General features: G+C 39.0%; 1 protein-coding gene across 1 annotated transcript; it reads right to left on the bottom strand.

Annotated features, from left to right (window-relative positions):
- Nucleotides 1–49376: 49376 nt before the first annotated feature.
- CXCL13 (C-X-C motif chemokine ligand 13) lies at nucleotides 49377–54996 on the bottom strand. The gene is made up of 4 exons (XM_039230933.1): nucleotides 54933–54996; nucleotides 52802–52934; nucleotides 49919–49999; nucleotides 49377–49392 (listed from the first exon to the last, which is right to left on the bottom strand). The coding sequence occupies exons 1-4, from the start codon at nucleotides 54994–54996 to the stop codon at nucleotides 49377–49379; spliced, it is 294 nt and encodes a 97-aa protein (XP_039086864.1).
- Between the last annotated feature and the right edge of the window lie 17093 nt (nucleotides 54997–72089).

Below are 72089 nucleotides of genomic sequence, written 5' to 3'. Positions count from 1 at the left end.
TAGCTGCTTTCAGAATTCTCTCTTTGTCCTTATATTTTGCCAGTTTCACTATGATATGTCTTGCAGAAGATTGATTCAAGTTACGTCTGTGGGGAGTTCTCTGTGCCTCTTGGATTTCAGTGTTTGTTTTCTTCCCCAGGGGAAGTTCTCAGCTATAACTTTTCAAGAACTCCTTCAGCACCTTTCCCTCTCTCTTCCTCTTCTGGAATTCCTATGATATGGGTATTGTTCCCTTTGATTGTATCTCTCAGCTCTGGAACTCTTCTTTAGTGTTCCTGGATCAGTTTATCTCTCTAGTTCTCAGCTTCCTCTTTTTCTGTAATTGTGTCTTCTAAGTCACTTATTTTCCTTTCTGCCTCTTCAACCCGTGCATTGGACGCCTCTATTTTATTATGCATCTCATTTTTAGCATTTTTTAATTCATCACAACTATTTTTAAGCTCCATAGTCTTTGTAGCAATAGTTTCTCTGTTGTCTTCCATGCCTTTTTCAAGCCCAGCGATTAATTTTATGACTATTGTTCTAAATTCTTGTTCAGTTATGTTGCTTGTATCTGTTTTGAGCAGTTCTTTAGCCATCATTTCTTCCTGGAATTTCTTTGGAGGAGAGTTCTTCTGTTTCGTCATTTTGGCTAGCTTTCTATCTCTTGTTAATTTTAAAAGCTTATTATGCACTCTGCCCCTGCGGGTGCTGCTGTATTAAAGTGGGCTCTTTGACTGTCAAGGGCCTGTCCATTCAGGAAGTGTTCTTTGAATAATGTCTCTTGGTTTCTCTTGTTGAGACTTTGGTTACTTTATGTCCCTACTGGTAGTGGTATTTGGGACTCTCCACCATGTGTACTTTTGCTAGTTTCTTGAGGTAGCTGCACTCATGAGGTTGCCTTCCCAGTGTACTCTGTCTCTTTCTCTTCTGGGGCTCAGCTTTTTAGGTCCTAGTTGTAATCTGTGAAATGGAATACAAACAAAATTTTGTCATTTCTCTACCTTGAAATAATGGATGCATTCACTGTGGCGCCAGAAACATATAATTCATTCTGTATTGTCTTTAATACGTATTTTTTGAATTAAGCTTTCTTGGAAATTCTCTCTCGCTATTTTGTAATCAGTAGGCAATCAGTGGGCAAAGTGGGAATGATGGAGACACTTCAAAGACTAGATACTCAATTAGATTAATTAATTAATTAATTAGAGTTGTGTGTCTTCCTTTTTGTTTTCTATCCCAACATTAGGATCATATGACAGAAAGACATTGAGAAGAAGATAACATAAACCACTCTGACCCTGTCTTTATTTTTTCATCTACTAGTGTATGACCTTAGCAAGACTGTTAACCAACCTGGATCTTACTCTTTCTTCATCTGGAAATTGGGGCAATTTGGTTAGATGACTTCTGCTCTTTGTTCTGACTCTGAGAGTCTGTGATTCCATATTCTTTTCTTTACCATACTCAAGATTAGACATTTCAAGTTTTTCTTTTTTAGAGAGAGAGAAAAAAAGAGAAATAGAAATAGGGAGAGTGACTCAGGGAGAGGGGAAGAGGGAGAGACAGAGAATCTTTTTTTTTCTTTCATAGTTTATTGTCAAGTTGGATTCCATATAACACCCAGTGCTTATCCCAACAAGTGCCCTCCTCCATGCCTATCACCCCCCTTCCCTATCCCCTACTGCCATCAGCCCTCAGTTTGCTCTCAGTATTCAAGAGTCTCTCATGGTTTGCCTCCCTCCTTCTCCCCAACTGTTTTTCCCCTTCCCCTCCCCCATGGTCCTCCGTTAAGTTTCTCCTAATCCTCCTATAAGTGAAAGCATATGGTATGGAGACAGAGAATCTTAAGCAGGCTCTATGCTCAGCACAGAGACCAATGCAGGCTCTGAAACTATGAGTCTGATGCTTAACAGACTTAGGCACCCTGGAGCTCCTAGACATATTTCATTTTCTAATGAGAAAGGTTAATGAGGGGAAGAAGAAGCCACCTAGATGGCTCATTCAGTTAAGTGTCTGACTTCAGCTCAGGTCATGATCTCATGGTTCCTTGAGTGTAAGGCCTGCATTGGGCTCCACACTGACAGTGCAGAGCCCGCTTGTGATTCTCTTTCACTCACTCTTTCTACCCCTTCCCACCCGCCCATACTCTCTCTCTCTCAAAATAAATCGATAAACTTTAAAGAATTTAAAAAAAAATAAGGGGAAGAAAACATTTCTTAGGATGGAGTGAGTCCAAAACAAAAAGCAATAGTGTGTTTGAAGTCACACATCCCTGATCACACTCTGGTGTGTTGACTTTCAATTTTCTTCCCCATATGGGGAAGGGCTCCAAAGGAAAAAAAAAATTTTTAATGTTATCTTGAACAAACAATGCTAGCTGCTCATAGTGCTCATGTTGAAACTTAAAGGAAAAGTTCTGATAGAGAGAGCTAGATTATCATTGTCTCAATAATACAGAACAATGCTGCATTATCATGCAACTTCCTTAATGGCAAAGAGAGGACTTCTGGGGTTTCTTTTCTTCTTCATAGGGAAACTAGAATCAGTACTCATTGGCAAACAGGAGTGAAATGTTAATGATTACTGCTGAACATGAACCAAGTATGTGGTGGTCAAATCTTAAGATTTATAGAGTAGCTTATTTTGTTTTGTCTCTCAAACAGTAAACAAACAAATTAGAAATGTGTTTTTCCAGACAAGTCTGCAAAAGCATTTTGTTCTTGTTTTTAATAACCAGCTTACAGGGAACAGACACCACTTTTCACCAACAACATAAACACAAAGGCTGTAGAGTATAATTGCATTGAATGTTAATTTAAAAATCTCTTAGGCCTTCAAGTAATGTTAATGACCCTCATGAAAAGTTAGTTATGCCACCTTCAAAGTGAGAAGGGATGTAATGAAGAGGGGATAGGAAACTTATGATTGGTCGTTTGATGTGGCTATGATGCCAGTCAAACTGCCATTCCAGGGTAAAGGCAAATGGAGTTTTGGATATGTAAGAGTTCATGAATTAAATGTTTCTAAGGGCCTTTCTTAAGAGATATGCTAGAGGAAAAACTTCAGCCAACCAAAAACCAGATGGAAAAAGGACAGATAATGCAATTTTTTTCTACTCTTCTGCTGTTAAAGGAAGTTTATAACTTCCTACTGTTCTGAGCTGCATTTAGACAGTATAAGAAGTCTACCTGCTGTCATACTGACAATGACAGTGATGGCGTCCATGCTGTCACAGTATCCCTGGTAGTTTATACTCGTGATAGTATGTCTATTTTGGGAGTTCAAGAAAATAATACTGTGCACAAAGTATCACAAAAGATGGAAAATTAGCCAATGTGATTCATGCAGTGTTCTATAGGACCCCCTAATCTGGGTGAATGTTTGAATGAAGTGACTACTAATATCCTTTTCACCAGTGATATTTGATGTTTTTATGGCTTTCTGACATGGCACAAATTATTCAAAACTTTAAACTGATTGTCACCACTTCTCAAAAAATTTTTTCCATGAACAATGAGGTTAATGCTGGCACAGTATCATTTTTCAAACAGAGGAGCTATCTCAAAAGGAAGAGACACACACTGACATTTTTCAACCAGCCAAGCCTCAGCCCATGAAATAGAATCATATTATAAAGGTTGACTGAGTCTTGGGACACTCTTAATTTGAGAATTTCAGGAAAAGTCTTTGGAAGCCTTTTCAATGGTTTGGGGTAACTTGAGGGTAAGTCTTTACGATTCACAACCTGAAAAGACCTTATAAACCATTTATTTGAATTCTACCATTTTACAGAAGAAATCAAGGAGAAGAGATTCAGAAGTCTTAACTATAAAGTCCTACTGGAAGCAACCTGCTGAGCTATAGCCATATCAAATCCTTTGCCTCCTGCACCAAGGCTTGTTTCAAATCTCTGTTTTCCCCAAGTTCCTGAGCATACATACCAACTTCCCCTTCACTCTCAACAAATGAATAGGCTTCTATCCCACAGAAAAAAATAGAAACTGTAAAACAATAATGTTCTTAATTTCTTGCTACCAGCTCTGAATGGCTACAGCCACTTTTTGCACCTTCCCTCCTGTGAAAGGCAAGAAGAGCCCCCCTATTGTCAGAGATTATGCTGTGTTACCATTTTCTCAAAGTTGCCTGGAGCCATTAATTGCCTCCTAGGGATCTTGGTCAACTGATTATATTCTCACTGCTGTATTTCAATCTCTCTCTACTGGCTTTTCCACACTCAAGGAAACTTTAGCTTTAGCAGTTATTCCTTTTAGTAAAAAGAAAAAATAAAATTTAAGGTAAATATGTTTAGATTTGTTGATTCTGGTGGTGGTTGCAATGGAATTTATTATTTGAATCTGTACCTTTTATGTCAACTTTTTTTTTCTTCAAAAAATGAAAAACTCTGTGAGCATGTTATGGGCTCAGTAAAGATCAGAGACTATAACTGCAAAATAATATCCATCCACAGGGATTATATACACCCACTGCTTCCTATAATTTTCACACTGAAGAAAGTTTCGGGCCCTGCTGACTGAACTTGAAAAAAAAGGAAAAAGAAAGAGAAAAGTGAATTTGAGAGAGTGTTCTGTTTACATTTGAGTAGGGAACTTCCAAAACTCCACTTTGGCAGCTGTTAATGATTTAATTATAGGTGGTCCATAAAACTAGCTGGAAGTGATCATTTGGAATTTTAAAAACCTTTTCAGCAATGTTACTGAAAACATTATTAACTACTATAATAACATAAAGAGTGTTGAAGTTTATCCATTTATTGGATTCTCAAATACCTATTGGCAACTAGTAGGCAAGACAAAATCAATGAGATGATGGATCAATTTTTTATTTTCTGCAATTATATTATTCCTAATTTCATAAGGAAAATTTCAACTATTCTAGAAAAAATATCTTATTTTGCCATTCCCAGATCCACAAAACCCTTCCTGTTGTTACCCATTCTTTCCTCCTTCCTTTCTGTTGAATGGAGAAACTACTCTCCATTCCCATTCAAGGCCAGTCCCACCCCCCTGTGCCTGGGCCTTCCTCTCTCCACTCCTTTTTGGGAACTCTATTCCATGTCTTGTCTCTTTTCTCTGTCTTTAATCTTTGCCTCTCCATTGGGTCATCCCCATAGTATTTAAACTTATTTTCATTTTTCTCTCTTTAAAAAAAGAAACTTCTCCATTGATCTCACATTCATCTTGAGCAGACTTCTAATCTCTTCTCTTACCTTCACAACCAAACATCTTAAAGGGAATTTCTTAAGGAAAAAAAAAAAACAGTAAGTGTCTACTCTTGCTGTCCTCATTTCTTTAATCACCCTCATTCCTCAACCCAGTCCATCTGGCACTGCCACCAGACCATGCCCTACTGTTTTACTATTGATCTCAGAATCAAGACATTTAAGGGTGAGAAGAAAGCAACTTTATTCTCTGTTAACTTTGTCTCCTCAGGACTTAGATAAAATCTTGGGCAAATACCAAAAATTTTTTCTGGTTATTCTCCGTGATTAATATAGAATTTAGTTTTTAGGAGATTAAAATGTTTATATTAGATGGGGCTTGAAAATTTTTTTCTCTAATCCAAATTAAAGCTTCTCCCTAGCTCAGGCCTATCTTAAGTGAAAATCTTTAGTCAGGAAGGGGCATGAGTGGCTTTTGCTGTATCTTTCTTCTGAAACTTGTTCTCTACTTATAATGCCTTCTCTTTCTCCTCTAGGGTTGGTGCACAAAAATCCTTCCCTGACTGGTAATTATAATCTGGCATTGTTGGTTATAGAAGGTATCTTCATCTTATGCATTTGAGAGGATAGAGTCTATATCTTAGTTTTATACATATACACATATACATACATATATATCAAAGCATACATACATACAACTCAAACACAGACACACACATAAACATAACATACACACAGCACACACAGAGACACACCGATTTGAGTCCCTAAAGAGTATAAAAAGAGGTTATATGTATAAAGAGGTTTTATGTATATACAGAGGTTTTATATATATTTATATATATATACACATATAAATAGAAATATATTTATATTTATAAATATAAATTTATAAATAAACATATAAATAAACATTTATATTTATAAATATAAATCTTTATAAATAGAAATATATTTATATGTGTATATATACACATATATACACATGTGTAAATATATACACATATAAAGAAATATATTTATATATTATATTTATCTATATATTAAATATATATTTGTATATTTATATTTATCTATATATTAAATATATATATATATATAGAGAGAGAGAGTGAATTTTACTTTAACAAAAATAATTTTACAAACAGTGTGATTAAAAAATGGGTAGAGGACTTGAATAGACATTTTTCCAAAGAAGACATACAGATCATCTGCAAACACATGAAAAGATGCTCAACACCACCACTAATAATCAGGGAAATGCAAATCAAAACCACAATGAGATATAGCCTCACACCTGTCAGAATGGCTAAAATAAAAAACACAAGAAACAGTAAGTGTTGGCAAGGATGTGGGGAAAAATGAAACTTCTTGCACTGTTGGTGAGAATGTAAGTTGATACAGCCACTGTGAGAACAGTATGGAGATCCTACAAAAACTTAAAAATAGAAATACCATATGATCTAATAATCCCACTATTGGGTATTTACCTAGGGAAAACAAAAACACTACCTTGAAAAGATATATTCACCCCTATGTTTATAGTAACATTATTTACAATAGCCAAGACATGGAATCAACCTAAGTGCCCATCAATAGATAAACAGATAAAATGTATGTGTGTACACACACACACACACACACACACACACACAGAAATATTATACCACCACGGAAAAGGATGAGATCGTGCCATTTGAGACATGACGGACATAGAAGGTATTAGGTGAAATAAGTCAGGCTGATAAAGACAAATACCATATGATCACTCATAAGTAGAATCTAATAAAATGAATAAACAAAAAAAAAGCAGAATCAGAACTATAAATACAGAGAGCAAACTGATGGTTGCCAGAGGGGAGAGAGGTTGGAGGGATGGGGTAAAGTGGATGAAGGAGAGAAAGAGATACAGGGCTCTAGTTATGGAATGAGTAAGTCACAGGAATAAAAAGCAGAGCATAAGGGGAGCGCCTGGGTGGCTTAGTCGGTTAAGCGTCCGACTTTCGCTTGGGTCATGATCTCGCGGTTCGTGGGTTCGAGCCCCGTGTTGGGCTCTGTGCTGACTGCCAGCTCAGAGCCTGGAGCCTGTTTCAGAGTCTGTGTCTCCCTCTCTCTCTGACCCTCCCCTGCTCACGCTGTCTCTCTCTCTCTCTCCTAGAAATAAATAAAAAAATATAAAAAAGAAAAAAAGCAGAGCATAAGGACCACAGTCAATATTATACTTGTGATGTTATAGGATAGATGGTAGCTGTACTTGAGGTGAACATAGCACAATGTATATACACTTGTCAAATCCCTAAGTTGAACACCTTAAACTAATGTAATATTCTATGCCAACTTTACTAAAAAAATTTTTTTGTAAAGTGATTTTCTGGTCTCATTCTATCTCTGTCACTTAAAGACCATCTATAGATGGGGCTCTCAATATCTTGCCCACTTCACAGGACTGCTTTAAAAGTTCCTTGAGTTAGTTAACTTAAATATAAATTAATAAGCTAAAATGGTTACATGAATCTTTGCTTAGTTGAAGTGTAATATTATTGTTATTATCACCAAAATGTATTTTCCAAGTATAAAGGATCTACAATCATCTTTGCCCTTTACCTTGGATCTCTGGGTGCAAGGAGGGAACGAAGTTTAAATGAGGATGATGGTGAAACTAATACTAATAATTCTTTCTTGAAACTGAGGCATCACTGCCTTGAGAGAAAGGTAATCATTTTGGCTTTGTGTAGAAGTTTTCTTCAGCCCCCAAGATGATAACCCCTGAATAAGGCCAGCCCTGCCTGCATACCACCATTATTCTAAGAGAGCTCTGGCAGTCAGCTAACTCTCCCCATCTCTGATCTCCATTTTCTCTTCAGGTTCAGCAGGTTGAAGATTGAACTTGCCACAGGTACACTGTGGTTGGGTAAGATACTCTATTTCGTTTCCAGGACCTGTTTTGGGAACAATAATGAACCAGGTCCATTGAGCCTATCATATGCAAGATAGCATGAGCTTTCAGGTCATTTTTACTGGGTGACCATGAGCAAGCCATGTAGCCATGTAGCCATGTCGCCATGTAACAGAGATCATTCCCTTTTTGCCATTCCAGATCCATTCTCCATCTTTCTCTGCCCTGCTTACCTCCACCAAATACGGCAGAGCGCTACATTTTCCTCTGGTATCTAAATGATTTAACCAATGGGAGAAACTGACAGAGGTCTAAGGGCAGGGAATTGGTCCCCACTCCAAGGCAGGGCCTGATTTTGGCAATGGGCCTCTTCCACAACTCCAGCTCCTGCTAGTTCCCTTGTTGTTCCTTTTTGCCGCCCCCCCCCCCCACAATTATATAAAGGAGACCAAAGGGATTCTTTATTAAACACTTTATTTAAATGCTTGAAGGAGGCCATTTTCTTTTTTCTGCCAGAACTCTACTTGATATAAACCGCTATAAGCCTCACTTTTCTCATCTGTTGTCATATGGGTATAATGAACTCGTTTCATTGGGCAGGAGTGAGGATTAGTCAAGATAATATTTATAAAGGGGCACCTGGGTGGCTTAGTCGGTTAAGCGTCCGACTTTCGCTTAGGTCATGATCTGGCGGTTCGTGGGTTCGAGCCCCGCGTCGTGCTCTGTGCTGACTGCCAGCTCAGGGCCTGGAGCCTGTTTCAGTCTGTGACTCCCTCTCTCTCTGACCCTCCCCTGCTCACGCTGTCTTTCTCTCTCTCTCCTAGAAAAAATAAAAAAAGATAATATTTATAAAGTGTTTAATATGCTGTAGGCACTTAATACTGTATTTAAAATTCAGTAAGTATACACTTAATATAAAGTACTTTACTGAGTACTAATACAAATGTATTGATATTACAAAGTATTAATACTGAATATTAATGCAAAGTACTTTACTGAATATTAACTCAGGAAATATTAGCTATTGTTATTATTATTATTACTGGTTTGGGCCACTGCTGACTGAGAATTAATTTCAAATGGCAATCAGCAGATTACAAAGTCCAAACCCCTGTATTTCTCAACATAAATAATCTTTACTTGCCTTGTCCTCCTCTGCTTTCTCAGCAGCCTTCCATGAACTGACTCTGTTTCTTTTGGTGTGTGTTTGACTCTCTCAATGCTTCCATTGGTTGAGACTTTTTTTTTTCAGTCCCTAAAGCAGAAGAAGGCTATTCCACAATTTCTCTTTAAAGAAAATAAAAAACAACAGATAGTGACAGATTCAAGGGCTTGGGGGTAAAGTTGACAACTGCAAGGATTTGAAGTTTCAGCAGGATGAGTGAAAATTCTAAACACTGATCCTGACACTCCCTCCCAGAAGCCTTGAGTAAGTTATTTTATTCTTTCTAACACATTTCAAGGAGTGGGTAAAATGAATAGGGAATGCTGGGGAAGATGGATTATGCTCAGAAGAGGAGGAATTAGTGGGATTAAGTATTAACTGTTTTTTACTCTCCCACTCAGGATATAAAAATTGTTAAAAAAAAAAAAAAAACCCAGCTCTGCAGAAATGGAGCATGCTCTTAAATACCAAACTGTCATAAAAATGATCAAATAGAGTAGAGTGGCGTTGGTTCAACAGGCATTTTAAAGACACTAATAATAAGCAGACTCCAAGAGATCCCCGGGATTCCAATCAATCACCACTATGGCTGTGACTTTGTTTCCACTTAGACATATTGTAGTTTGAAACTAAATTTAAAAACTATCCATATGGCAGCCTTTTAGAAGCCTTCTCTGACTATCTCACTGAGATCAGAACTCATAACATTAATTTGGCCTCTCACAAAATAATCCTTCATGACAACGGAAGGATTGTCATATCCTTTATGACAATAGCAATTCTTTGTAACAACATAATCCTTCATTAACACCTCCATGACAACTTTTGAATTTATGTAATGTTACTGGATTTTTCAGGTAAATTTAGATTCATTTATTTATCCTAAAAATACTTTTTTGAGGAAAGGGCAATGTGCCACATGTTTCTCATTCTTTGACTCCTCTTGACAACCCCATGAAATAGGTATTATTACCCCATTTTATAAGGAATGAAATGGTGACTTACAGAGTTTAAGTAACAGAGTTACAGTCATAGAGTTGTTGAGTGGGAAAGCTGGCATCTGAGATCCAGTTTTTTGGGGGAAGCAAAGTGACCCCCAAACCTATGACATTCTGCCACATCAAACATGAGCAAGACAGTTACTTTCCTCAAGAGCTTTGTCTGCCCTTCAACTCAGGAACCAAGTGAAAATACTTGTAGGTTTGTAAATATGGTCATGATGGGTCTTTCCCTGCAGCAACCCTATCACACCCACCCATACTATCTTCCAGTGCTATCTCATATACTCCACACCAAAAATATATTATCACAAGGAATCATTAGATGTTTTTCCTTTTCATGGCCTCAAACTATACTACTTTATTCTAAGAGTCTTTTGGGGTCCATTTCTATTATTACGCACAAACGTAATTTAGTCTTTCCCCCCATCAATAGAAATAACCTATATGTCTCCATATGACCTCTGTTGCCAATGGTGGCAATGTTCCTCTTGTAATGTCTACACTGGTAGCAGTCCACTTTTAGGCTAATGACTTCTGAGAAGTTCTACCTGATGGTGTTCTCTAGTTGCAGGAGTTTCCTCAGCCTATATACAGAGCAGGAAGAAAGTGCCAGAGTGTAGACCCCCGGAATAATCCCAATGAAGTGTAGGGATTGGTGGATAAATACTCTGAACCCCTTATTTCTCAATGGAAAAATTCTGAGACATGTTTAACATAGTCTCTGAAGGGGACCCTCAGGAGACTGAACCCTAGTTGTCTACAGTAGTAATGTGCTGTCAGTGCAACTTCCTTCCCTGTTTATTGCAGGTTGGGATCTCCAGGAAACTTACTCAGAAGATTAGTGTCAAAGAGATTTACTAGGAAGTGCTCTCAGGATTAATCAGTGTAAAGAGAAGGGAAGGAGGGAGGGTAGGTTGGACCAAGAGAGAAATTGAACAGTAATGTAATTATATAAAAAGCATCAACTGACCCCACAGGGGGATCTGAAGCTGGGATGGCTCATCATAGTTATCTGAGCTGGGACAAGGGGCTAGGCTGTAATATCCTTGCACTGATAAGTTATTGTCAAATTCAGTCTGTCTTTGGGAAAAGGGGGCAATTTCATGAGGTAGATCTCTTCCTACACTGAAGGCAATATTTGGAGATGGCTAAGGGCAAATCACATCAGGGGGCGCAAGGTTCAGCAGCACTCCTAGCACCTCCTTTAGCCGTGGAAAGGGATCTGAGCAGTGCATCACAGCATTCACTATACCTACCCTAGGGACTGTCCCCTTATAAGTTAGTGGCTTGCTCTGCCCTTGCTCCACTCATAGTCACTCTAAGTTATAGAGCAGCTCTTCTAGGATGCTGATGGGCCTCTCTTCCTGGGGTAAACTTATAAGAGGAAAGTTATAGGGTTGAACCACAGCCCCTATAGTGCTAGTATCAAGGCCTTGAATGATGCCCATTATCTCTCTCCTCTCCTCTCCATTGTGGTTTATCTTATTATTGAGGGCTCTTAGCCTGGTTGCCATTCAGTTCTCAAGCTATGGCTATTGCAGTTGCTCATTTATAGGCAAAATTGGGCAAGGAAATACCAAGAAATGTCTAAGTAAATTGCTTGAGTGTGAAACATATTCCTAATATGCCTCTTTGCACATGTAAAGGAACTCTGACTTCTCTGACTCCCTTCACCCCTACCTCCCCAAAATAATGACTCTTCTTGATTGCTTGTCCTTTGAAATGAGTATTTCAAAGTTCCCAGAAGTTGTCATAGCTTAAATCTAATTCCATTCCTGCTTTATCCCCAGGTAGAAACATTTTTCTTTTGGGAGACCATTGTATCTAAACACACAGGGCAGAGAGATGCAAGGATGGGAAACAAAACATCCCTCAGAGGGTCACAGGGAAGTAGCACCCTGCCTACTCCTACCCTTTGGTTTCTAGAACCAGATACACTTTTTATGCTGGAGACACAGCACCATATAGTGGTGATATATTTAGATCATATACTGAATCCTTGAGTGTACCTCATTCTTAGAGTCTGTTGTCTCTGAGTGCCCTCAAAGGCCTTTTATCATTGTACTAGGCTAGCAGCATCTATGTTGCATCATATGGGATGGTACTAAAGATCCAGAGGTCATGCATTCAGTGTCACATCTTCTTTTTTGTAAAGGGGGCTCCTTGTTCTGATGCAATGTTATGTGGATCAAACACTCTATAATTCCTTGTTAGTGGTGCTGGCTAAGACCTCATGACCAGTAAAGGAGAAGCCTCACAAAATAAGTGTTGATTCTAGTCAAAATGAATTTCTGCCTCTTCTAGGATAGAAAGGGTCAAATGTTGTTAACTTTGGCACCATGCGGCTTCTCAAGGGATGGTATCAGGAGTTCAAGATTGGTTTTTGTTGCTGTTGGGATAGTCATTTGGTAGCAGCGATATTTAGATCAGCATTGTTGAATGGGAGGCCATGCCATTGATACCATGGAGATTATGCCAGTTCCTTCATGTACTCACCATTCCAGCACTCAGGTGGCCAGTGACAGAAGATGGCTGATATCATCTGACTAAATCATTCTATGAACTTGGTTGTTTAGTGCCTCTCCTGTAGTGGATGTGCTTTGAGGGGTATTGACATGTGATGCTGAGGTCTTCACTGTCTGTGCTCACTCTCATAGATCCACATGCTCCAAACTCAGACCTTCATGTTTCCTTTCTTCTACTTTTCTCCTTCCTGCGCTCTGACCAACTGTGAAACCAGTCATCATGAGTCCATGTCATAGTTTAGGCTGCTATAATAAAATGCCATAGCTTTGGTGGCTTAAACAACAAATATCTATTTCACTCAGTTCTAGAGGCTAGGAAATCCAAGATCAAGGTGCCAGAAGATTTATTGTCTGGTGAAGGCCCTCTGCCTGGTTTACAGATGTCTGTCTTGTAATATGGCCTTTCTTGATGTGTGCATGTAGAGGGGAATGGATGGGAAGGAGGGAGAGAGAGAGAGAGAGAGACCTTGTGTCTCTTCCTCCTTTTATAAGGGCATGCATCCCATCAAGAGGTCAAGAGGGCCCCACCCTAATGACCGTTTTGTGCTGGTCTCAGCCTATTGATAACCCTATTGGTAATCAATGTTATGGCTGCTCCAGCTCTTGTAGTTCTTATTGGGATTGCAAGACATCCTTCAGTAATTTGAAAAAATAAAGGGTTATTGCGGGACTTGGAAACTACACAGCACACCTATGCAGTGAGATTGCAGGGAGAGAGAGAGAGTTGGTGTTTGCAGGGGCTTGGTATTTAAGTTGAGGGTGGGGGACCTAGGGTTTCTTGAGCTCACTCCTTTTTGGTCAATTTTAAGCAAAGAGTAGGAATTTAAAGCCTGGAAAGAGGAAGAACAAAGCCTGGTCTTTATCTAACAGTGTATTTATTGGGGATAATCAATCTTGAAAGGAATTCCTGGCCATCTAAACTTAAATTCAGGCACTTGCAGTCCAAAAAGCAAAAAAACCCACAAAACAATTGTCAAGGTTTAAATGACAATGGCCAAGTCTATTGTTTAGTACTTCCCAAAGGCCCATCTCCAAATATCATCACATTGGAGACTAGGGTCTCACCGTATTAATTGGGGATGGACATAATCAGTCTATATATATTCTAACTTTGGGCTACTTTTCTTTCCACACAAAGTGAGTGATCAAGGGCACCATTCAAAACTCAGTTCATGGGGACATTAGGAAGATTTCCCCTTATTCCTGTCTTTCAAGTCTACCCATGGATGGAGCTTTAGTGCAGCCCCTCTCAATTTTCGGCATATTGAGTTGACATATGTATGAACCAACTTCAGCTTTTATCCTCCTCTATAAACCGTTTATAAGGAATCTTCCCCAACACATACATAAATACCTAGATGAGGCGACAGGTGTGAGTTAAGGGAGAGGTACTGGTGCAATAGCAGTGGATAACAAGGGGGCTGGGACACCTGATCACGTAGCTCCTTTTTTCCCTCCAAGCTGTGCTCGTGCCTGGTTTTGGATCCATCTTACAATGGATTTCTTCTGGGCTCCCTTGACCTTACAACCTATGTGTCTGACAAAACCTAACTCTGGCCACACGGTTACTCGTTTTACTCCATTGATAACAGGGCTCCAATGCATTTCAGGAAATTTTTTTTTCAAAAAGTATATAATTTTCCACTTCAGATAGCATGGCCTTGCTCCTGAATTTACCTAACGGTCTACATTATGATCACCTATTAAAGTTTGCCATAAACTCCATAAGGTATCTTTTCCCACTACAGATACCTTTAATACCATAAGCTCTGCTGGGTCATATGTTTTGCAGTGGGGGCCTGTTGTTGAATGTATTCATGCTTAGCTGACATCCATTCATTCAACTAATATATTGGCTGGAGTGGTGTTCTCAGATATGGAATATTCTCCCTCCAGAAGCCTTAGAAGCCCATTTAGAAGCATTGCACTTCCTTCTTCATGGTGGGAAGTGCATGATGCAATAATTTGTCCTTTACTTGGGAGAAGAACTGTTGGCATGCCCCAGACCACTGGATCACTAAACATTTTATTGGTAAGGTTGATTCCTAAATCTCCATGTTTTGTCTTACCCTTTATGGAGCACATATGTCTTAGTAAGGTTTTTTTTTAAACATACTTGCCATTTGTCACTCATCTAGTCAGATTAGCGTGATGTCATTAGTATAGTGGGCCAGGGCAAAGTTCTAGGGAAATGTTGGAGTATATTATGACAGAGGATGGAAAATTAAACCTAGTATTGAGGCTACTTTATAAATATAGTATTTATAGTATGCTATAGTCTGTTCCAAGTGAATACTGTTTTTGAATCTCCTTCTGATGGGAATGGAAAAGAAACTATTCACCAGATTAATGACTGTATACCATGTGGCTGAGGCCTTGTTAATCTGCTGTCAGAGATACCACATCTGGCCCACTGCACAATTAGTGTAAATATTTGAGTAAACTTGCAGAAGTTATTTTCAGGATCCATCTGGCTTCTGTATAGGCCAGCTCGGTGATGGAATGAAGATATGATGGGGACTATAACTCCTGCATCCTTTAGATCTTTAAGATTGGTACTAATCTTGCTTCCAATTCTGTGTCTCCCTCTCTCTGCCCTTCCACTGCTCATGCTCTGTCTCTCAAAAAATAAGCATTAAAAAAAAGAGTGGTACTAATCTTTGACATTTTCCCCATGATGCTGTACTTTTTGATTTATTGTATTGCTGGATTGTATTAGGTGGGGGTAGTGGGGGGAATTTCCACTTGATCTTTCATGCTATAATAGCTCCTATACCACAGGCCAAGGAACCAATGTGGGGATTTTGCCAACTTCCAAGCATGTCTGTTTCAATTATATATTTAGTAATTGGGAAAATAACTACTGGGTAGGTCTGTAGAACTCAGTGAACTCTCTGAACTGGGTCTGAGCTGTGATGGTGTTTCACATGCCTTGGTATCAGTGCTACTCCTGGTACCTAAGAGTTCCCCAAATATGTGGGTGTTGTTCTTCCTCCTCCATACAGTTTTCTTAGTAAATGGTCTGTTTGGAGTCATCTTGGGAAAATCATTTCCATATGCACATCTTGTGATATTGCTGTGTCTTGTCTCCTAGGGAACTGACCTTCTTCAGCCAGCAGTTCATAGGGCAAAAATGGGCTCAGATCCAAAACTGGACAAGAGAGTATAACTCTTTATTGTGGCATCTGACCTTAGCCGCCTGTCTGTCCACCTTGATTTTTTTTTTGTAATATAGGTTGAACAATACCATTGCTGGCAGCCCATCTATCGTGCCATGTTCTAGTAACTATTTCCTTAGCTCCTATAATTCAGCCCTGAGGGTACATTGTCCTTGCTGCACAGTATAACTATGCCCTCCTTGTTTCTGGTGGTTAAGTGCTTGCTACCACTTCACTTCTATTATTTCTGAAAGCTTTCAACCCTATTTTTTTTTTTTTTTTATCCGGGAGCCTAGTTCTGTCTCAGCCTCTGTTACAGGTGCCCTGACCTATAGTGCAGAGAATCTCAGGGATGCTAGAGATTTCAGCTGCATCTTTACTTCTTCTTCTCAGCAATATCCTTTACTATTTTAGTAAACCAAATACCCTCCAGCTCTCCCACCACACATAACTATCAGGTGGGTTTTCCTGTATTATAGTATATCCAGTCTAGCATGGTCACCTTTCCAAAACATTTGATCCCTTCTTGCACTGTCTGCTACAGCTTATTTAGCAGTTCTACTTCATTTAGGAACTAGAGAAAGTGACAGCCCACACTCAAAACCATCCAGGAATGTGTCTGCTTGGGGTCTTTGCCATGGTGTTAAATCCTTTATCTCAATAAAGCGTTCCCATATAGATAAACTCTGCCTTATTCCACTTTATGTCCTGTCAGCCCCTTGATTTGGCACTCTCAGAATTTGCTTTCATATATGCTCTCAAGTCTTAATGGCATATGTTAACTAGGTCCTACAGGCCCTCCAAGGTATAGACTCTTTCTCCTTTAGCAAGCCTCACATTTGTGTTGTGATCTACTCTACCTATTGATCTGGTACGAGAAGAAGTGATGGGGCAGAGATCATGGAGGCACACATTATCTTGCAAGGCCAGGAGAATGTGCTGATTCCAACAGTGCTGTCCATTGCTACAGGTTCAAGACCTCAGTGGATTCTGCGGATTTAATGTTTCAAGCACATAGCTCTAAAGTTCTCATCTCAATTTTTAGGATCTTGTTATCGTAGGCTCCATGTTGCTAGGTTGAGAGTTCAACTTTCTCTGGAGTTCTGCTGTTATGAGTAAGTGCTGGACTGGATCTTCAGATTTCCCTGCTGTTTGCCAGCAGGGGAGGAGAATCTCTTAATGTGCTCCAAAGAGGCCTTCTGGTGTTCTTATCTTGACTTTAATTGCTTGTAATACTTTTGTGCCTTCTGTAAACTTTTTCCAAATCATCTAATGCTTCTAGCAATACTCATCCAATTCCATTTATCTTAGAGCGAGGAATCACCCCGTATTTCTTAAGTGCCTGGTATATTGCACTTCCTAGTACATGTCCTTTAACCATTTTGCCAGCTGTTGATGACCAGAAGTATTCACAGTTCCACTATGCAGGAACTGGTGGGCTCCCTGCACGACCAGTAATGCGATTTTCATTGACAGCTGGCTGATACATGATACAGCTCTAGAATCCCTTTTTTAGCCTCAGCTTCTAACAACTTCTGGCACCTACCTTTGCAGGTCAGGCTCCCTGGCTAAGTATACTGATAGGGAAGTTAGTAAGCAGAACATTTATTTGGGATTGTTTTGGGATTTACACCTACATGGGAAGAGAAATGAGCAGGATTAGCAGAGGGAGAAGTTGAATGGGAGGCAGTTGCAGCAAAGGTGTCAGTGACCCCATAGGAAATTCTGAAGCTGGGATGACCATTCAGATTTGTTGGGAGCTGGAGAAGTAGGGGTGGTACATAGACTCTCTTGCATCAACCAGTCCTTGGTTAGAGGCTGCTCCCAGGAAGGGAGCAAGACAATGGTTAAAGGCAATTCTCAGATGCTGCCTGCTGCATACCCAACAGCTGGAGGAATAAATGCTTCAGTCCTGAAGGTGGATCTGGTGGCCCAGCACAGCCTCCACACTGTATCACTTCCCCAGTCCTAACCACACTGCCTGGGTCACTGCTAGAATAAAATACTTTCACCCAAATCCTTGATCATGCTTAGTTTCTGGTGAACTCTTGAACTAAAATGACCTTTCATGAGTATATTTTACAGATCATGATTCACAATCCCACTTTCTTCATCTCTAATGTGAGGGTGTTTGACTAGATGATTATTAAGATATCTCCCACCTTCCTTTCAAATTTATTTTGGTTTTTGCTTTTTCTAGAGAAAGAGAGAAAGCATGAGCAGAGGAAAAGAGCAGAGGGAGAGAGGGAATCTTTTTTTTTTTGAGAGTGAGAATCTTAAGCAGGCTCTGTGCTCAGTGCAGATCCCAACTTAGGGCTCAATCCCACAACCCTGGGATCATGACTTGAGTTGAAGTCAAGAGTCAGCAGCTCAACCTATTGAGCCACCAAGGCATGCCTACCATCTCCTTTTCTGTTCAAGCTCATATCACAACATAAACTCCTTCCTCCCTTTGCTCCTGGACTCTGTGCCTAATGGCAGAAAGCTAAGGTAGGAATGTCTGTAAAGTTTGGCTTTGAGGCTTCATTTCTTTCTGAGATCACTCATTCTGTTAAAGCAGAGACATGGCAAAGAACTGTCCCCCTCACCACTTCCCCCTTCTTGCAGAGTTCAAGGGGTTAAAAACAGTGCTGGAAAGTCTTCTCTGTTCTACTGAGGTCAGTGGTTCTTGGGATAGAGGTGACATATAGGTGGGATGTTGGTGACAAATAGGCTCCCACAAATTTCTAATGATTAGTGGTAGTTAGTGGCTTGGGGCTAGAGATGAGAAGCATCTCCTAATGTGTAGCAAGTACTCACCCCAGGAATAAGAATGCTAACAATGCTCCTGTTGAGAAACAGAGGAAAATAATCTGTACGTCTTTACCTTCTACCTTCTGTAAAGGAAAAGCATCTCAGATACGTATAATCAGCTGATAGGGAGGGTGTAGAGAGAAGGTGGCAGAGATGATTCACCTTATGGATTTCTATACACCTAGACTCATGTTTGATTTATTCATATTCAGTTCAGCATGAAGACATGGCTCTGGAATTCTCCCCATAAACTTTCTCCATTCTGTAAGGTTGTTCACAGCTATGAGTTAGAATGCAGCAAGCTGGGTTTCTTCCAAAATATTTTAAGGCAAAGGAAGAGATGATTTGTAAAGGAGAAGAGTCCTTCATTCAGTTCTCACCGCTTATTTGAGTTTAAAATAATAAAACATACTAATTGGAAGGGCACTAAACATTGATGTCATGGATGGAGATCTTAGTAAAGTGAATACAGAGACCCTTCTTTATTATGCTAGAGATTTGGTGAACTTCCTTCTTCTGCCTAACTTCATTTGCATTTACAGGTTTTATCAATCCATATCAGCTATGTTTTAAAAATATCACCCAGCTAATAACAAATCGCAGCCAGATAAAGAAGGGGCCAACATGCTGCTCTAGTTATGTAGAATCAGTGACAAATTTTAGTAAAGCCTGGGTCACAATTTGGAGAAAGTCAGGTTGCTAAGACATTTTCTCTGTTTCTGAAATACATTTGGAGTAGTGCAGCATTTCAATAGTACCCTTAGAGATACCATGTGGCTTTTCTCTACACTAATCACAAAACATTACAATGGAATCAAAGTATTTAAATTGCTGTATGCTCTAGAACTTGGTTTGACTCTTCACTCATTGTATTTAATTAAGAGACAAGACACATATTAAAGTGTTCCTGACTAAATCCTGATATCATTAGCAGCTCCATGATAAAAGGGTACTGCTTTTTACCATAGTCAGTAAAGTTAATGTCTGGAGGGGAATTTTGAGTATTGGAAGGACAATTAATGGTTGCTTAGGTTTAAAAGCAATATTGTTTTCACCAAATTTGTCTATAAACCTTATCCTAATACTTATGAAAATAATCACTGGTTTTAATGGATGTTTAATTAATGCTTAACTCAGTCCAACAAACATAATTTACCTTAAACAGCCAGGCTTATTTACAAGCTTAGTCGGAAATGGAAATACAGTCCATAGGTATTTAAAATGCTTGGCAAGACAAAATCACAACCTTAACAAGTCTTCCTGACTATTTAAGAAAATATTGTTAATCAAATATATAAAATTATAAATTTCCACATATTGAATTTTCTTACGTACTCTGAAGTGCTTAAAATTGATATTGAATAAGTTTTTCAGCTTAAAGTCACAGATTTAAATTAGTTATACACTTTAAGTTGAAGTCTTGTTTCCATGAGAGGCCAGATTCTTTTACTTTATAAATACATGAGTTTGATTTATTCTGTCATCTCTAAAAATATAGTTCTAAAACTTCTTGGCATGTAAAATCACTTCCTTAAATAAGAAGAGCTCATTCACAAGGCCAAATGCTGTGGTGGAAATAAAGTGGATGGATCCCAGAGAAGTCACAGAGGTGGGGACAATCTGCTCTTGATGAATGGTTTAAAGAGGAAAGTTAGGGGGAAAGATGGGGTCAAAGCTGACACTTAAGTTTAATTTTAGTGGATAGTAGTGCCAAAATATACTGAGATAGGAAGTATCAGAGGAGGAAAGGAAGTGGGAAGGGGTAGCAATATGAATTTTAGGACTGAAAGATGACTTAGCAGTTGTCCTAACCACTCTTCTAATTTACAGGTAAGGAAACAGACTCAGAAGTCAAGAGATTTCTTTTTCTTTTAAAAAAAATTAACTCAAGGATAGTTAACAAACACTGTTATATTAGTTGCAGGTGTACAATGTAGTGATTTGACAATTTTATACATTATCTAAGATTCATTACATAAGTGTCCTTTTTTTATTTTGGATTATGTATTTGAAAAGACTTTAATTAAATTGAATAAAGGGTACCTAACATTATGTTTAAAGGATACAATATTATCTAATTAAGTAAAAATAAAATATTTTAAAATCCTAAAATACATCTTAGTGTTAACAATAGCTATCAGTATAGTTAGATAATAGTTGAGTTAAAAAATAATAAATTTGTATAAAGCTGGAAACATAAATAAATAAATGTCCCATGCAACAGAAAAAATAACAATTTTATTTTTCACTTTTCTTTTTTTTTTTTTTTTTACAAATAGTTTATTGTCAAGTTGGTTTCCANCCCCCCATCCATCATTCCTCAGTTTGTTCTCAGCATTCAAGAGTCTCTCATGGTTTGCCTCTCTCCCTCTCCTCCACTATTTCCCCCCTTCTTCTCCCCCATGGTCCTCCATTAAGTTCTTCCTAATCCTCTTATACGTGCAAACATATATTTGTCCTTCTCTGCCTGACTTATTTCACTCAGCATAACACCCTCAAGGTCCAAATAAGTGTACTTAAAATTTTTTTTTAAATAGTTTATTGTCCAGTTGGTTTCCATATAGCACCCAGTGCTCATCCCCACAAGTGCCCTCCTCCATGCCCATCACCCCCCTTTTTCTCCCCCTAATCCCTCAGTTTGTTCTCGGCATTCAAGAGTCTCTCATGGTTTGCTTCCCTCCCTCTCCCCAGCTATTTTCCCCCTTCTTCTCCCCCATTGTCCTCTGTTAAGTTCCTCCTAATCCTCCTATACATGCAAACATATGGTATCTGCCCTTCTCTGTCTGACTTATTTCGCTCAGCACAACAGTGTACTTTTTTTTATTAAAAATTTTTTTTAACTGTTTATTTATTTTTGAGAGACAGAGAAAGAGACAGAGCATCAGTGCAGGAGGGGCAGTGAGAGGGAGACACAGAATCTGAAGCAGACTCCAGGCTCTGAGCTGTCAGCACAGAACCCATTGCAGGGCTCAAACTTATGAACTGTGATATCATGACCTGAGCCATAGTCAGACACTTAACCAACTGAGCCACTCAGGCACCCTGACATAAGTGTACTCTTATTCCCCATCATCTATTTAACTCATCTCCTCCCCTACCAACTCTGGTAACCATATGTTTGTTCTCTATAGTTAAGAGTCTGTTTTTTGGTTTCTCTCTCTCTTTCTTTCCTTTGTTCATTTGTTTTGTTTATTAAATTCCATGTATGAGGGAAATGATAGGGTATTTTTCTTTCTCTGACTGACTTGTTTCACCTAGGATTATGCCCTCTTGCTTTATCCTTGTCGCAAATGGCAGTATTTCATTCTTTTTTCTAAGTGGCTGAGTAATATTCCAGTTTGTGGTGTGTGTGTGTGTGTGTGTGTGTGTGTACATGTGTGTACCACATTTTCTTTATCATTCATCTATCAAAGAACACTTGGGTTGCTTCCATAATTTGGCTGGTATGAATAACGCTCCTATAAACATCGGGGTGCGTGTATCCCTTTGAATTAGTATTTTTGTATTCTTTGGGTAAATACTCAGTGGTGGAATTACCGGTTCATATGGTAGTTCTATTTTTAATTTTTAAGACTCTCCATATTGCTTTCCACATTGGATGTGCCAGTTTGCATTCCCATCAATAGTGCACGAAGGTTCCTTTTTCTCCATAACCTTGCTAATACATTTGTTTCTTGTGATTTTGATTTTAGGCATTCTGACAGGTGTGAGGTGATATCTCATTGTGGTTTTGATTTCCATTTCCCTGATGATGAGTAATGTTGAGCATCTTTTCATTTACCAACTGTATATCTTCTTTGGAAAAATGTCTAATTAGGTCCTCTGCTCATTTTTAAATTGCATTATTTGTTTTTTCTGTATGTGTGGTGAGTTGTAGAAGTTCTTTATATATTTTGAATACTAAACCTTTATCAGATATTTCATTTGTAAATATCTCCTCCCATTCAGTAGATTTTCTTTTATTTTCATTGACGGTTTCCTTCCTTTGCCTACAGAGACTTTTTATTTTGATGTAGTTCCAGTAATTTATTTTTGCTTTTGTTTCCCTTGCCTCAGGAGGCATATCTCAAAAGACGTTGGTACAACTAGAGTCAGAGAAATTACTGGCTGTGCTCTTTTCTAGGATTTTATACTTTCAGGTCTCACATTTAGGCCCTTAATCCATTTTGAATTTATTTTTATGTATGTATGGTGTAAGAAAGTGGTCCAGTTTCATTCTTTTGCATGTAGCAGTCTAGTTTTCCCATCACCATTTGTTGAAGAGACTGTCCTTCTCCCACTGCATATTCTTGCTTCCTTTGTCAAAGATTAATTAATCATATAATTGTGGGCTTATTTCTGGGTTGTCTATTCTGTTCCATTGACCTATGTGTGTATTTTTGTGCCAGTACCATACTTTTCTGATTGCTGCAGCTTTATAGTTTATCTTGAAATCTGAAATTATGATATCTCCAATTTTGTTCTTCTTTTAAAAAAATTGCTTTGGCTATTCGAGGTCTGTTGTGATTTCAGCAAAGTTTAAGATTATTTGTTCTATTCTGTGAAAAAATGCTATTGGTATTTTGATAGGGCTTGCCTTAAATCTGTAGATTGCTTTGAGTAGAATGGACATTTTAACAATACTTTTTCTCCCAATCCATGAGAATGGAATATCTTTTCATTTGTTTGTGTCATTTTCAATTTCTTTCATTAATATCTTATAGTTTTCAGAGTACAGGCCTTTCACTTCCTTGGTTAAATTTATTTCTAGGTATTTTATAATTTTTGGTGCAATTTAAATGGGATTGTTTTCTTCACTTCTCTTTCTGCAACTTCATTATTAGTGTACAGAAACACAATGGATTTCTATAAATTGATTATGTATCCTGTGACCTTGCTAAATTCATTTATCAGTTTTTGTAGGTTTTTTGGTGGAGTTTTTAGGGTTTTTGACATATAATATCATGTCATCTGCAAATAGTGAAAGCTTTGCTACTTCCTTACCAGTTTGGATGCCTTTTATTTCTTTTTGTGGTCTGATTGCTGTGGCAAGGACTTTGAGTACTATATTGAATAAAAGTGGTGAAAGTGGACATCCTTGTCTTCTTCTTGACCTTAGGTGAAAAGTTCTCAGTTTTCACCTCTAAATATAATATTATTTCTAGGTTTGTCATAGATGGACTTTATTATGTTGAGGTATGTTTCCTCTAAATCTACTTTGTTGAGGAATTTTATCATGAATGGGTATTGTACTTTGTCAAATACTTTTTTTCTGTATCTATTGAAATGATCATATGGTTTTTATCCTTTCTCTTGGTGACATAATGTATTACTCTAGTTGACTTGTGAATACTGAGCCATGTTGCGTCTTGGGAATGACTCCTACCTAATCATGGTGAATGATTGTTTTAAATATATTGTTAAATTTGGTTTGCTATGTTTTGTTGAGGATTGTTGCAGGTATGTTCATCAGAGTTATTAGCCTGTAGTTCTCTCTCTCTCTTTTTTTTTTTTTTTTGTTGGTAGAATCTTTATCTGGTTTTGGTATTGGGAATGCTGGCCTCATAAAATGAGTTAGAAATTTTTCTTCCTCATCTATCTTTTGGAATAATTTGAGAAGAAAAGGTATTAACTCTTAAATGTTTAGTAGAATTCATTGTGAAGCCATCTGATCCTAGAATTTTGTTTGTTGGGAGTTTTTTGGTTACTGATTCAATTTCGTTACAGGTTATTGGTCTCTTCAAATTTCCTATTTCTTTCTGATTCAGTTTTCAGAGATTATATGGTCCTAGGAATTTATCCATTTCTTCTTTGTTGTCCAATTTGTTGGCATATACTTTTTCATAATATTCTCTTATAATCCTTTGCATTTCTGTGGTGTCAGTTGTTATTTCTCCCCCTGCATTTCTGATTTTCTTTATTTCAGTCCCTCCCTCTGTCTCTTTGATGAGTTTGGCTAAAGTTTTATCAATTTTGTTGATAATGCAAAGAAGCACCTCCTGCTTTCATTGATCTATTGTTTTTTAGTTTCTATTTCATTTATTTCTGCCCCACTGCTTTTGGATTTTTTTTGTTCTTTTCTAGCTCCTGCAGATATAAGGTTAACTTGTTTATCTGAAAATTTTCTTGCTTCTTGAGATAGACCTGTATAGCTATAAACTTTCATCTTAGAACAACTTTTGCTGCCTCCTGAAATTTTTGAACAATTGTGTTTTTATTTTCATCTGTATACTTTGATTTTCTCTTTGATTTTTTTGGTTGACCCATTCATTGTTTAGTAGCATGTCATTTAATCTCCATGCATTTATGTTGTTTCCAGATTTTTTGTGTGTTTCTGAGATTTCTAGTTTCATAGTGGTGTGCTCAGAAATGGTGCATGGTATCTTTTGTGGCCTAACATGTGATCTATCCTGAGACTGTTCCATGGGCACTTGAAAAGAATGTGTATTCTACTATTTGGGATGGAATGTTCTGAGTATATCTGTTGGATCCATCTGGTCCACTGTGTCATACAAAGCCACTGTTTTGTTGATTTTCTATTTGTATGACCTATCCATTGATGTAAATGGAGTGTTAAAGTCCTCTGCTATTATTATATTACTTTTGATTTGTTCCTTTATGTTTGTTAATAGGCACTATATGTATGTGAGTGCTTCAATGTTGGATGCATAATTATTTACAGTTGTTATATCTTCTTGTTGGATTGTTTCCTTTATGATTATGTAGTGTCCTTCTTTGTCTCTTTTATAGTCTGTTTTAATTTTATTTTGTCTGATATAAGGATTGGTACCCTGGCTTTCTTTTCATTTCCATTTGCATAATAAATGCTTTTCTACCTCTTTACTTTCAATCTGTGTGTATCTTTAGGACTGAAATGAGTTATTTGTAGGTAGCATAGAGATGAGTCTTGATTTTTTATACATTTCATCACTCTATGTTTTTTGATTGAAGCATATGGTCCATTTACATTCAAAGTAATTAGTGATAGGTATGTGCTTATTGTCATTTTGTTACTTGTTTTATGGTTGTTTTTGTAGTTCTTTTGTTTCTTTCTTCTATTTCTCTTTGCCCTCACTGTTTGGTGGCTTTCTTAATGATAGACTTGGATTACTTTCTCTTTATTGTTTTGCATATCTATTACTGGTTTTTGATTTGTGGTTACAATTAGGTTTATATATAGTATCTTATGCATATAACAGTCCAAGTTAATGGTCACTTAACTTATTCTTTCACTGAATTTTTATTTCTCCTCCTCCCCCCTCTGCCTCTGGTATATGGTGTCATACTTTACATTCCTTTATTGTGTAAATTTCTTGACTGTGTTTTATAGATAAACTTAATTTTAGTGCCTTTGTGCTTTCTACTTTTCTTACTCCTACTTATGGTCTTTTCTTTACATTCAGAGTCTTTAACTTTTCTTGTAGGGCTGGTTTACTGGTGAAGAATTCCTTTAACTTTTGTTTGTCTGAAAATTCTTTGCCTCTCATTCTATTCTGAATGATAGCCTCGGTGGATAGGATATTATTGGTTACAAGGTTTTTTTTTTTAATCCTTTCAGCATTTTGACTATATTATGCCACTTCCTCTGGCCTATCAAGTTTCGGTTGAAAAATCAGCTGATAGTATTGTGAGGTTTCCCTTGTATATAGCTATTTTCTTATCTCTTGCTACTTTTATTTTTTCCAAGTTTTTATTTAAATGCCAGCTAGTTAACATACAGCATAATATTAGCTTCAGGTGTTAAAATTTAGTGATTCATCACATATATATATATAACACCTGCTGTTCATCACAAGTGCCCTCCTTAATACTCATTACCCATTTAATCCATTGCCCCACACACCTCCCCTCCAGCAACCCTTAGTTTGTTCTCTATAGTTAAGAGTCTGTTTCTTTCTTTATTTTTATTTTTTCACATTTATTTATTTTTGAGAGACAGAGCATGAGTGGAGGAAGGGCAGAGAGAGAAGCAGACACAGAATCCAAAGCAGGCTTCAGGCTCTGAGCAAACATTAACACAGTGCCCGATGTGGGGCTCGAACATGCAAACCGTGAGATCATGACCTGAGCTGAAGTCAGGTGCTTAACCGACTGAGCCACCCAGGCCCCCAAGAGTCTGTTTCTTGACTTGCCTCTGTTTTACCCTCTTGTGTTGATTTGTTTTGTTTCTTAAATTCCACATATGAGTAAAATCATATGGCATTTCTCTTTCTTTTATTTTGCTTAGCATAATACTCTCTAGCACCATCCATGTCATTGCAAATGGCAAGATTTCATTCTTTTTTATGGCTGAATAATATTCCATTATATATATACCACATCTTCTCCATCCATTCATCAGTCAATGGACAATTGGGCTCTTTCCATAATTTGGCTACTGTTAATAATGCTGCTATTAACATTGGAGTGCATGTATCCCTTCACATTAGTGTTTTTTAATCCTTTGGTTTAATACCTAGTAGTGCAATTGCTGGGTTATAGGGTAGTTCTATTTTTAACTTTTTGAGGAAACACCATACTGTTTCCCCAAGTGGCTGCACCAATTTGCATTCCTATCAATAGTGTAAGAGGGTTCCCCTTTCTCTGCCTCCTTACCAACAACTATTGTTTCCTGTGTTGTTAATTATAGCCATTCTGACAGATGTGAGGTGCTATCTTATTGTAGTTTTGGTTTGTATTTCCCTGATGATGAGTGATGTTGAGCATCTTTTCATGTGTCTGTTAGTTGTCTGTGTGTCTTCTTTGGGAAAATGTCTATTCATGTCTTCGCCCATTTTAAAAACAGATTATTTGTTTTTCAAGTGTTGGGTTTTATAAGTTCTTTATATTTTTGATACTAACTCTTTATCAGATATGTCATTTGCAAATATCTTCTCGTATTTTGTAGGTTGCTTTTTAGTTTTGTTGACTGTTTCCTTCACTGTGCAGAATATTTTTATTTTGATGAAACCCCAATAGAAAACTAGGCAGCAACATGAAAAATAATGAAACTGGACCACTTTTTTACATCACACACAAACATAAATTCAAAATGGATTAAAGATCTAAATGTGAGACAGGAAACCATCAAATCCCAGAGAACACAGGCTGTAACCTCTTTGACATTGATCATAGCATCATCTTATTAGATATGTCTCCTGAGGCAAGGGAAACAAAAGCAAAAATAATTTCTTGCTGCTTTTAAAATTCTCTTGTTATCACTACTTTTTGCCATTTTAATTACTGTGTGTCTTGGTTTTGACCTCCTTAGGTTGATTTTGTTGGGGGCTCTCTGTTCCTTCTGGATCTGGATTTCTGTTTCCTTCCCTAGATTTGAGGGGGTTTGTGTTATTATTTTTCCAAACAAATTTTATTCCCTCTCTTCTCTTTCTGGGATCTCTGTAATAGAATATTATTATGCTTGATGGTGTCACTGAGTTCCTTTTAATCTATTTTAATTTATTATTATTTTTTCTTTCTCCTGTTAGCTTGGTTACTTTCCATTTCTCTGTTCTCCAGGTCACTCACCGATTCTTATGCTTCCTCTAGTCTACTATTTATTCCACATAGTATATTTTCAATTTCAGTCACTGAGTTCTTCATCTCTGATTGGACCTTTTTTAAAAATGTTTTCTATCTTTTTATAAAGGATCTCACTACGATGCTCTACTGTTTTCTCACATCCAGTGAGTATCTTTATGCCCATTACTTTAAATTCTTTATCAGACATATTACTTGTCTCCATTTCATTTAGGTCTCTTGCTGTGATTTTGTCCTGCTCTTTCATTTGGGACATATTCCTCTGTCTTATTTTGTCTAACTCTTTGTTTCTATTTCTATGTGTTAGAAAAGTCAGCTACATCTCCTTCTCTTGAGAGTAGTGGTCTTATAAAGAAGAAATCCTGTAGTGCCCTACAGTGTAGTGTCCCCTATTCACCAGAACCTGGCACTTCAAGGGTGCCTTCTATGAGTTTTGCATGAGCCCTACTGTTGTGGCTGAGCTGCTTTTACATTTATTCCAGTCATCTGCAATGGCACTCTTTGCCTCTTGTGGGCAAGGTTTGGGCACTGTGCTGTTAGTCTGGGGCCATGTTGTGTTTCACTTGTATCAGACCAGATGTTTGCCAGAGCTTCAGGGTGCTATCCCTGTGTGGTCCCTGAGAGATTTTGTTGGTGGTGGGGGGTTTGCAGTCAGATCAGATGTTTGCCACTAACCCATTGCTGGGGATGAAATTGGACTGGTTTCTATTGTTGTCTCCCCTCTCCTTGGGGAAGGAGTCACTTCGGAGTGGTGCAGGCCCCTGTTGGGGCTGCTTGCACACTGCCAGGCTTATGACACCACTTTGTATGTACTCCTGCCCAAGCGGTGTGTTGAAGGACAGGCATGGGGTGTGTTGTGCCAGCAAGTTCTGCACATGTGTGCTTTGGGTAGGGATCTTCAGCTGCCTGGGAAAACTCATGGTGAGGACAATGGGTTGAAGGGGACAGATCCACAGAAGCACATGGGGACAGGGCATTGTTAGCAAGCTAGGTGGAAAGAGTTGGCACTCATTCCTACAGATGTCTATGTATCTAGGCTGGGGGCTGGGAAAGGGAAATGGCTTCCACCAGTGACTTTGCTCTTCAGAAAGTTTCCCAAAGATCCCTGTCCCTCTAGCACATGCTCTGAGATTAGTATATAAATCTCCTTCCCATATATCCCAGGAATTTTTCAAGCTGCTGCCTTTCCCTCAGTGCTGTTTGTTGTGCTGTCTCTTTAAAGGTAAGGACTGTTTCCTTTCACCCTCCTGATTCTTCCAGACCTGAGCCTGTTGATTTTTAAAGTTCCTGGTGATAAGCCTCACTGATTACAAGAACTCACAAAGCCAGACCCCTTTAGCTTTCAAAGCCATATATTATAGGAATTCATCTTACTAGTGGAGGTCCTCCATGACTGGGGTCCCTGGTATGGGGTCTACTCCTCTCCCTTCTCCACAACCACAGCATCCCTCCTTCCCACAGATAGTCTTGGGGGTTCATTTGGCTCCTAACTGCATTTCCACTTTTATTACCTTCCTTGCTATGGCCTCTTCTCTATATTTAACTGTGGAGAGTCTGTTCTGCTAGTCTTCAAGTTGCTTTCAGGGTTATTTACACTGATGTTTGTATTATCTTGTTATATCTGTGGGATGAGGTGAGCCAGGGTCCTCCTATTCTGCCATCTTCCCTGGAAGCCCGAAGTGATTTTTCAATAAGAAACCTTTTCCAAAAAAGAAAACTTTTTCAATGTACAGCTAGAGAGTGACCCACATGTTTCTCATTTTAGTATTTCTGTCTCAAAAATGAATAGAATAAAGTGAAATCCTGGAGAAATTGTTCTCTTTGTCTTGCAAGTAATGGATTATGTACAAATTATATAGTAGAAAAATTATATTGCTTCCAAGATTTCACTCACAATTTGAGATGATACAAAAAATGACTTAAAAAAAAAAACTATAAGTCAAGCAGGTACAGTGTATGAACAACAAACAAGTTGTCATTTTGCCTCCGGTAAAATGCCACACTCTGCCACCAGCTCCACAGGTTGGATATGAATACAAATGCTAAATGTTAAAATCTACAGCTTGTCCCAAGATTGGCAGACACAAAGAAGCATTTGTGTTATTATATGTTGACTTTAGCATTGCCAAAAACCAACCTCAGATTTTGGCCAAGGTTTTCTGAAAGTTATGTAAATTTTTCGCTTTGAATTGGCTGGATGATCTTATTAGTCATAGACTAACACCAAGGTTCCAGTTCTGTTCTGAGGAACTCAAGAATGCAGAGTTGGACCTCATGGGCAATTGAGGAGGCCAAAAAAGAGTTAGGAGACTTCCTCAATTTTAATCTTCCTTGGAATTTTAGCTTTTGCTGGGGGAAAAAAAAGGCCTGCCTCGTTCTCATTCTTCTCATTGTGACAAGAGACCTAGAGGGAGCTTCAAGTCAGTAGAGTTTAGAACTGGCCACCCTACCTCCCCACCACACAGTAGCACCACAACTGGAGGTAGACCCAACTACCTGCCTCACCCAGCCACCAGGTGGACTCCTTCAAGGAATCAATAGGCAAGGGGACCTCGTTGGCTCATTTGGTTAAGCAGCCAACCCTACATATCAGCTGAGGTTATGATCAAATGGTCATGGGATTGAGCCCTGCATCAGGCTCTGCTGCTCTAACAGCATGGAGTCTGCTTAGGTTTCTCTCTCTTCCTCTCCCTCTGCCCCTCTTCAGCCCATGTGCATGTGCATACATGCTCTCTCTCCAAATAAATAAATAAATTTTAGGGGCGCCTGGGTGGCTTAGTCGGTTAAGCGTCCAACTTTCGCTTAGGTCATGATCTCGCAGTTTGTGGGTTCGAGCCCCGCATCGAGCTATGTGCTGACTGCCAGCTCAGAGCCTGGAGCCTGTTTCAGAGTCTATGACTCCCTCTCTCTCTGACCCTCACGCTGTCTCTCTCTCTCTCTCTTTCCTAGAAATAAATAAAACATTAAAAAAATTAAAAAATAAATTTTAAAAAAGGAATCAATAGGCTATAAATTCAAGAGTCTCTCTAAGAAGTACTTAGGGGGAAAAAAATCTCACTTCCATTAATCACATAAGGGTAGTTGGATAATAAAAAGGAACATGAATAAGAAGGTTTAAAATTTTTTACTTTCAACAAGTAGGAGGGGAAAAAGGAAGAAACTCCAAAGACTAGAATCCAGATTAGAGTGATTGTGGCTTAGTGATTCCTGTTATACAAACCTCAGTGTATGCCATTATTGCAATTGAGATTTTCAGATTCCCATCAATATCAGTGAGAATTATATCTGCATACGAGGTTATCCTACATGGGACAATGTGGGGAGATGCTTTATGTATTTTTTTAAATGATGGACTGGATATTTCCAAAATGGAATTCTTTGAAGTTTCTCCTACAACTTCATGTTCATTGTGCAGAATCTACACATTACAATTAACAATAAAACTCACTATAATGTTAAAAACTAGATGTCAGGAAAATTTTTTTAAATGTTTTCTGTCTTTCTGGACACCGTGAGAATATGTCAAGGACATTGGCCATGTTAGAAATGGGAAGAACATGGAAATAAAGCAATAGAGAGACACAAAACATGATTTAGGTAAAGAAACTGAGTGAACTAACCTGCCATTTGTTATAAAGTACTTTAGAAATGTTCTTCTCTTCCAAGTTTGTATTTAAATTCCAGTTAGTTAGCATACAGTGTAGTATTATTTTTAGGTATAGGATTTAGTGATTCATCACTTAAATATAACACCCAGTGTTCATTACAATACGTGCCCTCCTTAATACTCATCACCCATTTAACCCATGAGCCCTGCCAACCTCCCTTCAGCCGCCCTCAATGTGTCCTGAGTTACTGAATAATGGGTCTCAGTTGACTGAACTCTTGGCAATTATTTTACATGTAATTTGAGATGGTGCAGAATAGAAAGTTCAGCATATATTTCTTCAGCTTGGCACCTGGCAGCTGATAATGACCTGATATATATTGTCTTGCTCAGATCAGTAAGTCTGTATCTGCCACAGGTCTCTGCTGATTTTGGACTTGTAAGCACATTTCTTCCATTTCTCTCTTTAGTCTCTCTTTTGAAGTCCATATGATGAGTCTTTTGCTGGTGTTAGGCCCCATCTTCCTAAGTCAGTTCTAGGGTACACTGAATTACCATGTTTGGTGAGTTAGATAATAGCCACATTACACCATCTGCCACTGGATGCCAGTAGAGGGCTGTGGCGTAAACTCAGAGAGTTGAACATGATTATTTCTAGGAGGCCAGTGGAATAACATTCTAAATGGAGAAATAACCCCAACTTCCTGGAATTTACAAATCCAAGAAATGACTCCAAATTACATGTCGCTGATCTGAAAATGTTTTTAATCTTAGTTCCCTAACGGGTAGATATTTTTTTCATCTGAAATTTTAGAATAGTGAGACCCAGAGTTTAATTTTATTTCAATTCATCAATAGTAGAACCAATTTTGATCCAAGATCTTCTGACTTCACTTCTCTTCATTCTTCTTAGCCTGGTTTCAGGGGGGGAATTATGGTTCAGCCCTCAGATTTGATTACATATTGTCTTTCTTCAGTGAGGAAGCAGGGAGAAATGTAAATGAAAGAGCTTCTCAGCATTAGGTGCAGAGAAATCATCTAGGAAGTTTGTTAAAATGCAGTCTCTGATTCAGATTCTGCAATTCTAATATGCTCTCAAATGATGCTGATGTTGCTGGTGGAGGACTATTCTTTAAGAGACAGGACCCTGCAATCCTGAGTTTAGGTACTGAAGAAGGGAATCGTGGGATTTACCTGTCTGTGATCCCAGGGAGATACTCTTAGCAGTCTCACTCTGCATGGAGAAGGAAGCAGGAGGAATTTGTGCCCAGAGTTAATGTTGCCTCTCTTCTGGCCTGTCTTCAATTTGATCATGGTATTTTGGGGGCTAACCACCAGAGAATGCTGAAGAACTTCCTTGACAGAACTGCAGAGCCCTGTGAGGTTACCAGAGTGTTCCCAGAGGGTCCCAGGCTGGCTTCTGGATTGGCGGGGAGAACATTTGTTCAGGAATGGATATGAAACAGAAAGGCCTTTAGACCAGAGAGTTTCAGAGACAGAGCTGGAGCTGCTGCAGGAAGTCTTGCCCAGATATCAACAGAAAGTGTCAGGCCAAGCAGGTAGTGATAGAGAAGTGACCCTCTTCATCACTCACCTTTGAAGGAGAAGGACATTAGTTCCATTATCAACTTAATAGGAGAGACTAAATCAGGAATTTTTTTCTTGGGACTTCAAGCTCCCCTGAATTTAGAAAGATAACATATTTTTTTGATTTTTGTATTTCAAATGAAGAGGCTATCTATTGTTCAGATGGGGGTGGGAAATGTTTGCAAGTCAAATTGCTTATCTACCTTAGAAATGAGCAATTCTTTTCAACAGTGGAATATATGATTAAAATATATGTGTGTAGCCTTCATTAACTTTTATTATAATGAGTTGTAATTGAGACAGTCCTTCACTGCACATGTAAAATAATTATATGAGATTATAGTATTTGGAGTCTATTTGCTAGGATTCAAATAAATACCAGAACTGATATTTAGTAGCTGTGTGACTCTGGGTAAACTTTTTAACCTCTTTGAACTTTAGTTTCCTCATCTAACCTCTGCTGGATGTGTTTGGTCAATGAGGGTGTGGGGTATGGAGAGGAGTTTGGAGGATGGGAGGAAACAGAGGTAGAAAAATTTATTTCCTCCACTCTTTATTTAAACCCAGTTCTTGTTATGACTGATCCCTCGATGCCTGTAGTTCTTATCAGGTAATCTAGTTTTCCAAGCTGTAGTTCTCAAAAAAAAATCTTCTATAATACCATTTCCTTCCCTTCCTCCTTGGCTTAGAGTGGAGTAAAAATGGGGTGGTCCCTAGTCCTTGGATGCCTCAGATTCCTTATTGATTCCCTTAATCCTGTCCACACCTCTAAAATAGTTAATTAATTGTATTCTCTTCAAAGTTCCAGCTGAGCATGCTGTTTCCTAATGGGACCCTAAATGACACAGCAAGTAAGAATTTAATAAATGTTAGTCATCTTAAATTTATAGTGAGAATATATTCATTATTAATTTTGCTTTTTTCAGTAGTATCCTGGAAAAATACTAGTGCCCTAATATCATGACATAATTTCATTATTTAAAATATACTAAATTAACTGGAGTTTAAATGGAAAATCTTAATATTATACAATTGTATTAAATTTCAATGACAATCATCATTGGTTTAAATATGACAGCATTTCTGGTGCACAATGGTAGTTACAAATATGGTGAGATTCTACTTTCTCCTAGTCATATGCTTTTGGTAATATGGTAAACAAATGTTTCCTAAATATTGCAAGCAAATTATGTGCTATACAAGATGCCCTTCGTTTTGCACAAAAGTTGCTTACTGAATATTTGGGATGCTGTGTGGGAGACAAAGAAATGAAAATCGGACTCACTATCTCCAAGAAATTTATAATCCAATTAGAGAAATAGGATGAACATGTGAAAGGTTATTTTTTATACTATTGTAATAGTAATAAATAAGACAATTAAAGGACATTTATTTATTCATTCATTCATTCGTTCAACAAATATTTTTTTCAATATTTTAATAATATATATAATGTGATTTTTAATAGAAATGTAGTTTTTAATAGTTTATTGTCAAGTTGTTTTTCAAATAACATTCAGTGCTCATCCCACAAGTGCCCTCCTCCATGCGCATCACCCCTTCACCCCTCTCCCCCACTGTCATCAACCCTCAGTTTGTTCTCATATTTAAGAGTCTCTTATGGTTTGCCTATCTCCCTTTCCTTAACTACTTTTCCTCCTCCCCTTCCCTCATGGTCCTTTGTTAAGTTTAAGTTTCTCCTGTTCCACATATGAGTGAAAACATATGATATCTGTCCTTCTCTGACTGACTTATTTCACTTAGCATAACACACTCAAGTTCCATCCATGTTGCTACAAATGGCCAGATCTCATTCTTTCTCATTGCCATGTAGTATTCCATTGTATAGATAAACCATATCTTCTTGATCCATTCATCAATTGATGGACACTTAGGTTCTTTCCATGATTTGGCTATTGTTGAAAGTACTGCTATGAACATTGGGGTACATGTGCCCCTATGCATCAGCACTCCTGTATCCCTTGGGTAAATTCCTAGCAGTACTATTGCTCGGTCCTAGGGGAGTTCTGTTGTTAATATTTTGAGGAACCTCCACACTGTTTTCCAGAGGGGCTGTACCAGTTTACATTCCCACCAACAGTGTAGGAGGGTGCCCATTTCTCGACATATTTGCCGGCATCTAGAGTCTCCTGATTTGTTCATTTTAGCCACTCTGACTGGTGTGAGGTGGTATCCCAGTGTGGTTTTGATTTGTATTTCCCTGATGAGGAGGGATGCTGAACATCGTTTCATGTGTCTGTTGGCCATCTGGATGTCCTCTTTGGAGAAGTGTCTGTTCATGTCTTCTGCCCATTTCTTTACTGGATTATTTGATTTTCGGGTGTGGAGTTTGGTGAGTTCCTTATAGGTTTTTGGATATCAGCCCTTTTCCAATATGTCATTGGCAACTATCTTTTCCCATTCTGTCAGTTGCCTATTAGTTTTATTGATTGTTTCCTTTGCCATGCAGAAGCTTTTAATCTTCATGAGGTCCCAATTGTGTATTTTTGCTCTTGATTCCCTTGCTTTTGGGGATGTGTCAAGTAAGAAATTGCGGTGGTTGAGATCAAGGAGGTTGTTTCCTGCTTTCTCCTCTAGGGTTCTGATGGTTTCCTGTCTCACATTCAGGTCCTTCATCCATTTTGAGTTTATTTTTGTATATGATGTGAGAAAGTGGTCTAGTTTCATTCCTTTACATGTTGCTGTCCAGTTCTCCCAGCACCATCTGTTGAAGAGGCTGTCTTTTTTCCATTGGATACTCTTTCCTGCTTCGTTAAAGATTAACTTGCCATCCATTTGTGGGTCAAATTATGAGTTCTGTATTCTATTTCATTGGTCTATGTGTCTGTTTTTGTGCCAATACCATATTGTCTTGATGATTACAGCTTTGTAGAAGAGGCTAAAGTCTGGGATGGTGATGCCTCCCGTTTTGGTTTTCTTCTTCAATATTACTTTGGCTATTCGGGGTCTTTTGTAGTTCTATACAAATTTTGGGATAGTTTGTTCTAGCTTTGAGGACAATGCCAGTGCAGTTTTGATTGGGATTGCATTGAATGTGTAGATTGCTTTGGGTAGTAATGACATTTTTTAACAATATTTATTCTTCTGATCCATGAGCATGGAATGTTTTTCCATTTCTTTGTGACTTCTTCAATTTCCTTCATAAGTTTTCTATAGTTTTCATCATACAGATCTTTTATATCTTTGGTTAGGCTTATCCTAGGTATTTTATGGTTCTTGATGCATTTGTGAATGGGATCAGTTTCTTGATTTCTCTTTCTGTTGCTTCATTATTGGTGTATAAAAATGCACCCGGTTTCCATATGTTGATTTTGTACCCTGCGACTTTGCTGAATTCATGGATCAATTCTAGGAGGCCTCTGGTGGACTCTATCAGGTTTTCCATGTAGAGGATCGTGTTATCTGCGAAAAGTCAAAGTTTGACTTCTTCTTTGCCAATTCTGATACCTTTTATTTCCTTTTGTTGTCTGATGGCTGATGCTAGGACTTCCAGCACTATGTTAAACAACAGTGGTGAGGGTGGACATCCCTGTCGTGTTCCTGATCTCAGAGGGGGGAAGCTCTCAGTTTTTCCCCATTGAGGATGATGTAAGCTGAGGGCTCCTCAAAAATGGCTCTTATTGGGGCGCCTGGGTGGCTTAGTCGGTTAAGCGTCCGACTTTCGCTTGGGTCATGATCTCGCGGTTCGTGGGTTCGAGCCCCACATCGGGCTCTGTACTTGACTGCCAGCTTAGAGCCTGGAGCCTGTTTCAGTCTGTGACTCCCTCTCTCTCTGACCCTCCCCTGCTCACGCTGTCTCTCTCTTTTTCCTGGAAATAAATAAAACATTAAAAAATTTTAAAAAATGGCTTTTATGATGTTTAAGTACGTTCCTTCTATTCCGACTTTCTCGAAGGTCTTAAGAAGGGATGCTGTATTTTGTCAAATGCTTTTTCTGCATCTATCGATAGGATCATATGGTTTTATCTTTTATTTTGTTAATGTGATGTATCTCATTGATTGGTTTACAAAAGTTGAACCAGCCCTGTAACCCAGGAATGAATCTCATTTGATCATGGTGGTTCATGCTTCTTATATGCTGTTGAATTCGATTTGCAAGTATCTTGTTGAGGATTTTTGCATCCGTATTCATCAGGGATATTGGCCCATAGTTCTCTTTTTTTGCTGGGTCTCTGTCTAGCTTGGGAATCAAAGTGATGTTGGCTTCGTAGAATGAGTTCCGAAGTTTTCCTTCCATTTCTTTTTTTTGGAATAGCTTGAGAAGAATGGGTATTAATTCTGATTTAAATGTCTGGTATAATTCCCTAGGGAAGCCATATGGCCCAGTGCTCTTATTTGTGCAGTGCTTTTTCATAACTGATTCAATTTCTTCACCAGTTATGGGTCTGTTCAGGTTTTCTATCTCTTCCCATTTGAGTTTTGGTAGTGTGTGTGTGTTTAGGAATTTGTCCATTTCTTCTAGGTTGTCCAGTTTGTTGGCATATAATTTTTCATAGTATTCCCTGATAATTCCTTGTTTTTCTGAGGGATTGGTTGTAATAAATCCATTTTCATTCATTATTTTGTCTATTTCAGTGCTCTCTCTTTTTTTTGAGTAGCCTGGCTAGAGGTTTGTCAATTTTGTTTATTTTTTCAAAAAAACAATTCTTGGTTTCATTGATCTGTTCAACTATTTTTTTGGATTCTATATTGTTTATTTCTGCCCTGATTTTTATTATTTCTCTTCTCCTGCTGGGTTTGGGATGCTCTTGTTGCTCTTCCTCTAGTTTCCTTAGGTGCACTGTTAGATTTTGTATTTGTGCTTTTTCTAATTTCTTGAAATAGACCTGGAGTGCAATGTACTTTCCTCTTAGGACTGCCTTTGCCGCATCCCATAGAGTTTGGATTGTTGTATTTTCATTTTCATTTGTTTCCATATATTTTTAAATTTCTTCTCTAATTGCCTGATTGGCCCATTCATTCTTTAGTAGGGTTTTCTTAACCTCCATGTTTTTGGAGGTTTTCCAGACTTTTTCCTGTGATTGATTTCAAGTTTCATAGCATTGTTATCTGAAAGTGTGCATGATATGATCTCAATTCTTTTATATTTATTGAGGGTTACTTTATGACCCAGTATGTGATATATCTTGGAGAATGTGCCATATGCACTTGAGAAGAAAGTGAATTCATGGCCTCAGGATGTAAAGTTCTAAATAGATCTGTCAAATCCGTCTGGTCCAATGTGTCATTCAAGTACGTTGTTTCTTTAGTGGTTTTCTGTCTAGTTGATCTATCCATTCCTGCAGTTAGAATATTAAAGTCCCCTTCAATTAGCACATTCTTATCCATAAGATTATTTCTGTTTGTGATTGTTTTATGTATTTGGGTGCTCCCAAATTTGGTGCATAGACATTTATAATTGTTAGCTCTTCCTGATGGATAGACCCTGTAATTATTATATAATGCCCATCTTCATCTCATGTTACTGCCTTAACTTTAACGTCCAGTTTGTCCGATATAAGCATGACTACTCTGGGTTTCTTTGACTTCCAGCAGCATGATAGATATTTCTCCATCCTCTCATTTTCAATTTGAAGGTGTCTTCAGGTCTACAATGAGTCTCTTATAGACAGCAATTAGATTGATCTTGTTTTTTTTTATCCATTCTGACACCCTATGTATTTTGATTGGAGCATTTCGTCCATTTACCCAATGTGATTATTGAAAAATATGAGTTTAGAGTCATTGTGTTCTCTGTAGGATTCATGCTTGTAGTGGTGTCTCTGGTACTTTGTGTTCCTTGCAACATTTCCCTCATAAAGTCCACCTTAGGATCTCTTGTAGGGCTGGTTTAGTAGTGATGAATTTCTTCAATTTTTGTTTGTTTGGGAAAACCTTTATCTCTCCTTCTATTCTGAATGACAGGTTTGCTGGATAAAGGAATCTTGGCTGCAGATTTTTTCTGTTCATCACGTTGAAGATTTCCTGTCATTCCTTTCTGGCCTGCCAAGTTTCAGTAGATAGATCTGCAACCACTCTGATAGGTCTCCCTTTGTATATTAGGGCCCTTTTATCCCTAGCTGCTTTCAGAATTCTCTCTTTGTCCTTATATTTTTCCAGTATCACTGTGATAAGTCATGCAGAAGATCAATTCAGGTTATGTCTGGGGACTTCTCTGTGCCTCTTGGATTTCAATGTCTGCTTCCATCTCCAGATTGGGGAAGTTCTCAGCTATAATTTGTTCAGGTACTCCTTCAGCCCCTTTTTCTCTCCCTTTTTCTTATAGAATTCCTATGATACTGATATTGTTTCATTTGATTGCATCACTCAGCTCTCGAATTCTCCTTTCGTGCTCCTGGATCAATTTATCCTCCTCAGAGACTCCTCCTTAGGATTTCTTGTAGGGCTGGTTTAGTGGTGTTGAATTCCTTCAATTTTTGTATGTTTGGGAAAACCTTTATCTCTCCTTCTATTCTGAATGACAGGCTTGCTGGATAAAGGATTCTTGGCTGCATATTTATCTCTCTTTTTCTCGGCTTCCTCTTTTTCTATAATTGTGTATTCTAATTCACCTATTCCCCTCTCTGCCTCTTCAATCCATGAAGTGGATGCCTCATTTTATTATGTGCCTCATTTATAGCATTTTTTAATTCATCATAACTATTTTTAAGGTATATAATCTTTGTAGCAATAGTCTCTGGTGTCTGCTATATTGTAGAAGATTAATTTTATGATTATTTTTCTAAATTCTTGTACAGTTATGTTGCTTATATCTGTTTTGACCAATTCTTTAGCTGTCACTTCTTCCTGGAATTTCTTTAGAGAAGAGTTCTTCTGTTTCATCATTTTGGCTAGTTTTCTGTCTCTTGTATGTTTTAAAAGCTTGTTATGCACTCTGCACCAGCGAGTACTACTATATTAAAGGAGGCTCATAGACTGTCCAGGGCCTGTCTGTTCAAGAAGTGTTCTTCTAATGGTGCCCCTTGGTCTCTCTTGTGACTTTCATTATTTTATTTCCCTACTTGTAATGATATTTAGGACTCTCCACCATGTGTACTGTTTTTTGAGGTAGCCCTGGAAAGGAAAACAGACAGACAAACAAACAAGGAACAAAAGCACACAAAAGTACAAACAAATCAAACAAACAAGCAAACTGGAAAAAAAGACCAAAACAACAAAAGACAGAGGACAGTCTAAAAGCATAAAACCAGAAATTCCAGCTACAAATAAACAACAGGGTCGAGGCAGAGCTGATTGAAGAGCATATACAAAGAGAGAAATGACAAGGGTGGGGAGAAAGAGAAATTGAACATTGACCAGGCAGAGAGGCTAAAAAGCTTAATTCAGAGAGGGGAAAAAGGAGAATATGGCAGGAGGTGGGGAGAAAAACAAAAACAATAAAGATAATTTTACCCAGAGAAACTATATAGTCTAATTATTTCAGAGAGAGAGAAAGGAAGGTAATGATGGAGATAGAACATGCATCAAGGGAATGGATTATATATGCCTGTTTAAGCCAATCTATAACCAGAATACCTGGTCCGGAGGAGAGGAGAGATAAGAATGAGATAAGGGAGAATATATCTGAATAGCAAGAATTGATCTCAAGTTAATCACTGCAATGCATCAGTGCTGGCCTTGGGGGAGGAGCTGTTTGTTTCCGTATCATTTTATCTCTGCTCGGTAAAGAAAGCAGCTATCCAGCGAAGCTGGGCGTGGTTTGCTGTAGATAGGTCTCATCTCCACTGTGGGTCCCTCCGCCTGCTCTCTGAGGTGAGCCTTGGTGATTATGGGGAGAAAAATGACGACCCCAAGTCCCTTCTCGAACCAGGCATTGCAAATCACTCTTTTGGGTCCGATCTCACTGTGCGGCAGGTGCAGTCAAAGTGGGTCATGTTCTATGCCCCACACCCAGCCTCATTTCCAGATCTTACTCCGTGTGCATTAATGATACCACCTGAAATATAATCCTGCAACCCGGGGCACTTCCTAGTAGGGGATTGAGTAGGGGACCCGTTCCTTCTGATGCCGACTGCATCCCTTGCCTACCGTCTATGATACCTCCACAATTAGAGACAGGATCTATGTCCAAAAGCCCTGTGGTTAGAGATGAGACGATAGGATCCCTCTCCATCCTGGGCTGAGGTTTTTCTCTTCTCCAAGGACAGTTCTACGATTCCTCAGCTGCTCTTTCTCTTCCCTTTGTCTCTCCACAGACAGGGCTCCCTCCTGTCTGTGACTCTGTGTCCTGGCCTGTTTTTATCTTCCCCAGTTCACAATCACACACCTATGAGTCTGTCTTCTTAGTGGACTCTGTCTCTTTTCCTCTCAGACTCTTGCGGTTCTGAGTCCTTTGGCTTCAGCCCTTCTTTGTTTGAGAGATGCAGCCCAGAAGTATGGAATTTTCTATTTCTCTGCCATCTTGCCCCCTCTCAACAAATATTTCTTGAACTCCTACCATGTTCAGGGCCATAACTGATGGTAAGGATACAAGGATGGGCAAAACCAAACACAATTCTTGATCTCGTGGAGTTTATAGCCTAATAGGGAGACATTTATTTATTACATGGTCACACTAACAAGTGTATTATTAGTGATTGAGGTAAATGCTTTTAAGGAAAAGAGACAGTTCTGTGAGAGAATATCACAAAGAGATCTAACCTAGACTGGAGGGAAATGTAAGGCTTTCCTGAGAAAGTGACATTGAGCTTAGAAATGAAACAGGAGTGACGTCATCTGATGTGCATGTTGTAAGGATCACCTAAGTGCATTAGAGAGATCAGATGGGGTGGGGAATACACACAGCTTTAAGCTATTTAATTACTTCAAGTGAGAATTGATGGCATCCTGGCAGAGGACGTTGGTAAGGATGGAGGGTGGGGACAGATTAGGGGAATATTTACAGAAATAGGTCAACAGAATTTTGTTATTGATTGGATATGGAGCTGGTAGTGATTGAAAATGAATTTTTAAATGAATTTTAGTTTTGCACCTTATAAAATTAGACAATTGTGGACCTCTCACTGAGGAAGGTATTGCTGGAATTGGACCACGAATTTTGGTCCTTGACATTGAGCTTTTGAAGTACCTTTGCAAGATTCAAAGTGGAGAGATAGCAGAGTCATTTGGGTAGGATAGAATGAAATTCAAAGGAGACTAGTAATGAAACAGAGTCATCAACGTTTACATGGTAATAAAAACTTGGTCTTATGTATCTCTCAGGAAGAAAATATATAGTGATAAAAGAAGAGCAGTCACCTTTTTTATTATTGTCTGGCCAGAGAGAGAAAGTTAAGCCTGAAAATAAGACTGAGAGGGAGTGGCCAGAAAGAGAAGGAAATCCAGAAATGTGTTGTTCTGAGTAACGAAGGGAACGACTGTAATGCAGTAGCCCTCCTTTCCTGAAAAACTGAGTTCTGTAAGACAAGCGTGAAACATTGCTCATTGTATTTGGCAACTATGGCAGATTTAATGTTTTCCCCAGTTCTTTGCCCCTCTCTGTACTCATGTTCTTTCCCACATGGTTTTGCACTTCCACTAAAGTGAAATAAACTTTCTGCCCCACGGATATTGGGCCAGGACACGACTTGCTTTGGCCAATAACATGTGAGTGGAAGAAACTGATTGATAATTCTGAGCCTTGAACGTAGAGGCATAGCATATTTTTGTTCATCTCCTTTCTGCATCTGCCATCACCATGAGAATATGCTCTGAATATCATCTGATTCCTCCAAAATAAGAGACATATGGAGTAAACCTGAACCAAACAAATGTCCTGAATTAATTCCAAACTCACTCAGCTGAACCTCAGCTCAACTAAAGAGACATGAACAAAAAATAAATGTTTTTGTGGTAAGCCACTGAGCTACATAGCACTTTTGCTGAAATAGCTGACTGATATGGCTACAGTGGACATTGGTGACCTTACTGAGAGTTGTTTTAGGGCAGTAAGGGAGTGAAAGCATCATCTTGAGGGTGCTGCAGAGTGAGAGGGACCTGGGGAAATGGAGATGTTGAGTATAGACAACTCAAGAGGTTTCGTTGTGATGGAGGTGAAGAAAGGTGGAGACAAAAGTCAGAAAAGGATCAGGAAGAAATTTTTTGTTTTTGACAGAAGCTAAAATATGTTTAAATGGTATGCAGATGGAACTGGGGGGAAATGGTTGGTTATAGAAAAGAAAAAAAGAAAAAAATTATGGTTGATGACTCCTGAGATAGTGAGAGGGGGCGAGATTTAAAACAGGTAGAGAAGTTTGTCGTGGAGGAATGAGGAGGAAAGTTGCCTACTCTGATGTGGGGAAAGGGAATTGATAAGGGTGGGGGGTTGGTAGACTTGTAGATCTGATAGGAGGGAATTAGAAGGTATCCCATCTTATCACTTTAAATTATTTACTACTTTTCTGTGAAGGAGAGAGATATTGTTCAACTGAAGTTAGGCTAGAAGACACATCTGACCACTTCCCAAATTAAATGGATGATAAATAAGGAACACATCTGTTTATCTTGCTTCTTCATATGACTGTCCTTTACAGGTAACAGCTCATGGTTTGGCTTGGGTGGAGTATAGGATCTGAATGTGGAAAACTACAAAACATTGCTGAGAGAAATTAGGTAAGTTTTATATAAATGGAGAGATGTACTGTGTTTATGACTGGAAAGACTCCCCCCAGTTCTCTCCAAATTCAATACAATCCAGTCAAAATTGTTTTGCGGGGAGAGGTAGAAATTGACAAGGTAATTCTAAAATTCACATTAAAAAGTGAAGGACATGGGTCCAAAATAATTCTGAAAAAGGACAACATAGGAAGAGTTGTGATCCTGAATTTTAAGATTTACTATTAAGCTACACTAATCAAGACTATAAGGTATTGGCATTCCTTCTTAAAAATTTTATCAATGTGACTCAATGGGGAGAGTCTTTCACATAAGGTAGGTTTCTAATCTAAATGTATGGATCTGGGGCGCCTGGGTGGCTTAGTCGGTTAAGCGTCCAACTTTCGCTCAGGTCATGATCTCGTGGTTCGTGGGTTCGAGCCCCGCGTCGGGCTCTGTGCTGACTGCCAGCTCAGAGCCTGGAGCCTGTTTCAGAGTCTGTCACTCCCTCTCTCTCTGGCAAAGATGTGAACTGAAATTCTCATGTATTGCTGAGGGGAATGCAAAATAGTAGAACTACTTTGGAAAACAGTCTAGCATCTTCTTATAAAGTTAAATATGCATCTACCATAGGACCTAGAAATCTCACTTCTAGGTATTTACTCAAGAGCAACAAAATCATATGTTATTACAAAGACTTGTGTGTTAATGTTGAAAGCAAGTATAGTCATATAGTCAAAAACTGAAAACAATTCAAATGCCCATCAACTGGTGACTGAATCAACTGTGGTATATGCATACATTGGAATAGTAGTCAGCAACAAAAATTATTAAACCATTGATATATTTAATAACATGAATCTTGAAAATTTTATGCAAAGTGAAAGTAGCCAGGCAAAAAAGATGCATACTGTATAGTTCCATTTATATGACATTCCGAAAAAGGCAAAATTATAGGAACACAACAGGGGCTGGGGTTGTAATGAACTGAATGTTTGTGTCTCCCCAAAATTCGTATGCTGAAACTCTACCCTCCAATATGATGATATTAGGAGGGAGGACCTTTGAGAGATAATTAGCATCAGATGGGGTCATAAGGGTGGAGTCTTCATGAATAGGATTGCCAAAGAGCTCACTTCCCTCTCTTTCTCTTTGTTGTGAGGATACAAGGAAAAAATTAGCAGTCTGCAACCCAGAGGAGGGCTCTCACCAGAACCCAATCATGTTGGCATTCTAATCCTGGACTTCCAATCTTCAGACTGTGAGAAGTAAATTTCTGTTATTTATAAGTCACTCAGTCTGTGGTACTTTTCAATAGCAGTCCAAACTGACTAAGACAGAAGTAATTTGAGCTAATTCACTGAATACTTAAAGAGGGTGAATTTTATTATATATAAATTACAACAATTAGCCTGACACTTAGAAGAAGAAAGCTCTCCAGATGACTCTAATGTGCTATGAGGGTTAGAAGCCCTTCTCCTAGAACAATGTTTTTCAAATTTTAATCACCTGGAGGGTTTGTGAAAGTGTTTTTTCCCCTCCTCAAGTGTTTACTAACACCAACCAATTCTCCAATTCTCTGATGCCACCTGGGTGTCCAACAATTTAATTCAATCTTGTCACTGACTATCTGTAGTTAGCATAGACCCCACAGGTTTAGCGCTCAGTCCCACAAAACTACTCCCACTTTACATAACAGCTGCAAATGGGGTTCTCAGGCTATTTACATTTCTTCCTAGCTAATTACATGTTGTGAGATTCCCACGACCCTGCCTCAGGTTTGATAATTTGCTGGAGTGACTCATAGAATCCCAGAAAGTGACTTACTTACTGTTACTCGTTTATTATAAAATACAACTCAGGAACAGCCAAGTGGAACAGATGCATAGGATGAGGTATGGGCAGGAGCAGGGTGGGGAGGCATATTGCTTCATATCCTCTCCAGATGCACCACCCTTCCAGCACCTCAATGTGTTCACCAACTCAGAAGCTCTTCAAATACTATTGTTTAGAGATTTTTATGGATGTTCCATTACATACGTGTGGTTGATGATTGAAGGTCTCCAGCCCCTCTCCCTTCCCTGGAGGTCAGAGGTGAAGCTGAAAATTCCAACTCTTTAATTACATGGTTGGTTCTTCCGGTAATCAGCCCCCATCCTGAAGCTATCTAAGGGTCCACCAATGGTCACCTCACTAGCGTAAACTTAGGTGTGATTGAAAGGGGCTCATTCTGAACAAAAGACACTCCTATGAGTCAGGAAATTCCCAGGAATTTTGGAGCTCTGTACCAGGAAATACATTTTTTGTTATACCACAGTCTATTAAAACTCTGGGCCCAACTCCTGGATTTCTGATTCAGTAGGCCTGGAGAGGGGCTTGAGAATATGTATTTTGACAAGTGTCCAGATGCTGCCAATGGTGCTCTTCAGAGGGACTAGGCATCAAGAACTTCTGTCCTTGAGGGTCACAAAATGATGTGATTTCTCTTTCAAATATTACCCTTCTGACCCATGGGCTTCCTCTCTCAGTTCCACCAAGTTTTCCGTAAACCAACACATTCATTCTGTTTAAAGTTACCACCAAACGTTACCTCAGAGCAAAAAAACAGCCCTGGTAATGTACCAGTCCTTACACAGAGTTGGGAGCAGTAAAATGACACATCTCAGTGACAGGAAAGAGTTGTAGACAGGAAAGCAATAGAAAATGGAAACCACTAAGGCAGAACTCATACAGCTGGGCAAGCCATGTCCAGGTGAGATGGGGCTAAGCCTTCTATCTTCTTCAGAAGATAGAAGTAGAATTCTGCTTCCCTTTGAGATTTAGACTCTTTTCCTCCTTGGGCTTCTATCAGTCAGATAGGTCTGAGAAAAGCAATTGAGACTTGGCTTGCTTTGTGAGAGATTCCCTACATTCTGCTACCAAGAGCTCCCTGCATAGGTTGGCCTTCTACTCCTGCATTTTGTTTCCCGGAGTTGAACATCCTGCTTTGGTCAGCATTACCTTGTGTTTTCCCTTCAGTTCTATTTTACTCTGGATTTTCATTAATTTGATTATGTATGTTTGTATGTATGTAGCCATGGATTACCTGAATTCTGCCTTACCATTTCACTATATCTCCCTTTCTGAACCCAATTACACTTCGATCAGCTAATGATCACTTTTCCTCAGACACTCCATTAAATGACTCAACAAGTTATCCTGCATTTAACTGTGGGTTGAGATCCCTGTCCCAAATCAGGCTGAACACCTCGAAATCTACTGTGACTTTTAAGAAGCTGGTGGTTGAGTGATAAAGCAAGCAAGTTTGAGAACCCTCCCTGGTCCTGTTGTTACGTTTCTCACCCCACATTTGCCCACTGTTTTCATGCTGCCCTCTCAACCCAAGGGGGCTTGAACTTTCTGGAACTTTGAATGGCCCTGAAAAGGATGGTGGACAAAGGGGCTGAGGTAAGAAATACATATGCTTAGGAGTCAGGAGGCCCTGGGTTTGAATTCTGGTTTGTCTTCTTACTAGTTATGTGATTTGGGGCATGTAAATGTCCATTTGCCTCAGCTTCACCTTCTGTAAATTAAAGCTGGTGATGTCTGCTCCATAGAAAGTCAGCATAGTGTGGTGATTAGAAGCATGCACTCTGCCTGAGTTTGAATTCTGGTTTATTGTTTAGTAGCTGTAAGGCCTCGAGCAAGTTTTTAACCCCTGTGTGTCTCAGCTTCTATGTCTGTAAAATGAGGGTGACATGAGTTGCTGCCTCATATGAAATGATAATACATCTTATTTGAGGATCCTGAATATTCGTCTAGCTGCATTCTCAAAGACCTAAACAAAATTAAAGAGTAATGGGATTCCCAGCCTCTAAAAGTAGAAATCTGGAAGGTGCTAGAATGCATGATTTTGATGGTATTTTATGATCCATTTTATGATTCCTATAGTAGACAACAGAAAAAGTAGTATTAATAGGTTCTTTTTACTCCCATCCAAGAAATCTATTTAATAAAAATAAGTCAAAAAATTAAAAAGAGAGAATTGAAAGTGGGAGTCAGATATAGCTTCAAACCTGGGCATGATTAGAATGGCCTCTCCCAAGCAGCAAGAGGAATGAGGGGCACTAGGGCGGTGGAGCCCAGTCCACTGGGCAAGCCCAGCCCTAATGGGAGAGCCAGGATGCATCCAGGAAAGGAGGGGATGGGGGTTTAAGGATCTACTCTTTCTGTTTGTCAAACCCAGTGCACAACTTTGTCACAGGAAACATTGGAGATTTTAAGAACCAATACAATGAGACAGTGAAAATAGGTTTTGGTAAGAATTTGGAAATCTCTGGTGGACATGATGATGAGTATATTGAGGAAAAGAAGCTCTCATGGTCAAGCATTTTTTTCCCTGTGTTAATATCAGGAATAACTTCACTTACCCATTGCCACATAATTTAAAACAACTGTAAAAGGCAAGCATCATGCAAACAAAAATTAACATGATGAAATCCTACTTTTCATTGTGATGAGTCAGAGAATGTCTAAATTTGAGCAAATGCTCTGTTAAGAACGAGTTCCTCATAATTAAGTAAAATGTTTACTCGAGTTTATTGAATAGCAGTAGATTAATAGGAAGCATTAAAGAATCGGGTACCAGAGACAAAGGGGAAAAAAAATCTGTGCAAAAGATATGAGTAAGAAAAGTTTGTCAAAGCAAATGTATAAAAGGAGACATCTGAATATCAGCTTTAAATGCTTTTCCTGAATATTCTACAAATATAAGTCTGGAGATTGTTGAGTGTTATTAGTTTTTGTCCATGACAGTAAATCAAATAAAAGAACTCTTTCGAACTCACCATTTTTCTCAATAGTGAGCTTTAAATGGAAGATATCTACGATGAGAGCCCTCTGTCTCTTGTAAAACTCCCTGGGTTTCCCAGGCAGATTTCAGTCTGTTATGGAAGCCTGCTTTTCTTACAGTGTGAAATGATTGAAATGAATTCCATCATTTCCTTCTTAATTCAAGCCACATGTTCAGATTTGAGGTTTAAATTCTTATTCCCCTATTTTCTAGGAAAATTTAGCATAAACAATAGGTGTGCTATTCAAAGAAACCGATGTTATTAATTACTAAGTATCCTCAAGGAAACTTTCCTCCTGATTAATAAGAATGCAAAGTCCAAGTATATAGGGTACTATGATTTTTAAAAAGCTCAAGTTGGCCCCATCAGTTTCTGTAGGCTTATTTTACATATATTTTCATGCTCGCTTATAGGGAGAAGTTCTTTTTTTTTTTTTTTTTTGGAAAGAGTCAGTCAAATACAAACTAAAACCCAGAGCAGAAGGAAGGGGTTTGCAGGTGTCCTTAGTATGGATATTGGCATCAGTTGATCCTTTTCTTAAGCACTGGAACTTGTGGAGTTTAAACAGCATTTTTTCTGTGAAAGAAAAACAAGAACAAGAGAATCGTGTTCACAGAGAGACTCTCTAAAAACTGGCTTTCCCTTAAAGATGACAAACGAGGACTATTGTGCATACTGGCTTTCCATTTAGTTTATTGAGCTACTGAAATGAGTCGTCCGTACTCATTTGAAAAGTAATAATAGTGAAGAATGGATACTTGTCTTAGGAATTTCTTATAAATTTAAAATGGTCCCCATTTGGGGGCTCCTAGGTGGCTCAGTCAGTTACGCATCTGACTTCAGCTCAGGTCATGATCTCATGATTCATGGGCTCAAGCCCTGCACCGGGCTGTCTGCTGTCAATACAGAGCCCATTCAGATCCTCTGTCGTCCCCTTTCTCTGCCCCTGCCCCAGTTACGTGCTCTCACTCGCTCTCTCTCTCAAAAATAAATAAATATTAAAAAAATAAATAATTAAAATCGTCCCCATTTTGACTACCCATGAAAGGGAAGCCCTTCAGTACAGAATGGAATCTGAAAACCCTTGGTATATCTGACTTACCTCCGTAACATTTTTATTAATTTTAGTACCCATTTAGCCTGAGGGTTTAAGCATACAACGGACTTATTCTTCTTCCAAATGCTGGGGGGAAAGAAACAAAATAAAAATAAAATAGTGTTACATTTTAGTCAATCCTGCACTTAAGGAGAGTGGAGTAGAAAAATATAAATTAAGTGAAATTGGAGGTGGGCTGTTTGGGATCTGAAGTAGGTGACTTGTAGCGTGAGGTCTGAGGAATGAGGAAAACACCATTCGTGGAATGGTTGTGTGTGAGCCAGTGGAGCTGAAGATGAGATTCACAGAATCTACAGGTCAGGGGTTAATGCTTTGCTGATAATCTTTACATGAATTGAAGGTGGACCAAATAGCTAAGATTGGCTCACTTCTAAATCTATATCACATTATCTTTAAAATGTGGTTGTCTGTTGAGCTTGGGAGAACAGAATAAACTGTTAAAAACACTCTCTTGAGGAAATTTTATTTGAAAAACAAACTCAGTGAAATGTAAAGGGGAGGTTACAGAGCTGATCACTCTGAGTGACACTGGCATTTTGTTGACCCTCTAGTTAGTGAAGCTTTCACTGCTCTGAGAGATTCAACAACAACAAAAGCAGCAACAATAATTAATAGCTAATATTGATCAAGCACTTACAATGTGCCAGTCACTATGCTCAGCAAGTAACATGGATTATGTCAATCTCACACAAATCTTCTGGTCAAGAACTGTTATTTCCTTACATTTAGATGAGGAACTTGAGGTTTATAGAGTTTAAATAACTTGTCCAAGAGTGTGCAACAGCTGCAAAGGCAGGGCAGCATTCAAATGAAGGTTATCTGCCTCCAAAACCCACACTTTTAGCCACCACTCTACGTGGGCAGGGTCTGAATGGTTATCAGTAAGTGCTGGACACAGTTCTGAATGTTTTACCTGCAGTGAAAGATGTGAGGTCTCCCAGGTGATAGCGAACTGGGACACTCAACCCTCTACTGGGGTGACCTTTGACCTACACCTTTACCTTAGCTATGAAACAACAGATAGCAAGGATCCGTCCACCTAGCTTTGAAACTCCACCCTTGTAAATAAATCTTAGAGAGGTCAGAGGTCATAACATTTTTGGTTTTTGAGTTCATGATGGAAAATAGATTTCTGACCATCTGGACTCAGAGCATTTTTACCCTGATTGCTATGTGTTTCTCATAATTTCCAGCTTTTGTTTCTATATCTGGTTAAAATTCAGAAACACAGAATTTGGTGGGAAGATATAAAATCAAACTTCTGTCACTTCAAAATGCTTGGTGTTAATGAAGAGAAAGTTAGGGTGCATTATCTCCTCAGGTTGAGAGGTTAGAGACTTGACTCAGGACAGAGGAAATGTAATAAAAAGAAAAGGAGAGAGAGAGAGAGAGAGTCTCAGGTTTCTATGCAGCCAGAGGAACTGCTCCCAAGGTCATAGCTAGACATAGCATCTCTGAATTTGAGGGCAACAATTGTGGTTTAGCTAAAACCTTCATTGGTACAGACATCAGGAAAAGTATAATGGCTTTTTAAAATTTTTGCACATGCTTTTGATATCCCATATTTGTTTTTTACAAGTTGAACACAACTAGTGCAACACCCAAAGCACATATCAAAATGGGACAAAAAGGGGCTGCTTACAAACAGATTGAATGTCTAAAGAAGTACAGGGGCAGAGCTGCTAGAGAAAGTGAAGTTAGGAATGTGGAGAAAGATGCTGTGTCTAATACTTCCAGGTACTGTGAGTGCTCGGTTCATAAAGATAGATCTAGGAAGGAGAAATCAAAGTTCCAAGTAGTGATACACAGAAGATCTATAGGTTTGTTTTAAATTATTCAGTGTAACAATCTAACATTGTTGTATCTCTGCTCTGTGCCAGGTAAAGGATAAAGCATTGGGAGTAGAGAAACAAATAAATCTGATCCCTGTCTATAAAGAACTTATTTCTGGTGAGAGAATGGGAGGGAGAGAGAAAGAGAGCCTCAAACATGATTGTTTCAATGCAGTGATGCTATAATAATCACACCTAACATTTACTGAACATTTATTACATTTATTACTGTGCCAGGCACTATACTAGGGGCTTTACATGCAATGTGTAAATTCTCATTTGATGTGCCAGGGAAAATGTTATGATAGAAGTATCTACAGATTTCTCTGAAAGTATTGAAAAAGAAGCATCAGAGAAACAAAGGGTCAATGCCATTTCAGTTAAAGAAAATACCTACTAAATTTCTTGCAGCCACGACTGACTCCTTAGCCTAACTCTTCAATCAGAGTAATGGTATCAAAGTTGGTACATCTTAAAGCTAAGGGACCATCCCATAAAATGGATGTTCAGACCAAGGACTGTAGTGGGTACTTATTTTCTTGCTCTTTAACTTCTGGGGAACAAAATGTCTGCTTCTGCTAGTGATTTGAATTTGATGGAAGAGAGAAGAGGCTTGGAAGGGGATCACCTGGGTGGAGTCCTGGTTCTGTTCCTTTCTAAGGGTGTGCCTCAGAGCAGTTAGTTAACCTCCCTAAGTCTCAGTTTCTGCACTGTAGAGGAGTGATAACAATAGACATAACTTAATAGGGCTGTTAAAGGAATATGATGAATAAATGTGCATAAAGCACTTAGCTCAGGGCTGCTGCAAAGTAGGTACTTAACAAATATTATTGAGTCCCATTATTAGCTTGAAAATTATTAGCAACTCTCAAAATCAATCCCTTTGAAATTCTTGAATAAGAATACTATGCTGTACATATGAAATTAATGCAACATTATATGTCAACAATACTAAAAAAAAAATACTATATGGCAACGTTTGATCTGATTTTCATTGGGAGAAAAGAATCACATACATTTTTCTCCTGCAACTTACATGACTTCTTTGTTTGGGCATCCATTCCCAGGAAGCAAGACCTGAACCCTTTCAATGAGTTGGAAGGGGATAAAGACTGAGGTCTCTTGAACGCATTTACACTTTAAGTTTGTGTTATAGGCCTCCAGAACACCTGTAAACACAATTAGTTATTTTAATCCCTTTGGCATATAATTCAAAACTTTAATTACTAATCTTTCTTTTTTTTTAATGTTTATTTTTGAGAGAGAGAGACAGAGCACAAGCGGGGGAGGGGCAGAGAGAGAGGGAGACACAGAATCCAAAGTACGCCCCAGGCTTCCGAGCTGTCAGCACAGAGCCCGACGTAGCACTCAAACTCATGAACCATGAGATCATGACCTGAACTGAAGTTGGACGCTTAACTGACTGAGCCACCCAGGCGCCCCTAATTACTAATCTTTCATACAGTGCATCTGAAGATTTAAAAATTTCAAGTCAGCGTTTTCACCCAGATGCCTTTAGTTTGTGTATTTCTGCTTGTCTTAGCTTATTTTCAAACATTTTCTACCAAAACCTTAAAAATAAAATTAGCTTTCTAAAAACACAACACCTATTAAATTTGTGATAGCATTATATTGGTGCTCAGGTGATTGTATAATAAAATTTGAGAACCACTGCTCCGGGGACTTAAAACTCACTTATAATTAATACAATGTAAAATCAACTGATTTGATCTTCCCTCCAAACATAAAAACCAAAGACATAAATTCCTTACAGTGTCCCAGAGCTGTAAAAAGCTGCGCTTGTCATGCTCACTGTCCCCCTCCTTGTTTCTCCAAGGAAATACCACAGATGATATTTTTTGTTTTTGTTTAATATGCCTGTCCATCTCAGTTGCAAATTATTACCAACGAAAGGCTTATAATAAAAATTCAAGACTTTTTATTCAACAACAGAAGTCATTAGTACTAGATACTTTTATAAATTAATCTATCTTATGTATTTTAATGAATTCTTCCCTCTTAAACCCAGTGCCTAATATCATGCTTACACATATTTGCAAATAAAAGGGCCCTGGCTCTCAGGCATTTACAATTTGGTGGAGGAAACAAATGAACAAAAACTAAAATGTCACAGAATGTTGTATTTCACACCCAAGATCCAAACTGCATGATGGGAACAGAGAACTTTGCCAGGGCAATGGGAAAGGTTTATGGAGGAGGAGAAAGATGAAGTTTTTGAAGAATAAAAATAAAATGTGAAGCAAAATAATGGAAAAACAATACCTTACACTTTAAGATAAAAAATTTGTCTTTTATACCTGAGCACAGTATATCACTTTTTCTTTTAATGTTTTATTTATTTCTGAGAGATAGAGAGAGAGCCTTAGCAGGGGAGGGTCAGAGAGAGAGGGAGACACAGAATCTGAAGCAGGCTCCAGGCTCTGAGCTGTCAGCACATAGCCTGACATGGGGCTTGAACCCACGAACTGTGAGATCATGACCTGAGCCGAAGTTGCACGCTTAACAACAGAGCCACCCAGGCGCCCCTGAGCAGAGTATATCATTCTGTACATGCCTTGGATTTCCTCAGCTGTATAAAAACTTATAAACCCAACTAGATGTTTATCTATTTACACAAACATCGTCGCCCCATTTAGACTTGGAAGTCTACGTCTTTGCAGAAAGCATGTACTTAAGTACTCATGTTGTGCTCACAGTGACTCATGTGAGAGCTAGCCAAATAGAATGGCACCAAGTGTTCTCTGCCGGAGACCAACCTGTTGAGGTCAATTATCTTTAAACCCTATAAAGGGTTTAGTCAGAAGGAGCAGCATTGAAAGGCAGAGCCAAGAAGAGATACATAGAAAGAATGTTATAGCAGAACTGAATCTGAAAAAGACCAGGAATAGACAAACCAACAATAAGTCACATGAACACTGGACTTCAGTATCTCTATCTATGGATGACAATCTTAACAACATAAGTGTCTCTAACTTCTAAGAGTTAAATCTCTAAGCACATTACTTTTAGAAATTTAGGAGGACTTGACCAGTCTCCCCTTGCCCATTTCAGTCATATTGCTCCCCATTTTCTAATTAAAAATAAAAGAAATGGCTGAAGACTATTTCTGCTCAAAGCACAATGATAAGGTAAGTGAAAGCTCTCACCATGGACTGGAGAGATGCTGCAGACCAGCAGTATGAAAAGCAGAGATCCCAGGGAGAACCTCATTCTGCCTCGAGGTGGAGTGCAGACTTCAGCTCTGAGTCTAAACTGTGGGTTCTGAGCACAGAGATTCCTATTTATTTACACCAGTGAGGGCCCTCCCACTGCCTGTGTCTCCAATAGGTCAGCTGTGTCATCAGTTTTAAAAGTCCCCAAATATTGCTGAGCTTGCTTTTTTTTTTTTTTTTTGAACTCCCCTTGCAAATTTATGAATTGGCTTCAGAGCACTTTACATATAATGAAATATTTCTTGAAAATATAGAGTATGAATGACAGGGACGCTGCAGAAATTTGGGGATGGAGAGAGGATAAAGACATCAGACTGGAGGTTCTACAGGTCACTGTGAGTGTGGCTTTGATTGCTTCTCTCAGTGAAGGGTCAGCAGGCTTTCTCAATGACATTTGGCTTTTTAATTTTTATTCTTTTAAATGTGTATTTATTTTTGAAAGAGAGAGAGAGGAAGGGGCAGGGAAAGAGGGAGACGCAGAATCCGAAGCAGGCTTAGGCTTTGAGCTATCAACACAGAGCCCAACATGGGGCTCAAATCCACAAAATGCAAGATCATGACCTGAACTGAAGTTGGACACTTAACCGACTGAGCCCCCCAGGTGCCCATCTCAATGACATTTGAAAGCATGCTCCAGGAAATCAGGGAACTCTGTCAAGCACATCCTTGTGCCCTCCGTCCTTGTAAGAAAGTCTAACCTTTGGCAAGTGCTCAGTAAATATTTGCACACCTAATAAATGTCTCCTCATATACAGATTCGTATGCTGACTAGATTACTGTTTTCCTACCAGACTTTCCCGCCTTTTATTTCACCATCTGAGATATATAATTACTTATGTAATTTGTCCATTGTGGAAATGCTGGAAGGGGGCAAGTTATGTGTCTCCTCCTTGGTGTCAAATGTCTTAGTGAAGGGAGAGAGGCAACAGCTTTGAGGTAGAGAATCTTTCAGTCTCAGGTATGCAGGTTCTTGAGCTTGAGAACCAGGTGTCAGGGGAGGGTGTCATTAAAGTTTTATCAGATGCTGAACTCACTACTACAGTATGTTTCACAAAGCATATGCGTGGTTTGTTTTTGATCCTGCCAAATAAGCCCGTGCAGACAATGAGCCTATAGCCTTAACTCACCTGCTAGGAGTTCTTTGATTAAATAAAATAAATAAAAGTATGTGGACAATGGGTGGGCTACCATGGGAGTGTACAAGTATGGATGTATGAAACCAGACCCATCGAGCCACTGAAAAATCAAAGGTATGGTCTTCCTGGTGTGGTTTCCCAAAAAATTTGATTTTTGCTACTCACTTAGCATTGTGGATGTTTAGCATCTTAGATGCTCCATGGTGTATGGGGTAGGGATTGTGGTAATGTCACACACACAACCTTACAAGTGGTTTTCCTCTTGGCCTGAATGACTGAAGTGACTGAAAACTCATCAGTGTTGAGGCAGCCTATCCCCTTGTTTGTGCAGTTTTAGTTGTTAAAAGGTTCTTTCCTATGCATATGTGAAAGCTGCTTCCTTGCTAGTTCAGTCAGTTTCTCCTAATCCAACACCTCATCACCATATGAAAACAATTCTAAGTGCCCTTTCATATGACAGCACTCCAAGTATTTGAAGACACAGTATGTGCCAGTTGGGTCCCTCAGGAAGCAGTGAGATGGAGTGAAAGAAGTTTCTTTTGATGTTGTTTTCAGGATTACTCCTGTAGTAGATAAAAGGGCAGGGAGCAGGAGTGGGCAGAGAGAGCATCAGACTACAGTGCTGATCTGACAAAGTCTATGACAACTTAATGGGAATATTCTCAGAAAACACTATATATTAGAGGAGCCCACAATGGGCAGAAATATCCAGGTCCTGTGACCCTTGCCATGCTCAGTCACTGGGGCTTCTCAGAAACAGCATGGTCTCTGGTAGAAGACACAACCAGATCCTGGAGATGCTAACAGCTGGAGGCTGTCAGCTGACTGTACTTCTCACAGCCGGCCAGCAAATTATTTCTTTAAGGGACATCTAAGCAGTGAACCTCCATGGCTGTCACATAGGGTTATTAACTAGAGGTTAAGAGCATGAACTATGGAGTCACCCAGTCAATGACTTTGGACAGGTCACTTAATTTATCTAGCCTTATATTTACTAGTTTTCACATGGGGAATTATTACTAATTTTAAATAATTCTTTGAAGAATGAAATCATCCAGTACATGTATAGTTCTTGTTAGAGTGCCTGACACGTATAGTATATGCAATAGATATATATAATAGTATATGCAATAGATATATACAGCCTGTCTGTTCATCCGTCTACTCATTCATCTGTCCATCCACCCATTAACAGGTCTGAAGTAACTTTCCCTCTAAAACCCACATAGACACACTTCAAAGGCAAATATCCCTAGGTCCTTTAACTTATAACACAGTGTGAAATCCTCTCAACTTCTTTTCATTACTTATCTTCAAAAAGAGAAACCAGATGGTGGTTATCTTTCTGAAATCTGTTGGGTCTTTTTCACTGTTTCTCCTAAATCATGACTGCTCTTCCTTTTGCCTTCCCATACTTTCACTGAGTCACACACATGCACACACACACACACACACACACACACACACACACGTGTACACACACATCTGAACACCATGGTACCCCCAAGTATGGGTTTGCCAATGCAAACTAGAGGAAGCCCATTACCTCCTTTGTGCTAGGCACTATTCTTTTATTAATGCCTTCCTAGGCTGAATAACATTATTCTGGTTACTTATTCTGTGTAGACAGGCAATGAATTTTTTTTCTTTTGAAAATGGCCAATTTCTATGTCTCACTTATTTCACTCTTGTACAATTTGATCTTGGGAACCAAGTGTAGCAGTTTTACACTTGCTTCTGCTATATGTACTATATATATCCTTGTTAGAGCAAAAATGAGTGATGCTGACAGTAACAGGAAGGATACAGGGACAAAAGTACCCTGAAAGAGGACTCTGAATAAATGTAGGAAATTCCACAATTGGCTCTTGTTAAAATAGGACCACTGGGTCAAGGAACTAATTCCAGAGCCATTCTAAAGTTTGATTTTGGTCTTTTTTAATGCCCAGAGTTCTAGGTTTAGCTTATACTGACTAAAGGAGCCTTATCTCTGCTTGCCCCAAGATGGGATTGGAGGTTGGGCAGCTCTCTGGTAGCCAGATGGTTCTAGAAGTTTCCAGAATGACTCTCCATGGTCTCATTTATGGCAGGGGTTTAAATTGCAAAGACTTTGAATCCAAGAAGAGTAATTTGAACCAATGGATTTAGGGGCCAAATTTTTAAATTTTTATTTTTAAAATTGCTTTTATGGATACCTTTGTTTAAAAACATAAAAACACGTAACTTGATTTATAACCTGATTTTTATGATTGGATATATAAAAACAGGAAAAATGAGAAAATTATGGGGAAGGTTTTCCTCCCTAACTTCAGAAATAAGCTAGATTTTCTCCCCATACCCAAGAAAAATTGAGTAGTTTTGAGCACATTAGTACTCATGGTCCGTGGACTAGCACCATCAGTTTCATGTGAGAGATTGTTAAAAATGTAGAATCTCAGGTCCTGCATTTTAACAAGATTCCTAGATGATTTTTTTGTTTTTATTTATTATTGAGGCAGAGAGAAACAGAGCATGAGTCGGGGGTGGGGGACATAGGGAGAGGGAGACACAGAATCTGAAGCAGGCTCCAGGCTCTGAGAGTCAGCACAGAGCCTGATGCAGGGCTCGAACCCATGAACTGGGAGATCTTGACCTGAACCGAGGCTGGATGCTCAACCGACTGAGCCACCCAGGTGCCCCATTCCTAGATGATTTGAATGCACCTTAAAGTCTGAGAAGCACTGGTAGCAGAGCATGATTGTCATATGCACATTCAAATTGTCTTCAGAGACATGTTTACCCAAGTCATCTCCTCAGGGTATGATGTACAGATCCCTTAGTGAGAGCATCCAGGACAAATGTGCCCACTGACAGCTAAATGCAGAGCAGTGCCATCAACAAGAAAGACATTCTTTCCTAAGATACGAAAAAAATGAAATGTCACTAAAATAGAGAGGTGGCAAAACTAGCCAAAGTATCTACCAATCTAGTAGGCCAGTAGGCCTTGAACAGAGGGCCTATTGTAGAGTTAAAAATTCTCATAATGTTTAGTCGTTTGCAATAAAATAGGAGATAAGACAAAGGTCACTCTGACCAAACTGAGAAAATTTTCTTTTATGCCATTTAAAAAGCAACTCAAATAGAAAATAGAAACTTACTCCATTCTGTTAACAAATGTTTTAACCTGCTAAAAATCTGGTGTCTATTTGTTTCTGATAGATTGCTGGTAGGTAAGAGCTCAGGTTCTAAAATCAGACTCTCTGGGTTTGTGTCCCTCTCCAACACTCACTTGCCTTGTCACCATCCCCAAAGCTCAGGTCCTCCTGTATTAATAGGATTAATACCTTCTTAGAGAGTTGTGTAGGGAACATAGAACCAAGAAAGGGCTTTGCTTGGTGTTTGGGGAAATAGCAAACATTTAATAAATCTTAGATTCTTTTTCTTACCATTGTGAAAACACAAAAATTTATGAATTTTTAACTTATTGCATTTTATTTTGGTAAGAATACAACATGAGATCTATCCTCCTAAAAATTTTTAGGTGTACCATAAATATTGTTGACTATAAATACAATGATGTACAACAGATCTCCAGATCTTATTCATTTTTTTAAAAAAAGCATCTTTGGCTTAGTTTGTAAGTCAAGCTCCTGACATGAATTAAAATGCCACTTAGTTTTCTGTTGGACATTTATGATTCCTTCAGTTTGAAGGTCCTCTGGTCCAAAAGCTATTCCTTTTGAGACTGATCATGTACACTTTATTTTTACCCACTTTCAACAAAAATATTGGTCTATTTTCCCTAAGGAGATACCCATGGAGATTTATATTAGTTATAAATGTACTGAAGTCTTACCTAGAAGGTGTTTTACCTTTTACCATCAATTTTATTTCAACTGAATTGCTTACAAGTCTGTTGTTTTCCAGATAATGATTTCAAGACCAGTGTCTGTGGAAAAGGTATTTTTCAAAGGTAGTTAAATTTATATTTCATGTTTTGCTCAAGTTCATCTCAAATAAGGTGAATCTGAGACAACGCTAAAATGTGCCTTCAGTTCAAAACAGAGATTTGCCAGAAGACTGCTAGGTGGCAGCATTACTTACGAAAACAGCTTGCTGGAAGGTAAAAAGGCCTATCCTCAGGTAAAGACTCAGCAGTGCTGAGGGCTGTGCTGCATATTATTTCAGTGTTCAAATCATTTATGTGATTTGGTTTGTTTCTTTTTAAAAGTATATTGTGAGGTTTGAGATTTTTTGATTAGGTTGAAATGTTAATCAAAGAGGGGAGAAAAACCCCTAAAAATCTGAAGTAATCCAACAAATTCTGGGCCGTATCCAACTTCCTGGCCCCGAGGTTACAAAATCAGATGCCTCAGTGCTCCAGCATTCAATCACATTGGGCCTCAGCAGAGCTAAGTGTGAACCTTCTACCATTAGAAAGTTTTCAGAGAACAGTGAGGCTACTACATACCAATGTCAAAGTGTAGTCAAGTTTTCCAGCCCTTTAAAGCACACCACAACAAACATTAACGAAATAGTCACCTTGTTTCTTTCATTGATTCCCTAATCTACATATTATTTCCTCATCTCTCCTTTTCACTGAGTGTATCTTTATGTTATAACCATGTATGGAGTCCTGCATATTATAAATAAAAATCAATGGTTTAGCTTTCCAGCAAGAGTACCCCTATTTACTTTTGAAAGTTTTTGGCACCACTCTGTTCTTTTAGCAACTGCTGATCCTCAGACCCCAGGTGCCCCCAGGCAATCCTCTTGGCCTCATATTCCTTTTCCAGTGTGTCCCCTTTGTCTAGCCAGACATTAAGCTCCTTTTCTCACTGGACACCCTTTCCCTAGGCAAGTATGTCTTTCTCCTCGTTCAAATTTAGATTATAAGTCTACTCACATTGGTATCTATCCAACAGCCTACTGGTCATTACTTCATAGAGACCTCTTGGGTCTCTCCAACCCATCATATTCAAAACTGAACTTAGTTTCTCCAAAATCTGTTCTACCTCCAATATTTCCAGTCCAGATGCTGAATAGCATCATCATCCACCTAGTTTCTCAGAAGCCAGTAAGTCATCTTTCCTTCATTTCCCTTAGTCTTGGTCTCCAATAGTTGTCATTTGTATCTGTTAAAGTGTCTTGGCTTTGTCTACTTCTGTCACCTTGCACTGCCACTTCCTATTCCAAGTCACCATTGTTTATTGTTGGAACGACTACTGCAACAGCCTCTCTTCCCATCCCTACTCCAATCTATTTTCACCCTGCTGCCAGTCATCTTTTCAAAACACAAACCTGATCATCTCACTGCTCTGCTTCAAAAGCTTCTCACTGTCCTTAGGTGGCTAACTCCTTACATGGATCCTGACCTTTTCTCCAATTTCACCTCCCCTTACTCTCTTGCTTTCTGCCCAACTTTTCAGGTGGACTTGAGAACCCTGTGTAATCACTCTGCCTTCCACTAGGGGTCTGAAGTTCACAGGTTGAGCATCTTCTTCAAGGACTCCGATGTCGTATTTTTTCTTTCTTTCTTTTTTTTTAATAATATAAATGTTAGCAGTTTTTATTGTAAACATATATATCTAAATTTTTTTTAACAAATAGTTTATTGTCAAGTTGGTTTCCATATAACACCCAGTGCTCATCCCCACAAGTGCCCTCCTCCATGCCCATCTCCCCCCTCCCCCCCCCACCCCTCCCATCAGTCCTCAGTTTGTTCTCAGCATTCAAGAGTCTCTTATGGTTTGCCTCCCTCCCTCTCCCCCACTATTTCCCCCCTTCGTCTCCCCCATGGTCCTCCGTTAAGTTCCCCCTAATCCTCCTATACGTGCAAACATATGGTATTGGTCCTTCTCTGCCTGACTTATTTCGCTCAGCATAACTCCGATGTTGTATTCTAAATGAATACTTCCTCATTGGCAGTACATGGATATTTTAAATGTTTTCTTCTAGCTCTACTGCTATGGCTTTATTTATATTTATCAAAGCAGGGTGTTGTAGATGGGCGAGAAATGGAACATGGATATTTTTGAAGCTTAGAATTAGGTAATACCCTACCTTCCTCCTGAGTAGAACATGTTTACTTTGGACTCTCAACTTGTTGGTGTATAATGAAGAATGTTTCCTCCAATAACCGTGACTCTACTATATTGACACCTGCTTTCCTGCTATGTAGGGCACCTTTTGCTTAGCTTAATATCTTCTAGGTCCATCCATGTTGTTGCAAATGGCAAGACCTCATTCTGTTTTTTATGACTGAGTAATACTCCATTGTGTGTGTGTGTGTGTGTATCTATATCTATATCTATCTCTATATCACATCTTTACCCACCTATGGACACTTAGGTTACTTCCATACATTGGCTATTATAACTAATACTGCAATAAACATAGAGGCACACATATCTTTCTGGATTTGTGTTTTCATTTTCTTTGGGTAAATATTCAGTAGTCGAATTTCTGGGTCATATATTATTTCTATTTTTAAGTTTCTGAGAAACCTCCATACTGTTTTCCACAGTGGGGACACCAGTTTGCATCCCCACTAACAGAGCTCAGCTTTCCCTTGTCTCCACATCCTTGACAACACGTCTTATTTCTTGTCTTTTGAATACTAGCCACTCTGATGAGTGTGAGGTGATACCTCACTGTAGTTTTGATTTGTATTTCCCTAATGATTAATGCTGTTGAGCATCTTTTCAAGTGTCTGTTGCCCATCTGTGTGTCTTCTTTGGAAAAAGAAGGTCCTTTTTTCAGATCCTCTACCCATTTCTAATTAGATTATTTGTTTTTTGCCATTGAGTTTTTATAAGTTCTTTACATATTTTGGATATTAATCCCTTAACTGATATATCATTTACCAGTATGTTCTCCCATTCGGTCGGTTGCCTTTTCCTTTTGTTGATGGCTTTCTTTATTGTGCAAAAGCTTTTTATTTTGGTGTGGTCCCAATAGTTTATTTTTGCTTTTGTTTCCCGTGCCTCAAGAGACCATTCTAGAAGAATGCTGCTAAGGCCAATGTCAAAGAGATTACTGTTTAAATTTTCTCTTAGGATTTTTATGGTTTTAGGTCTCACTTTTGGATCCTTAATGCATTTTGAAATTATTTTTGCATATGTTGTGAGAAACTGGTCCAGTTTCATTCATCCAGAAATCTTCTGGTTTTCCCAGAATGATTTATTGAAGAGGCTGTTTTTTCCCCATTGTATATTCTTGTTCCCTTTGTTGTAGATTAGTTGACCATATAAGTATGGGTTTATTTCTGTCCCTTGACTTATGTGTGTATTTTTATGACAGTACTAAAGCTTGGTAGTATATCTTGAAGTCTGGGGTTGTGATACTTCCGGGTTGATTTGTTTGTTTGTTTGTTTGTTTTCCTCTCAAGATTGCTTTGGCTATTCAGGATCTTTTGTGGTTCCAAACAAATTTTAGGATTATTTGTTCTAGTGCTGTGAAGGCAACATTTTTTTTAGTATTGCAAGGTCCACAAAGAAGTATCGTGGGGTAGTCAATTCTCCATCCCCACCCAAACTGAAAGACTATTTGGGACCATTGATAGATGGTTGGAATGCCAAGTTGAAGACACTCTGTGTGATAACATCTCTGGAAAGTAGCATGCTTGTTTGAAGTCCAGAACATATTGTCTTCGGAAGTGAGACAGAACTGCGTAGAGATCCTTTCCCCTAAGTGTGCTATAGATAGCAATAAATCTCTGAGGCTATGAAGGCTCAGGGTGATAGAGCAGCATCCTCAGAAGGCCTCTGTAGGGCAGCTGTGATGCATCCTGGCAAGGAAGCTAGAGCAAAAATCACTGACGGTCTTGTTACACATTTTCCAGAAATCAGTAGGGTGCTTTTTGCAGGTGGTGAGACTGAAGTCCTATAGACAAGTAGGTCAAAGTTCTAGAAGTGCAATATCAATACATACATGGCTACATATTTGGTCAAAGGTGGTGACTTTCACACTTTTTTGCTCCATTCTTCTGTGAGTCATGAACAAAGAAAGGCTTATTAAATCTCCTTCTATGGTTCAGTTTTACTTAGGGTCCATGCATAAACTAAATCATTATCATTGCTCTATTCTTGTTTTCAAATGAACAGACAATTGAGTGTCTACTATATGTCAGGCATTATGCAATATGCATTTAAAAAAAAAAGGTGTGGCCCATGCCATGTGAAAGTCAGCCAACAATTTAGTACCTTTACAGCATGCACTTGGGTTTCTAAGTGTAATACATGCTGGCCCAGAGTTTAAAAGCACAAATTAGCATCATTTTTACTCAGGGTGATTGAAATGTTCTAGTACAACAAATTTTTTCTTTTTTTAAATGTTTATTTATTTTTGAGAGAGAGAGAGAGGCAGAGAGAGGGAGACACAGAATTTAAAGCAGGCTCCAAGCTGTCAGCACAGAGCCTGATGTGGGGCTTGAACTCACAAGCCATGAGATCATGACCTGAGCTGAAATTGGATGTCTAACCAACTGAGCTACCCAGGTGCCCCAGCAATTTTTTTTCTTAATTATGAAACATAAGAGGTCTTAGTAAAGAACACAAAAGCAGTAGCTGCCCAAACTACGTGAACAGAAATTTGAGTCATGTCCATAGACCTCCTACCTACTTCAGTGATATACAACAAGCCTTTGTTTCATTGGTTTAAAAAAAAAGTGCTGGTAAATGTTTTATTATTTTTAAATATTTATTTTTGAGAGAGTACAAGCAGGGGAGGGATAGAGAGATGGAACTGAGGATCCGAAGCAGGCTTTGTGCTGACAGCAGCCCAATGTGGGGCTTGAATTCACCAACCATGAGATCATGACCTGAGCTGAAGTGGGATGCTCAACAGACTGAGCCATCCAGGCATCCCTGTGCTGGTAAATGTTTTAAAACCAGCTTTCTGAAAATAGTTCTGACTTGTGGCATTTGCTACCCATGGGAGCTCACTGAATGCGGAGTTGGGGATTAGTGAGAAATCAGAGCTCACCAGCATTGGCACACCACAGGACCTGCCTGTCAATACAGCTAGAGCAGTGTCCCTGAGCTCCATGACATGAAAGTGTTTATTCTGTGACTTGACACTCATTTTAGCAGAGGCCGGTGTGGGCTATAGTGTTCTCTAGAGGTGAATGTCCATAAGAAAGTTTTTGAGTTATGTTGTTGCCCACAGCTTTAAGGACAAAGCTGACAAAATGGATGACTTTGATTCAAGTATCAGTAAAATCCATGACCAGGCCCCCGTGTCAGTGTTTCAACTGTTATCCCCATTTGTGGAGGAGACAAACTGGCTCTAACAACCTTGTCTTCCACAGAAGTAGTGCTACAAGGGCCTTTACCCTGGCCTCAAGGTATTGTAAGTAGCTCTGAGCACCAGGGTTTCCAGGCAGAGAAGAAGCTGGGCCTCTGTGGGTCTAAAGCCAGTTGTCTAAGAGCTCACCCCTCTTCCCTTCTTTGACTTGCTCTAGTAGGCTCCTGAGATACTCAATGGAAATACATAAACACAGTAATGAAGAGATAGGAAAATACCTTGAATTTCAAAATTCTTTCATATTTTATGAAGCACTATCTCATACATCACACATCTCATTTCCTGACATCAACTTCTTGAAAGCCACATGAATTTATCAGCTTGGCTTTGGAAGGCTAGGTCTCAAGGGAATGTCCACTCAGTCATCATGTCAGTACCAGTGACGCATCTCCAACTCTTGTGTGACTCCCAACAGGGGGCACACATGGGAGATGATGCAAAGCAATGGTTATTGCTCCTTCTTACTGTAAATTGGAGATGATTCTCTCTACTCCTTGAAGTCTAGTTGGCTTTTAAAATGTTTAATTGGTGCTTTGACAGTTTTGTTTTAACAGCAAGTGATTCATAATAGCACACAATCAGGAAATGGAACAAACTTTCAGTTTCTACTAATCTCCTCTGGTCAAAAATTAATCTTGTTGGTTTGAAGAAGAGTGCCCAAGATCACCCAAATCCAAGGGAATGATGGAAGAGTAGAGCCTGAAGAGAGAGGTCTAAAGAGAGAAGAAAGAAATATTTGAATTACAATTACAACTTTGCCCACTTGTTTGTAAGTTATTAACCTCTCTGGATTTCTTAAAGTGAAGCTGATCATAACATAATGTACATTTAGTTGCCCAGCATTCAAAATTTCTTCTTTTGGAGAAATATCCTATTGTATGTCTTGGGGGACAGTAAGTTCCATTTCCACTGTGGAATTTGAATAGACTCCTAGCAGTCAGGGCACAAGAGGCAGGATGGCAGTCTTAATGATCTCATCCACAGCTTTGAATCTTGAATGATTCAACACTTGTGTTTTCACCTGACTGCCCATGGCATGACCTCGTCATGGTTCCTGCTGCCCAGTTCCCCATGGCTGATTTTGCAGCCTCCCTCTGGATTCCATGTCTTACCCAATGTCCTTCCAATTATTTCTTTAGGTAGCCAAAATTGTTTTTGTTGCTGCTGTTTGTCACTGACAACCCTAAACTCTATATAGAAGTACATGATTCTCTTTTGGTAGAGATGAAAATTTAGAGCTCAGAGTCTAAGTGATCAGTTAAAGATGAATGAGCTGGGGCGCCTGGGTGGCTTAGTCGGTTAAGCGTCCGACTTTCGCTTAGGTCATGATCTCTCGGTTCGTGGGTTCGAGCCCTGCGTCGGGCTCTGTGCTGACAGCCAGCTCAGAGCCTGGAGCCTATTTCAGATTCTGTGTCTCCCTCTCTCTCTGACCCTCCCCTGCTCACGCTGTCTCTCTCTCTCTCTCTCCTAGAAATAAATAAAACATTAAAAAAAAAAAAAAGATGAGTGAGCTTTCTGGTCTAGGTGCCTTGATTTTAAGTCCATCATTCAGCAGTATTTGTTGCACACTGACCATGTGCCAGGCTCTTTGCTGGCATGAAGAACATGGTGGTGAATGACATGGATAGAGCAAGCCAGGGTTGTGTGAAATATGACTATGGTTCTTTAGGTATCAGGACAATATGGGCACACTTATACACAGGTAGATTCCACAGTCCAACTTATGGAATCCAGATTTACAGGGGTCAGACTAGAAAAGCTGCACAGTTAATAAACTCCCCAAGTTCTGAAGATCTACTAATGCATAACATAGGGAGTGTAGTTAACAGTACGGTATTATATCCTTGAAAGCTGCTAAGAGACTATATCTTTAATGTTCTCATCACAAGAAAAGAAGTGATAATTATATGATATGTTGGAGGTGTTATCGAATGCTATGGTGGTGGTGATCATTTTGTAATATATAAATGTATCAAATCAACACATTGCACATGTGTTGTGTTAAACTCGTACAATGTTACAGAGCACCTGTATTGGTAAAGTTTCTGACTCTTGATTTCCACTCAGGTCACCATCTCACCATTGGTGGGATCGAGCCCATGCTGGGCTCTGAGCTGACAGCATGGGGCGTGCTTGGGATTCTCTGTCTCTTCTTCTGCTGCTTTTTCCCCTGCACTCTATCTCTCTTTCTCAAAATAAATAAATAAACATTAAAAAAATAAATTTATACAATGTTTTATGTCAATTATATCTTGATTGAAGAAAAGAAAAATCTCCCCAGGGGATTCTGATTCTCAGTAAATTTCAAGAACCATTCCTAATATGGTGATACCAGCCATAAATAGTATGAGTGCATATACCCAGTTAATAGTCTGAAATAGGTAGGATTTTATATAGCTGAACTTTACTAGGCATGAAAAGCTTTTAACAAGCTCTTTCTAGTCACAAAATAAAAGAACCAGCCTTGTACTGGGGTTTGGAGAACAGAAGCACATTTATTCTAAGCCCCCTGAATTTATAATGCTCTTAATCCTGCCCCATAGAGTTAATACGTGGTATCCTTATAGGAGAGGGGATAATTCATGAGTTACTGTCATGCCAACAGACCTTATCTTAGTTGTTTGGTTTTAAACCAAGAGGTAGAAAAAGGAAGTAATTACAATGTGATTTGTGTCCATGGAAAGTGCATTCTTTAGGCCTTTTGGAGGTAAGCTTACGATCAACATTTTGATACTGTGTTTAGCTTTATTAAATTATTATGTGAAGTACACTTTTATTTAAAACCATTTATTTTTTTAAAAAGGGAATATTACTTGTATTGGCTGAAATTAGTGAAGAGTTCAAACTTCCCGTAAATTGCCTCTGTGATTCCCCCACAGCCATCAGCTTCTTTGAAGTGGGATGGTAACTTGAATAAGCACTTTTGTCCTTGGCCCACACATTGCTCTGCTGGAAGGAGAGACTTTGCTTTTACCTCTGACTGTTTCTTTCTCCTGTGGAAACTGGTTTCTAAAGACAAAGAGACACTTCCCTAAATGGACATTTCAGACATGTGTGGTAAGTGGTTAGCAAGTTATATATAAATTTGGAGGGTTGTTCTCTTCTGAATTAAAAATACATCTTGCCATCTTCTGAAGCCATTCAATGTAAAGGTCTCTGACTTGGAAGTTTCCTGCAAACTCCAAGGAGCTGTGACCACACTTTAATAAAAACCATCTTCTATGCAGTTCAATCATACAGCAAATTTACATGGGCCATGAACTTTTGCTATGCAGGAGAATGAGTGTGGGGAACGTATATGTAGGTGTTGAGGGGGATGAAAGAGTGAAGAGCAGTATCATTCTTCTGATGCAGGCACAGCTAGTGTGTCTGTGTGTTGCCTGCTGAATTGAATGAACCTTCTACAAACTTCCTACACTGAATTAATAGAAAAGGAAGATTCAATAGATTAAGTCTTTTCAAAAGTTTTCAGATGAAAACACCAACATCTTTCAAAGTCAGGCAAACAAACTTTCTCATATATTTGCCAATGCCAACTCCACACCAAGCCCTTGGTGTTTGGCCCTGAGGTTAGGAAGTAGAACTTTGATACAACTTTCAACAATTTCCTCTACCCCTCCTATCATTGAAGTAAGATCCTTGCAAGCACTTCTATAAATTACAAAATACATATGGTCCATAATAATCTGTAGCCTTTCCAGCCACAGGAGTCTGAAATAGAAACTTAGACAGACTGAAAATAGAAATGGCTCAGAAGAAATTGCTTCAGCCGTGAGGGGCAATTTTCATTTCTGGTAACTGTAAAAGGGAACCTTCCAACTTCACCTCCTTGGGTTTGATTTACCTACATCACTTCATTTAGTGGTTTTAAGAGTAGTGAGCAGTGATTGCTATGGGAGTGTTCAGTTTGGGTTTTTTTTCTTTTATAGTTTATTGTCAAGTTGGTTTCCATATAACACCCAGTCCTCATCCCCACAAGTGCCCTCCTCCATGCCCATCACTGGTTTTTGAGATGGGTGGTTTGGGGACGAGCAGAGCCTGTGAAGTTAACCCAGGGAAAAGCCTGGGGAAAGAGGATCCATGAGGGCAGATGAAGACAATGGAAGTGAGAACCGAGTCCTCCCTATTGGTCTGGAGTGAACTCATAGTTTAAAGGACAGAAACCTTAATGACATATACACATGCCAAGGACAAATAAGAAAAGATTACAAGTTTTTTTTTTTTTAAACTATATTTTAAAGTAGGCTCCACACCCAGTCTGGGACTTGAACTCATTACCCTGAGATCAAGAGTTGCACATTCTACCAACTGAGCCAGCCAGGCTCCCCAAAAGATGATAGGTTTTAAATAATTTTTCTGGTGTGCTCTCTCAGCTGGCATCAGCACTGTCAGTAATGAGTAAAGCTAAACATCTCTAAGGCTGAACTAAGCTGACTGGATTATGAAGATACTAATACTTAACTGCTGGAAGAGTGACTCTCAGAGGTAGGTAGCAGGTTTGGTACCAGAATCCCTAAGGGTCAGGACCCGCACCAGTTGCATTGGGGCAATTGCATTGGGGCAATTGCAATTCTGTGCCCGTCCCAATTGCAATGATCCAGTTTTCTGAATTACAGTTTGTCTTATACCCCAGGCATGGGGACGAGGGTGTTAAGAATCAGTAGAATAAAGTATGTACCCAAATTCACAGTAACATATGATTGTTCACTGGAACTTTCTCTGTGAAGACCACAGTGGTGGAGATGGGGGAACAACCCTCTTATAAAATTAATGTGGGAGTCACAACATTTAAACGAAGAGATTTTTTCTCTTTCCTGAATCTACCCAGGGTAAAAAGAGGAAATAAAGATCATACAAAGGAAGCAAGACAGAATTCCCCTTGTCCACTGATGCTAGTGCCCTACATTGTTCCAAAGCCCTTCACGGAATGGTTATCAGGCTGAGAAGGTGGGTACAGCATTCCTTGAAAGCGGCAGAAATGGATGGGGAGGTGAAGAATGCTGTTAAGAGTTCATGCCAGTCCTAAGAACCGGCTCCTCTATCCTGTTCCCTCTGCAGTCAGAAGAGAAAGTTGGCCTTGGCTTCAACTTGTCCACACTGCCACCATCCCTTACATGATCCTACTTCCCTGGCCAAATGGACCAGGCGGTTCCATGCTCACTGTCCTTGCAATCAATTGCTGGGTGATGAATGTCAGAGAACTGAAAAGACGGACCAGGACTTGAATCCTGTCTCTGCCTCCTATTAGTTTCATAGCCGTGGGTGTGTTACTTGCTTTCTTTGGAGACTTAGTTTTCTGATCTTTAAAGTGATGGGCCTTGGACAATTAACTGAACTGAAAGAGGTAATGTATTTGACACAGTGCCTGGCACAGATATCAGCCTTTGTGAAGATTCCAATTAAGTAGATTCCTTGTTTCCCTTCTTTGAGCCACTATTTTACCAAGTACCCACCCACATTATTGCATTCACCCCTAAGGAAGGCAACCATTTGTTTTTATGTAACATTTTTATACATTATCCTTAGCTACACTGTGAGTTCCTGCAGGAAGAGGTCGAACCTTCCATTTTTGTATTCCTCACACTGTAACTAGAACATGCTCAATGAAAGTTCATGGAATCCCTTGGTTCCTCTGTTGACTGAATGCATAAGTGAATGAATGGGGTGGGGGATGGTGGTGGGGAGAAATGAAACTGGAGGTTTTCATTAATAGAGGGGAATGTTCCAACATAGCATTCTTTTCTTGTTTTGACGGGTTCAGCAAAGAAGGCAGCAGATTTACCGGATTTTATTCTGAGCACTGTTGACTAGTTTGCGAATAAAGGAAGTATAGGCTGTATTTACTTTTAAAGAGCCAGGCAGGGAAGCCTCCTCAGACTTTCAGTACTATAGTGCTGAGGTATTTGTGACTAAGAAGAAGAAACCTCAAGCTGCCAGGACACAGTGTGGTTTCTCGTTATCTGTCACCTGCTGGAGAGGGCAGCGTCCTCCGCCTCTCACATTTCAGCAGCGCCTTACTGCAGTGGGTCTGCAGTCTCTGTGTGAGAGCTGTGCTTGCTAACCATCCTTCACCCTCGCCCAATTTTCCATTAATGTCTAGATCTTTTACTTCCCTAGACTTTCTCCTCTGCCACAAAATGATCCCTCAAAGTATTCCGGCCATACTAAGTTCACACAAAGCTAATGGCTCTGTCCTCTATTTACAGTTGAAAAAATGAATTATTTCCCTGATACCAGAAAAATATGGCTGCTAAGGAATGAGTGAAAAAGCTATTCTTTCTCCACTGTCAGAGACCCTGTCCTGAATATGCACGCCTGTTGAGCCACTTTGTGTCGGTAGTTGCCTACGTCTCTTGCCCAGAGCACTTGGTCTTGCTTTCCCTGTGGACAGAGGGGAATTTTAGATCAGTCATACATGTTGTCTGTTAAATTTTCTTAAGCTCATATTCAGCTGCCTTGGCATGAGATACACAGTAAGCCAGGTATAAAAACTAGACCATGATATTCCCTATTATTGCATAGCCAGAGATATTGCAAACCTTATCAAAGATGAAAAAAAATCCTGCCAACATCTTGGTTTAAAGACTAGCCCTCTCTTACTAACCTTAATAATCTTGTTTCTTTAAAAACTTTAAAAATATGATTTAATTGTGTCCATTTGAAGAAGGAA

Source organism: Hyaena hyaena, unplaced genomic scaffold (assembly GCF_003009895.1).
Source record: "Hyaena hyaena isolate Hyena2069 unplaced genomic scaffold, ASM300989v1 scaffold_54, whole genome shotgun sequence".
NCBI lineage: Eukaryota > Metazoa > Chordata > Mammalia > Carnivora > Hyaenidae > Hyaena > Hyaena hyaena.
Note: the sequence above shows the minus strand (reverse complement) of the source record. Positions and strands in the feature narration are given on the sequence as shown.

Bases quoted from the DNA above. Each gene is read 5' to 3' on its own strand.
- CXCL13 (XM_039230933.1), bottom strand. From the start codon at position 54,996: ATGAGGTTCTCCCTGGGATCTCTGCTTTTCATACTGCTGGTCTGCAGC. The intron at 52,935-54,932 runs GTGAGAGCTTTC...TTGTGTTTACAG, and splicing joins CAGCATCTCTCCAGTCCATG to GTGTTCTGGAGGCCTATAAC. The intron at 50,000-52,801 runs GTAAGTTGCAGG...CTTTCCCCCCAG, and splicing joins TGCCCAAACAAAGAAGTCAT to CATTTGGAAGAAGAATAAGT.